This window comes from Enhydra lutris, unplaced genomic scaffold (genome assembly GCF_002288905.1).
Source record: "Enhydra lutris kenyoni isolate GAN:26980312 unplaced genomic scaffold, ASM228890v2 scaffoldscaffold24, whole genome shotgun sequence".
Taxonomy (NCBI): domain Eukaryota; kingdom Metazoa; phylum Chordata; class Mammalia; order Carnivora; family Mustelidae; genus Enhydra; species Enhydra lutris.
The window spans coordinates 29,539,503-29,609,029 of NW_019154108.1; the positions used below are offsets into that span (position 1 = coordinate 29,539,503).

At 54.1% G+C, this 69,527-nt stretch overlaps 2 protein-coding genes across 2 annotated transcripts; one reads left to right on the plus strand and one right to left on the minus strand.

Annotated features, from left to right (window-relative positions):
* The first annotated feature begins 1,819 nt into the window (after positions 1-1,819).
* LOC111150920 (transmembrane protein 63A) lies at positions 1,820-24,575 on the plus strand. Its single transcript, XM_022508609.1, is given in 25 exon segments — positions 1,820-2,041; positions 2,130-2,212; positions 3,781-3,993; positions 5,610-5,689; positions 6,773-6,839; positions 7,717-7,754; positions 9,715-9,857; positions 10,903-10,954; positions 11,166-11,274; positions 12,355-12,425; positions 14,252-14,332; positions 14,531-14,654; positions 14,744-14,877; positions 15,989-16,126; positions 17,221-17,374; positions 19,282-19,388; positions 19,515-19,601; positions 20,026-20,088; positions 20,495-20,657; positions 20,999-21,104; positions 21,537-21,704; positions 22,323-22,438; positions 22,742-22,804; positions 23,494-23,600; positions 23,602-24,575. Coding segments are annotated over 24 exon segments (2,481 nt in total). The 5' UTR covers positions 1,820-2,041; positions 2,130-2,164; the 3' UTR covers positions 23,651-24,575.
* A 28-nt stretch (positions 24,576-24,603) lies between these two features.
* LOC111150921 (epoxide hydrolase 1) lies at positions 24,604-52,274 on the minus strand. The gene is made up of 9 exons (XM_022508610.1): positions 52,233-52,274; positions 39,310-39,497; positions 36,826-37,006; positions 29,790-30,017; positions 29,124-29,253; positions 28,472-28,677; positions 27,681-27,789; positions 25,292-25,417; positions 24,604-24,963 (listed from the first exon to the last, which is right to left on the minus strand). The coding sequence occupies exons 2-9, from the start codon at positions 39,490-39,492 to the stop codon at positions 24,762-24,764; spliced, it is 1,365 nt and encodes a 454-aa protein (XP_022364318.1). The 5' UTR covers positions 39,493-39,497; positions 52,233-52,274; the 3' UTR covers positions 24,604-24,761.
* Between the last annotated feature and the right edge of the window lie 17,253 nt (positions 52,275-69,527).

The window sequence follows — 69,527 nt, forward strand, 5'->3', positions numbered from 1 at the left end:
CAGCCCTGTAAGAGGAACAACATCATTGCCCCCATTTTATGGAGAAGGAAGTCAAGGCACTGAGCATTTAAGCCACTTGTCTAAGCAACATGGTACAGAGACCCTGTAAGTGCAGAGCTCAGGGTGCCCTTCTGGGTGCCCTGCCTCCCTGAGGCTGGCGGGCCGTGTCTAGGGAGAGAAACAGCGGTCCAGGGTCCCAGGTCCTGTCGGGTGGGGCTTTAAGACCTTTGCGTTCGCTGGGCAAGCCTCTCTGAGTCAGGTCCTGTGGCTGAAGGGCTGCAGCTGTGTGTAGACTTGCTGTCGGGAGGTTTGTGCTGATAAAAATACCCTGAATTTGAATGGGGCCTTCTCACAGGACCCGACAGGGCTCACAAACCTTCTGCCACATTTTGTTCGCTTTTCTGGAAGGAGGGTGTAGGTGGTTGGGTGTGCTGATGGTCAGGGGCCTGTCCTGGCTGCCTTGGCTGTCAACTCAGGTGGCTGGTGGGTTAGTGTTGGCAAGTTTGAGGCCGGCTGTTGGATTCAGCCCTCCCTCCCGATGGTCACGGCCAGATTCTGGGGTGCACAAGGGCCGTACTTGGAGGTGAGGGCCCGAGTCACCTGCTATTCCCCTGGCCTCTCCTACCGTCAGGTTACTAGAGAGCTCTCTGTGAGGCACAGATGAGGCATTCGCCTAAGCGGGTCTGTAAATGGGAAGACTGCCCGTGGGTCCCGTGAACACGGGGGCTACTTCCTGGTTCACCCCACCGGTCCCAGCCAGGCAGGGCTGCCCGGTGGTGCTTGTGCCCCCAGCTGTCGGGTCAGAGCTTGTCTGTTCGGGAAGATGTGGTGTTGGGGGGGGCTGGTTCTGGAGGCACCGTGTTGTTTCAGCAGAATTTGGAGGGGACGTGTGTATAGCGCAGGGACAGTTCACAACGGAGCTGAAAGATCTGAGAGGGCGGCGGGCTTCCAAAGCCCTGTCCTCACCTGGGCGCTCCCCCAAGAGGGGGCTGACCCCGCGGGGCCATAGTCTGAGGCGCCTCGAGGCTCTCTCCCAGGCTGGCAGTGTTTGCTGGCTGGCCTCACAAGCTCTTGCCCAACTTTGTAAAACCACCCCAGGGAGCCTGTTTGGCAGGAGGAAAGTGACTTAGAGGTGTGCGTAGAGCTGGAGGGGGAAGGGGAAGCACAGGAAGCTTCCTCCTGCGGGGCCTCTGCACCCAGGGACAGTGCTCTCTCTGTGAGCATTTTTTTAAAAAAGATTTTATTTATTTATTTGTCAGAGAGAAAGAGCACAAGCAGGGGAAGCAGCAGGCAGAGGAAGACGCAGGAAACTGCTCCCCGCTGAGCAGGGTGCCAGTTGCGGGGCTCGATCCCAGGACCCTGGGATCATGACCTGATCCCAAGGCAGATGGTCAACCCACTGAGCCCCCCAGATTTCCCTCTGCTGCAGTTTTCCCACATCAGCTTTCAGGCTTCCTTGTTTGTTCTTCTGTGTTCCCTCTCCTGATGCTAACCCTCAGACAGCAGCTGCCCTTGGGGGCCCGCTTAGGTCCTGGACTCAGGGGCTGACCTGGAGCCCACGGCCACCCCTGCCCTTGTAGGGGGGACACTCCCTGGTCCCTGCAGTTCCAGGAGCCGGAGAAGAGGGGAGAGGCTGCTGATGTTGGAGGAGGAGAGAGGAGCAGGCTGCCCAGAGGAGAACCCAGGACAAGTTCTGGGAGCTGGGGGAAGACCAGGCTGGGGGAGCCCCCCTGGGGGGAGAGTGAGAGGCTCCATGTGGGTGTCTGAGTTCAGAAACTCAGGGCAGGTGTGAGCACAGGGCAGTGTGCCAGGCTGGGGAAGGCCGCCCCCAGTGACTCGGGCCGCCTGTGTACCTTAGGGAAGGCTGTGAAGGCTGGCGCTCCCCGGTCCTGGGGTCAGGAAGGCCCTGCAGGAAATGAGTAGCAGGCCCGAGGCGTCCTGGGAGGCGGCTGGCGCTGCCTCTGTGTGTGCTAGAGCCGAAGCCGGAGCTGGCTCCAAGTGAGGACCTCTCAGAGGGAAGCACCCACAATCCTCCCTGCTGGTGAGTGTGGGGCAGGAGGGAGGGGCAGGCGCCGGGCCCTGCTGTCAGGTGGTGCCGCTGGGTGAACCGCAGGATCTGCCCCCCACAGGAGTCTCCTGGACTCTGTTCAGAGCCACCAACTCCATGGTTCTGGCCTCGTATCTTCCAGCCATTGCCAAATCTCTTACAGGGGTAAGAAAGTGGCTCGGCCTTCTGGGGGATCCTCCCAGGCCCTAGGACCTGCCACCCCACCCCCTTCCTGCTCTTCCTGGCGTGTGTGTGTGTGTGTGTGTGTGTGAGAGAGAGAGAGAGAGAGAGAGAGAGAGAGAGAGACTGGCCCCAGCCAGCCAGCCCCAGGGGCCAGAAGTGGCGCTCACCAGCCCACATACACCAGAGCAGCATTCCCAGGTAGTCCAAACACCTGGTTGGGTTGTCTGTATCTTTTCTTCTTGTCCCCAGGAGTTTTGTTTCCGTAACAGGTTAGAAATATCAGAGCTGGGGGCTCCTGGGTGGCTCAGTTGGTTAAGTGTCTGACTCTTGATTTTGGTTCAGGTCATGATCTCATGGTTGTGAGATTGAGCCCCATGTCGGGCTCTCTGCTCAGCATGGAGTCTGCTTGAGGGTTCTCTCTCCCTCCCTCTCCCTCTGCACCCCTCCCCCACCATGAGCTCCCTCTCTTAAAGAAAGAAAGAAAGAAAATCTTTTTTAAAAACAGAAAAAGAAATCTCAGACCTAGCAGGACCCCTTGACAAATGAGTTTCACCCGACGGGGCAGGGGGAGCTTGAGGAAGGGGTGCCGAGGATTCCTGCTGGCTTTTCGGCCGCAGACAGCATGAGAAGGGGGCCAGGACTTGGGCGCCGACTCTGGGGCCTTCGGTGTCAGTACACAAACCCTGGAGGTTTCCATTGGCTTCACGGGAGTGCCGGAAGCCTCCGAAAGGAAAGGTCAACAACTAGCCAGGAGTGATATTTGCTTTGGAAATGCTGGGCCTTCCAGTTAGACTGAGGGTACCCGGGAGTGGGGGGGAGTGAGAGGACAGGGCTGGGATTGCGCTTCAGGGGACCCTGAGGAACCCCCTCCCTCTCTCCCATCCTCCTCCATCTCTCCCTGCTCCCCCACCCTGCCTCGGCCTCCTCTGGCTGCCCCTTCTGGGCCCGTCACTGAGCTAATGTGTGTTTGTCGTCATGCCAGATGGGGGGTGCGGCATGGCAGGAAGAGGCTGGGTCTGGGGGCCGACTCTGTGCTGACTCACTCCATAGAGCCCTGAGCCTCGGTTCCAAGTGGATGGAATGGCCTGTGTCTGAGGTCCCGGCTGGACAGCCCAGGAGTAGTGGGGCCGGGGGCCCGTCTGTGGCTCCAGGGGATCCACTGTTGTTGCCTCCTTGGGTGTCCCTTCTTATTTGTTCAGTCCTGCTTTACTCCCCATCTTTATCTCCCTCCTGTCTGTCCCCTGCCTGCCCTCTCGAGCTCCCCGCAGCTCCCACAGGATGCTCTAGTTGGCGGCCCCAGTGGCCCCTGGCCTTCCCCTCCTTCCTATTCATCTGCTCCAGGAGGCTGCCAGCTGTGTCCCGGACCAGTGCTCCCTGCCCCCCCGGCCTGACACTGTCCCCACAATGGAGCTATTCTCGTGGGCTCTGCCAGGCGCACGGGGCCTGGTGTCGGCTGCTCCCCAACTCCTTGCTGCCAACCCCCACCTTGGGCTCCACCAGCGCAGGCTAGGGAGACCGCAGGGGCATCCACGCCCTGACTGTCGGCCCAGGTTTTCTCTCCAGGGAGGACAGTCGCGATGACCGGCCCCTGGTCCCTGGAGCTGTGGCAGTCCGAGGCGGTGTCCCTGCGTGGGCGGCTGGGCCTCAGGGACCAGCCCAACGACTCCTACTGCTACAACTCAGCCAAGAACAGCACCGTGCTGCAGGGAGTCACCTTTGGAGGCGTCCCCACCGTCCTGCTCATAGACGTCGTTTGCTTCCTGGTGAGATGCCCCCTCCCCCCAACCACGCTTCCCCCCCAACCCCAGTTCCCCCAGGCCTTCTGAATGGTCAGGTGAGGAGCCAGGCACACCTGAGTGTGGATGCCCGCTGTGTTGCCCTCCAGCTGTGGCTGTGACCTGCGTGTGTCCCTCTGCACAGCAGGGGTCAGGAATCTTTCCCCTGGGATTTCTGGAGAAGATCCCGCCAGGCTTTGCAGGGAAAGAGCCCATGCGGCTGTGCCCTTGATGTTGAGTTAGTGGCCCGTCACGTGGGGAGGCCCACGGGAGGAGGGTGTCCGCAGGGATGAGAGGGGAGGACAGAAGGTGTGGGTTCAAATCAGAGTAGCCGCACCTCCCGGGTTAGAAACGTCACCTCCTGTCCTCACTGGGTCCTGGGCCTTTTAAGGAAGAGGCCACCCTTACTCAGAGCTGGCTCACATAGTGACCTCTCTTTCGTGTAGACCTCCCCATTCCCAAACCAACCCCCCCAGTTTGTAGTACACGACTTTTTCTCCTTTGGCCAGGAGGCAGGCGCTGGGGTCAGGTGCACCTTCTTTGGCCTGCCCACCTCCTGATGCCTTCTTCCGACACGTGACAGAGCCCATGGGAGTAAATGGGGTGCGATGTGGGTGGGGGCAGTGGGCCAAGAAGACATGTCTGGGACGGAGGTGGCCGTGGCTGAGGGGGCCTGGCTGAGGTGGGAGTCTCTAGGCAGTGGATTTTTATCGTGGGATGTTCTGGGGTGCACCTGGGAGCCGGCGGGGCCTGGAAGACGTGGGTGCGTGGGAGATGTCCACACCCCAAGAAGGCAGGGGCAGGAGCTCACCCTGAGCAGCCTTCAAATTTACCCTAAGGCATGACTCACCTGCCTCTGGAGACGGTCGCCAACACCCCACCCACCTGGAGCTAATTCCTCAGGGAGCAAGAGCACAGCCCCCGTGGGGTTCTGGCTTTAGGGAGACAAAACCCACATTGAAAAGTTTAGCTCCGGACTGGGCAGCAGGGTTGTGTTGATGGAAATGGCTGTCTCTGCCTTCCTGAACCTGGAGGGAGGGAACCTGTGTGGGAGGAGGGAGAGACCTGCCCAGGTCTGAGGAGGTGTAGGGCAGCTAAAAGGATGAGCGATGAGATGAGCCCAGGGCCCCAGAGCAGCAGGTCCTCGGCGGGCACAGCCTGTCAGGGAGAACCACACACCAAGTGAGGGTCTGACAGCTGCTCGCTTGGCCTGGGGCTGTGCTGCACCTTGGAATCAAACATGCACATCTGTGTGAAGGGAAGGGAGACTGGTCCCCAGGACAGCTGCGGGGCCTGGGCTTGTCTTCCTGCTCAGGAGCCAAGGAAGGCCCGTCCGGGCTGGGGAAGTCGTGGCTGTTGCTGTGGCCCTGAGAGCAGGGAACGGGGCAGGTGTGTGGATGAGGGGGGCCCCAGGAGGCCCAGCGCAATGTGGATGGGCACTGGCGAAGGGGGTGCCCAGAGCATCCAACCGACCCTGGCACAGTGTGGCCTTGGGCAGCTCAACACCCTCTCTGGGCCCTCCCAGCTCTGCTGGGCTTAGGACGATGGGCTTTGCCTCTAAGACAGCTGTCTCTTTCTAACTGGAAGTTCTTTTCTCTTTCTAGTGTTTAATTTCGGTGTTTACCATCATAAGAAGGAGATTCTGGGATTATGGCCGCATTGCGCTGGTATCGGAAGTTGACAGGTAATGAGGACATGTCACCTCAAGTGTGTGTGTGTGTGTGTGTGTGTGTGTGTGTGTATCCCCGTCCGTCCGTGGGACGGGCTGGCGGCCCCTGGGGGATGCTGAGTCTAGGTGGCACTTGTTGCTAGGCCCGTGCTCCAGGAGCCGTTGGCTTCAGACTGCGGAGGAAACCCAGCTGCCTCGAATATGTAGGGCTTTTCAGGGAGAAGTTGTCTTTCTGACCTTGAGTATTTTCAAGGGTCTCTTTCTGGAAATGAGCTAGTCTGGGGCTGGGACGAGGCGAGGCAGGTTAGGGACCTGCCCTGTCCCTGTGCGGGATCAGCATGGGGGGCTGGCCCTGCTTAGCCAGGGTCTGCTGAGTCTGTAGGGGAGCAGGGCCCCCCTTGGCCTGACACCCCCCAGCCCTAGGCTCTGACGGCTCAGGACACCCAAGGGGCAATTGGACTCCAAGCCTGCACGCCAGCCTCTCCAAACTCAGCTGCTCCCGCACGGCCTGGATCCTATGTCAGATGCAGAATGGGAAGCTGTGGGGGAGATCCACGTGTGCCCGCTTCTGGCCCCCCAGCCTCCTCGGGCGCTCACCACACGACCCCTGCCGCTTTTGCTCCATGGGGCCGTGGTGTAACACGGTCTGTTATGCGGGGCAGGGGGCACAGACACCTTCCTTCCCTGTGGCCTCGGTGCTGGTGTTTGCGAGCCGGTGGTGCTGTGGATCGGACAGAATATGGCATTTGTTCTGAGTTCTATTTAACACCTGGGGAAACGGATCGCGGACGTCCATGCTCCAGGGCCCTTTATGTGGACGAGTGGCAGCGCTGGGGCCCCAGGACATGGGGTACGGGGGTGTTCTGCTGATGCCTAAGCCCTGGGCCCTCGTCCCCTGTGAGGTGGAGTGTCACGGCTCTTACGCGCAGGTGTGGGCCTCGCCCTGTCTGCACATCCCTCGGGCCGTGTCACAGCTTGACCCAGCTCTGCGGCAGGCTAGAAGCTTTGGCCGGAGCTCTAAGGGGCGGTAGCGTGCTGGCCGCGGAGTGTAGACCTGGGGAAAGAATTTTCTGTCGTTCTTCCCTTTTGTGTTTCTAGTGAGTCCAGATTCCAGAGATTATCTTCATCTTCCTCTTTTGGGCAACAAGATTTTGAAAGCGAGCTGGTTGGTATTGAAGGGACTGGTGTGGCCATGTCAGGGGCAGGGGCAGGGGAGGGCCGCCATGGGTCTGTTCAGCAGCTGACTCGGGACCCTGCGTCCTGAGTGGCCGGTGCTGGTGACAGCTCTTCCCTACACCGACCAAGCCACCCAGATTGGCATGTGCGCAGGGAGGATGCAGCTGGGGGGAGCATGGGATGGGATCAACTCTCAGGCAGAGGGCTCCCCGCATCCCCTGTGATCCCAGCACTCGTCTCTGTGGTCACACTCAGGGACAGGTGTGACAATTTGTTGAGGGCTTGCTGCTGGTTTGAGCCATCTCTGGGCAGGGACCATGCCCTATCCAGCCCTGTTGCCTGAAGGGATGGTGACCAAACCTGTGTGTCTCCCAGCCAGGGGACAGCCCAGCTTTAGGGGGGATTATCTGTAAGAGATGCGATGGACAGTAAAACCTACAGACCCTCTCTTCCCTCCATAATCCCACTGGAGGGGGGGACCGTTCCATCCACGAGGCTCGTTTCCCTGCATCCATCCCGAGTCTCAGCCTGTCATTCCAGACAACCAAACAGAGGCCTGCGGAAGCTTCTCTGCAGCTGTCCTGAGCTCCTGTCAGCTCTTTCAAGTTTAGCATTTGTCCCTAGAGTCTGTATGATTCTGCCAATTGTCAAAGCTTGAGAGGTTTTTACAAGTGTTCCAGGCTTGTGGTGGGAGCATGGAGACCCTGTCACTCTGGGGACACGTGGTAGCTTGCTGAATTGGGAACAAAAGCATTGCTTTCACGCCAGGGGAGGTTAGGGGGTTGTTTAATGTCACAGACAATGATCACATCTGCCTCCTAAAGACACAGATGTTCATGGCTGACCCCTGTTCTCTGCATTTCCAGGGATGCTGCCCCTGGCTGACCGCCATCTTCCGCCTGCAGTGAGTACAGCGCGGTGGCTGGCATGTGTGTCGGGGTGTGTGTGTGGGGGTGTCTGGCTGGCTGTCTTTCTTGGGTGGGTTTTTGCGTGTTTGACCCATGAGGAGGAAAGGCCAAAATGGCCCGACCCTGAGATGGGGTCTCTTCGCTGCTTCTCAGCTCAGGTCCAAAGTAGGATGTGGGGGCTGAGAATTGGGGGTCCCGGACGATCCCTGCACAAGCTTACAAAAGCTGATTTTTTGGGCTCTAGGTGGGAGTGATGCCTCCTTAGTATCTAACATGGACACGCCTGGCCAAAGGCTCTACCTAGCAGGCTTCTGTGTCTAATTCGGTGCAAAGAGGAGAAATAATGATGCTTTAGTACATTTACCTCGTTGGGTTAAAAGTTGCCTTGTTTTTAAGATGTGGGGGCTGCGGGGAAAAATCCTATCTAGCTAGTGTCTGCTGTGATCACAGGGAGCATCCTTCCAGGGCACCCAGATATGGGAAGGACCTCTCAGAACTGATGATACGTGGCAGTTATGGGGTGCTGGGGACATTCCTCTCTCTGGGACTCAGTTTCCCTGACTATAGGAGGGGGCCCAGGATGACATGGTGGGAGAGGGGCATCTGCCAATTCCACACTTCTCTGCCACTGCAGAATCGTGTCACTAGGAGACATTTCTCCTGACACTGTAAGTCACACGTACTCCGTGCAAAAAGTCTACCACATAAGGAAAAGAATCAGTGAGAACAAATTTGAGGTTGCCTAGAACCCTCCATGCCCTGCCCACCCCCTCCAGATGCCCAGGGTGTGGTCTTTGGTTGGCTGCTCTCTGGCCATGCCCCCGCTCCTGGGCTGGGGACACCCCCCCCCCCCAACCACCACCCAGAGGAGCAGCAGAGGACACTGACTCATCATTTCCATGGTAACCCACAACAGCAGTGGGCAGATCGGCTCTGAGGCTGGATTCTCTCCCTATGCCCCGTTTTTCTGGTTCCATGTCCCCTCCAGCCTCCCACCCCACCCTGTGCAGGGACACACATTTCTCATGGAGGGCTGTCACGGGGATCGCCGTGTATCCTGCTTTGTCACTGTGACACTGGGTCAGACGTGTTTCTCATGTCCACTCCCCGGAGTTTTCTCCTGTTCCTGTCTCAGAAAGGACAACACTTTGACGTTTTTGAGGCTACAACTAAATTCTAACAGCTGCTCACGGCCAACATTACAACGGACATTCAAGGAGGTCCCTCAGATTGCTTAAAGTTGCCTCTCCTAGCGAGAAGTCAGAGGCACGTCCCCAGAAACACCGTGGATGAGCGTCGCTCATTCATTGTTCTGAGTCTTCATCACTACCCTTCCCACCTTCTTTCTGGAGTCTGGCTCCCCAGGGCACCTCCCTGCCAGGAGAGTGGGAAAGAGGGAAATCCCCCTTCTGCCTCCTGGCACGGAGGTCTGGCTGTCAGCCTCTGGAATTTTCCAGGTTCCCAAGCCAGCCGGAGCTTCCAGATATGGCACCCAGGAAAGGGTGGAGCCCCTGTGAAGCCCCGGCAGGACGCAGGGAGGAGGAGGGGTGGCAGAGGACCTGAGAGCCCTAGAATGCTTCCAGGACCGGCTCCCCCCTGCCTCACAGCTGACCCGAGGGAGCCCTGGGAAAGAGGAGAGCCCCAGCAGCCCCGTTGTCAGTGGCTTTGCTTATTCATAGCAGCGGGGCGGGGGTGGGGTGGGGTGGGGACTGAGTTTCCACACCTCACTGGTGCACAGATGGCTCCCAGGTGTGCTGCTGTGGGGACAGGCTCCGGAGGTCCCCATACAAGCTGTGTGACCGGGGACGCCGGCTGCGCCTCCGTGTCCTCATAGGTAGAACACCAGGTTGGGATGGGAACCCACCTCCCGGGCTGGTGCTGAGAATCCGGTGAGGTCAGCTGTGGCTGGGCCTGTCACTGCCATTCACGGAGATTCCATGTGCGTGTCTTGGCCAGCGATGACCAGATCCTGGAATGGTGTGGGGAGGACGCCATCCACTACCTGTCCTTCCAGAGACACATCATCTTCCTGCTGGTGGTGGTCAGCTGCTTGTCCCTGTGCGTCATCCTGCCTGTCAACCTCTCGGGCGACTTGCTGGGTAATGACACCTCATCCTGTGCTACCTGGGCCGGGGCAGAGCCACAGGTGTCCCTGTGATAGGGCAGAACCCCGGGACTCCGGCTCGCATTCAGACGTGAGGAGTCCTCGTGGCGACTCCCGGAACCCTCCCCTGTGCCCCAAGGTCTGGAGAAGAACCCGCCCCTCCCCCCAGCCAATAGCTGTGCCCCCTCCCCCCATGTCAATTTCTGATTCTGTCCCAGTTCAAGGACTAAAACCCCAAGATTTGTCAAATGGAGCTTTTGGAGCTCTCCTGCCCCCACGCAATCCAGAGGCCGTAATTAGCGGATCTGGAAGATGTTGGTGATGCTCAAAGTCAAAATCGGAGTGTGGAACAATGTTTCCCAGCAACTGCAGGAAGCCAGCTTCCAAAATGCCATCATGAATCCACTTTTTTCCTTTTCCTTTTTAAAGATTTTTTAAAGTGATCTCTCTACCCACCCTGGGGCTCCAACTCATGACCGCAAGATCAAGAGTTGCATGCTTTGCCGACAGAGCTGGCCAGGTGCCCCAAGAATGCACTTCTTTTGCCCAGTGATTCCCAGCTTGGTGTTGGGCCCAGCTTAGGGTGATTTTAAATTTTCTTTTTTCTTTTTAAGATTTTATTTATTTGACAGACACAGACACAGTGAGAGAGGGAACACAAGCAGAGGGAGCGGGAGAGGGAGAAGCAGATTCTGCACTGAGCAGGGAGCCTGATGCGGGGCTCAAACCCAGCACCCTGGGATCAGGACCTGAGCCAAAGGCAGACGCTTAACGACTGAGCAACCCAGGCGTCCCTGATTTTAAATTTTCAAAGAGTGTCACAGGAATCTCTGAGCAAGAGGAATTCCAACGTCAACTTTCCCACGGGGCGGGTTGGGAAGAAGCTGTCGGTTCAGCAGAGGCCTTGGTTGGTGGGGCTTTGGAAAGACTGGACAGACGGTCAAGGTCCTCTGACGGGCCCGAGGCCACACACCAAGGTGACCGGGCCCCATTCCCCTCCCCCAGCCTGATCCTGGGACTAAGCTCTTCCTTTTCTGCAGACAAAGACCCTTACAGTTTTGGGAGGACGACGATAGCAAACCTGCAGACCGAGTGAGTATGGGGTGGGGGCTGATGGGGGTGCAGGGGCACCCACCAAGGGGAAGTCAGGCTCTGGGGCCCGGGCTCGGCCAGAGAGTCCTCAGCCAGCAGGCAGATGTGCGAGAGCCCCTCCGCGGCAGGGGCGTGTGGCCCGGTGCTTGCACCTGCACCCCGGCTCGGGAGCCAGCCCTCACAGCAGGTGCTGCTCCCCCCCGACCCCCAGCAATGACCTTCTGTGGCTGCACACCGTCTTCGCTATCCTCTACCTCATCCTCACCGTGGGCTTCATGCGGCACCACACCCAGTCCATCTGGTACAAGGAAGAGAGCCTGGTGAGTGCGGCTGGGGGCGCAGAGGGAGTTGGAGCCCTTTGGTGCCCCTGGCGATGCCCCTGGCGTATGGCCCCGTGAGCAGTGAGCTTAAATCGAGGGTCTCTGCAGAACATGATTGGCATGTCAGCACGCAAAAATGCCTTTTGCTTTTTAATTTTATTTTTTTTAAAGATTTTATTTATTTATTTGACAGAGAGATCACAAGTAGGCAGAGAGGCAGGCAGAGTGGGGGGGAAGCAGGCTCCCTGCCAAGCAGACAGCCCGACGCGGGGCTTGATCCTAGGACCCTGAGATCATGACCTGAGCCAAAGGCAGAGGCTTAATCCACTGAGCCACCCAGGTGCCTCTGCCTTTTGCTTTTTTAAAAAGAATTCTGATTATTTTAACTTATTTTATCTTATTTTTTAAAAGGTTTCATTTATTTATTTACTTGAGACAGAGAGAGAGATAGCAAGTGAGGGAACAGAAGCATGGGGGAGTGGGAGAGGGAGAAGCAGACTATGTCCACGGAGCAGGGAGCCTGACGTGGGACTCGATCCCAGGACCTTGAGATCATGACCTGAGCTGAAGGCAGATGGTCAATGACAGAGGTGCCCCCAAATTCTGATTATTTTAGAACACAGATTTTTTCTCCTCCGTTTTGCCAACTAAGCCCTTAAATTTGTGGGGTTCAGGCTTGTGGTTGCTGATTTTCAGCACCTTCATGGAAGGTCGGACTGCGAACAGCCCTCACTCTTTGTCAGCCACAGCTAGATGGGGACATAGGAATGCCTGTGAGTTGGTTCCAGGCCTGGGTTCTCCTCTTATCTGCTGTATGACCACATTTGAGTCACTCACCCTCTCTGGGTTCCTTCTCCCGGTCTTGTCACGCAAGGGAGGCTCGCAGGACTCCTGTGGCAGGGCACTCTTGGTGCAGTCTGCAAGACGATTCCATGGGAATGACAGCTGTCAGGCCTTGGCCAGGTGGCAGGAGGGCACCCAAGCCTCCCGAGCTCCCACTGTGTTCTTTGGGGAGTCTGGAACAGGGCTGCAGATGGGCTTGCCCCTCTGACTTCTCTCCCTGGGGCGTTTTTCCGGCAGGTGAGGCGGACCCTGTTCATCACCGGCCTCCCGAGAGACACCAAGAAGGAGACCGTGGAGAACCACTTCCGGTAAGCAGGGCTGCAGTGGGACAAGTGCCTTAGGGGAACACTCCATGTCCTGTCTGGGGACCGGGAGACCTTGAGCAGGGCCTGGCCCTGCCACACAGGCATCGCATGGCTGCTGGTGGCTTGCAAGGGTTCCAGCTGGGTTGGCCTGTCCTCTGCCCGCCACCATGGCCGCCCCAGGTGACCATAGTAGCTTGAGGGGAGGCCAAGGTGTAGGGGCAAATAAGCAGCTGGAGAGCACCAGGAAGATGACCTCCCCTGGGCACCTGGGCATCAGCTGTACGGAGTCTGACGCCCGAGACAGAGCTTGTCTCCAAAGGGGAGGGCCTGGGGCTGGCTCTTCCATGCACAGGCGTCTGGGCAGGGGACACGTGTGTCTGGGGCCCTGTCCTCACAGAGTTCACCAGTCAGTGAGTCCAAGCTCTCTCTGGCAGGACCTCCATCTCCTCAGCACCCGCTGAGCACCTGCCCCAGGGCTCTTGCAGGTGGTGGGGTGAGGAGGAAGTGTGCGCAGGGTCTGCAGTGAAGCAGCAGGATTGGGGGGGGCACAGAGCAGGTGCAGAGGCCCCTGGACCCCCTGGGCTGCAGGTGAGGGAGCCGGGCTTCAGTCTGTCCTCACTCCCACCAGCTCAGTGGTCAGTAATCTGTAGAGCGGGCTGGGGCAGAGGACCGTGTAGCTTGGCACCATTTGTGAAGAACTACATAGAGGTGTAAAACGAGTGTTTACAATTTATTGACTAACCTCTTCAGCAGCTCCAAGTGTTTTAGAAGGACCCTTTTATGTAAATACCGTACTGGCGTCCTTTTCCTCTGTTCCTTGAAACAGCTCCTGAGGGGCCCTGCTGGGCAGCATGGAAAGCAATTGTGTCATTTGTTGTACAACCTTAGCCAAGAAAAGCCCCTCCTACCGCGCAGACCCAGGGTCGGAGCTCTCCCAGTTGAGGCGGCTCTTCTGGTGCATGAGGCCGCAGCAACGCCTGGGGCCCGACCTGGCATCTGCCTGTGGCTGGGGTGCTCACACTGGGGTTCTCTTCCCTGGTGCTCTTCCCGGGACCTGGGCTTGTCCTGCTGTTCAAATCAATGACTGACATGTGGTGGGCTTTGTCTCTCACAAAGATGTACCCAGAAGTGTGCCTGGCGTATGGTGGGGGTGGATCGTGTGTGTCGGGGGAGGGAAGGTCACGCGGTACTGCAGGGCTGCCCAGAGGCAGGTCGCAGTTCCCAACAGCCACTAGCTGTGTGGCCTGGCGCACAAGTCCTATAACCTGTCCAATGCAATTTTCCTCTTCTGGAAAACGGGGATGAAACCTCCCAGGTTACGATGAGGATTGAATCAGCCCCTGCCAGTCCCTGGTCAATGGCAAGGACAAGCACAGCCTGTGTATAAGTAGACACAATCTTCCTAGGATGGTTAACAAGGGTGCAAACATTTTCTGGGCTGAGGGTCCTTTGCCTTCATTAAACCTGAAAGGTCTGTGACCTTCAAAAGGGTCACAGACTGGATAGAACTTCAGGGGTCCAAGGTCGACGTGATCTAGAGCCAGCGATAAATGTCTTCCCTTGGGTGGGTGGAGAACATCAGCTGTGGTGTCCAGCCTTGGCCACAAGCACCCGCTGACGTAAAGCCATGAGGGTCTAAACCTGTCACTTGCAGTGACTTTCATACTCTTAGAAAAGGCCTCTTTGTATTAAATTTCAAAATTTCCCCCATTGATAAAAGACAAAGAGAAAAGAGGTCTCTGTTGGCACAAAAATAAAAGCCGTGGAGATTTGGGGGGTCCCCCTCCCTGGGGGGTCCTCTTATCCAACAGGCATCTTTCTGGGCACAGGGACGCGTATCCCACATGTGAGGTGTTGGACGTCCAGCTGTGCTACAACGTGGCCAGACTGCTGTCCCTGTGCAGAGAGAGGTAAGGCGGGGCTGGCCTGGGGTCCCCCTCCCCTGCCGAGACCGCGCCCTCCTTCCTGCTGGCCCTGGGGAAGGCAGGAGGGCGGCTCTGTCCCTCTCTTGATCGGGTCTGGTGGCGGCTGGGTCTGGTGTGGCGGCTGGTGTCCGAGGCTGACGTTCCCTCACTGCCCCCCCCCGCCCCGCCCCACGCCTCCGGCAGGAAGAAGACAGAGAAGAGCCTGAACTATTACACGAGCCTACGGGCAAAGACAGGCCAGTGGACCCTGATCAACCCCAGGCTCTGTGGCCAGTTCTGCTGCTGCGAAGTGCCCGGCTGTGAGTGGGTGAGGGCCCGGCCCCTGCAGGAGTGCACTGTGTGGTCCCCAACCCCCATGCTGGCTGCCTGGTCACCAGGGGGTGTGTCCGCCGACAGGAGGATGCCATCGCTTACTACACGCGTCTGAAGGACAGACTGACCGAGAGGATCATGGAGGAGGAGCGCCGGGTCCAGGAGAGGCCATTGGGGATGGCGTTCGTCACCTTCCAGGAGAAGTCCATGGCCACCTAGTGAGTGGGACCCTTCCCCAGCCAGGTCTGGTCCCCCTGCAGGTGACTCGCTGTCCCTGTTGGATGCAGGTGGTCCTGCGGAACCCATCCCTTGGATTTGCTAGTGGCATTTCCATCTCTTTCCCCGGGTGTGGCTGGGGACGTTGCACACCCCCGGTCATCCCAGCCCATGTGTGTGTGATGGCTGGGCAGCGGTGACTCTTCTGAGCCCCTCTCGGCTTGACGCAGACTTACCTTCCTGCTGGGCTCTCACCAGCTGCCCCAGGGATCCTGTTGCCTCTGTCCAGTGTTCTGTCCGGCAGAACAGATGCTGCCCTCCTTCAGATGTCTACTCTGGACCACAGATCTTCTTCTGTGCCCAGGATGCCCATCCCTGTACAAATGCACCCCCCCCGGCACTCTGGGACTCCCTGTTGCTGAGCTGAGGCCTGGGGAGGGTTGCAGTTTGTAGGCTGGCATGGGGTGCTCGCTCCCAGAGCAGTCCCGTGCCTGGGGTCGGGAGAGCGCTGGTGACAGCAGGTGGCCACACAGATGCCCCTTCCCCTGTCTTCTCTGTGGGCAGCATGGACCCAGGAACGGACCCTGCCTCAAGGCTAGAGCCAGGAGGGGACCCGTGGAAAGAGGGTGTTCTGAGGCAAGAGTGGGGGGCACGGAGATGGCAAGGGGTGAGGTGGCTGTCCTGGGGAGGGTGTCAGAGCAGGAAGGAGTGGGGGGAGGGCTGGTGAGACCCTGGTCTGGCCGTAGGATGTGCCCACAGTGAGCCAGTGTGCAGGGTGGGCACAGGGGGTGGCCCGGGGAAGAGCCGCGGATCGAGGCCGTGCAACAGTGTGGGAGGCAGTCAGCTGGAGGTGGCACACAGCTGGGTGGTGGAGCCTCAGTTTCTCTATCCATGAAGCAGAAGTCCTCCCTGGCTAACCCAGTTGTTCTGGGGATTAGAATCCTCCCCAGAGTGTGCTAGGCATGGCTTTTCTTAGCATCACCTGTAATAAACTAATAAAGCCAAGGTCCCTTGCCCCGGGGGCCCCCGCTCTCACTGGGTCCCATCTGCCATGTGTGTACGTGGTCCCCAGGCGTCCAGACAGACCCTGGCCACTTCTGCTTTCCCTGGCAGCATCCTGAAGGACTTTAATGCCTGTAAGTGTCAGAACCTGCGGTGCAAAGGGGAGCCCCAGCCGTCCTCCTGCAGCGGGGAGCTCCACACCTCCAAATGGACAGTGGCTTTTGCCACTTACCCCGAGGACATCTGCTGGTGAGCCCCTGGGGCAAGGCAGATGCCTGCTGGGGCTGCTGGGTCACTGGGAAGCCCGGGCGGGAGCTGGCGGTCAGGGAGGCCAGCATGTAGCCCCCGCTCCACTCTGGACCAGGGCTGGGCGGGGGTGTGTGTGCGGCAGGTTGGGGGAGGGCTTGTCCACGCCCTAGACTTCACTCCCATGAATCCAAACTATCCAAAATAGTATCATTTCTACACATGATCAGTTACTTTTCAGTTGAGATGTTTCTCTTTTTCATACTTAGTATCTCTGAAATGCAAGTATGTTACTTGGTTGGGACTGGGCCCTGCAAGACTCAGCAGCAGGGCTGGCTTCCGGCTCTTGTCCCCCGTGCCCCATCCACTGCCCTGGTCCCGTGCAAGCTTCGGTCAGGTGACAGCCATCTGGCCTGAGGGACATGCGGGGGAGCTGAGCTGTGTCCACGAGGCCATCAGTGAGCTTGCAGCATGATGCAGGGGTGAGGACAGCCCCAGGAGAGGCCCAGCACAGTTGGCCTCAGTACTGCCTCCCCCTGCCGAGATCAACGTTTAGGTGCTCGTCCCCACCGGCCTCCGACAGTTCTGCTCCTTGCATCACAGGGCTTACCAACCTTAGGGATGGTTTGTCTGTTCGTGGCGGGGTGGAGCCCAGGCCCTGCTGTCCCCTGCCTCCCCCTCCCTGCACCCAGCCCCGGCCCCACTGGGGAGGATGTGTAACTAGTCACCAGGGCTGCAGACATGGCTGGGCAGTCCTAGGCCGGAGCCTCGTTTTTCTGCCTGGGTGCTCACGGGACCTCTTTGGTGGGTTCTGGCCCTGACGCTGTGGCTGGGGAGCCATGCTCGCCATGCATAACCTGCTTTCCCTCTGAGCTCAGAGGGACCCCAGATCTGACATGGCTGAAGGTGAGGATCTGTACAGAGTGCTTGCCTGTACCCCTGAGGTCGAAACAAGCCCCCCGCCGGAGTCCTCTGCCCGGTGTCTTGCGGTGTCTAAATTTGACCCACTGACCCACCTACTCCGGGGCCGCTGCTGGCATGGCAGGCAGCCAGAGCCCAGGAGATAAGCCTCCGGGGCCTGTGTCCTCCCCCTGCAGGAAGAACCTGTCCATCCAGGGCTTCCGCTGGTGGTTCCAGTGGCTGGGTATCAACTTCACGCTCTTCGTGGGACTGTTTTTTCTGACCACGCCCTCCATCATCCTGTCCACCATAGACAAGTTCAATGTCACCAAACCCATCCACGAGCTGAACGTGAGTGACTGTGCTGCAAGGCCTCTGCTGCGGGGAGGGTGGCGAGAAGGCATGGTGGGCGGATCAGGAGCCAAGGGATGGCACTGAGCTGGGAGCAGTGGTTCCGAGTAGGGGTGAGGCCAGCGGTGCAGGTGCATAGCGGACACTCCTGCCAGGGCTTCTGCCAGGCTGTCCTCATCCCCGCATCATGCTCCAGGTTCGCCGATGGCCCCGTGTACACAACTCCGCTCCCCCACGTGTCCCCCAGGCCAGACCGGTGGCTGACTCCTGTGTGGAAGGGTGCTGGGGGGACAGGTAGAAAGGAGTGACAAATGCTTCACGCATTGGGATGGCAATTGTCCCTGTCATGTTCTGGCATCTAATAATCTTGTTACAAAACCATTGAGCCTAGATAGGAAACTGATGAAGTTTTAAAATCTTAGATAAATCCAGAATAGCCAGACACTCCCTAAATGGTCATCTGCTTAAAAAGGCATTGGTTTCCCATAATTAGCTCTGCTGGACCCTAAGTCATTTTTCTTTTTTCCAATTCCTCTTGGCGTTCTGTGAGTCATGCTCTGGGAAAGCACATGGGGCTGGTCCTTGCTGTGCTGTCACTGGCTGGTGAATTCTGAACCTTGGATTTTCATCCAACAGCTGAAGTGAGAGCACCTGCCTCAGCACCCTCTCGGGCTGCGGGGCTGGACCCACCCCAAGCTAATGTGTACTTGGAGCTCTCCTACCTGACATGGTATGAGAATAAAGAAATACACAATGAACACTAAGCAGTTTTGCTTAGAATTAAAGCTGGTAAATGTTCATACCTTTGCCGATCTTGGGACGTGTGACCAAGGCCTGTTCTTTGGAGGTGGACCGGTGGAGCGGAGCCCCGTTTTCTGTTCTCCATAAACCAGTTTGGGTTTCTTATAGTAAAACAGGGATCTATAGACACTGGCCACCATTCTGAGGACAGATCCCTCCCAGATCTCCAGTCCATGGCTGTTCTGTAGTTAATTTAGTCTTGTCTATTTCAGTAACATTTTTTAAAAAATATTTTATTTATTTATTTGACAGACAGAGATCACAAGTAGGCAGAGAGGCAGGCAGAGAGAGAGGAAGGGAAGCAGGTTCCCCATTGAGCAGGGAGCCCAATGCAGAGCTCAATCCTAGGACCCTGAGATCATGACCTCAGCCGAAGGCAGAGGCTTAACCCACTGAGCCACCCAGGCACCCCATCAGTAACATTTTTAAAGAGATTTACTTATTTATTTATTTATTTGAGAGAGAGAGAAAGAGAGAGAGAGGAGGTGGGGGAGGGGCAGAGGGGAGAGAGAATCCCAAGCAGACCCCGCTGAGTGCGGAGTTTGACTCAGGGCTCGATCCCATGACCCAGAGGTGAAACCTGAGGTGAACCAGAGGTTGGAATCTCAAGCGACTGTAACACCCAGGTGCCCCTCATTCAGTAGTATTTTCTAGAAATTGGCCTTTATCGAGTTTCTGAAGTATGCCACTTGGTTTTCACCAGATTTTCTATGGTTATGCTCATTTTATCAGGGAAAGTGGTGAGTCTATGAGCCCATGTGATGATAATCGTGGGTGCTGTGGGCTCACACGGGATGGGGCCCCCACTGGGCAGGCGGGAGCTGAGTGGGTGGCTGCCCCAGGGCGCCCGGCTTCGGTGTGCCCACTTCCCTTGGCAGTCACTGCTGGTTGTGTATCGGGGGGCCCCGAGGTGATGGGGGCTGCCTGTTAAGTTCCTTGCTTCGCTTCGAAGAGCTTTACTCCCGTCTAGGCCGGTTATGGCCTCTTCGGCCAACGTCATGGGACACACACCCTGTCCCAGGCCCGGTGTTGGCTCCGGGGGATGTCACCATGTCACGGTGCCCATGGCCCCTCCACCTGTCTCCTCCGTGGCCCTTGTTTTCCAGGACCCCATCATTAGCCAGTTCTTCCCGACCCTTCTGCTCTGGTCCTTCTCGGCCCTGCTCCCCACCGTCGTGTACTACTCCACGCTGCTGGAGTCTCACTGGACCAAGTGAGTGAGCACCGCGAGTGCCCAGCCCCCACCCCCAGGGCAGGGCTCCCCCCCCCGCCCAGCAGGGGCCTTCAGGCACCTGGAGCAACTGGGGGGCTGGGAGGACCCACCTACGGCTTCCTGCAGGTCTGGAGAGAACCGGATCATGATGTCAAAAGTCTACATATTTTTGATCTTCATGGTGCTGATCCTGCCTTCCCTGGGCCTCACCAGGTACCCCCTGCCGCCACCTCTCAGAGTTCACGTTGGTTGGTCCCCTCGGCCAGTCCCCAGTAGAGGGGAGATGGTCTGAGGGTGGGGCGCGCACATCCCTGACAACATCCACGCCCGTCCCGCCCACTCGGGGTGCTGTGGGGCTCACAGATTCTTCTGGAGATGAGGTCTCTTCCTTAAATGAAGCTTGAGAGCAAAACGGAGCTCGGACCTTCCCCGTAGGGAACGGAGAATCTGTTTTAAGGGAAGGAGTTGCTGGGAGAGCGGCCTGATCGGTTACCCTGCAGTTAAGTGGCATCATAGGGAAGGAACGTGGACCTGGAGGTCCTGCCTGATGCTTTGAGCAGAAAAATGTGAAAACGCCTGGTGAGCGCAGTGAGTGCTGGACAGAAATTCTCATGGCACTTGTTTTTTTTCCCCCCAGTCTGGACTTTTTCTTCCGGTGGCTCTTTGACAAAACTTCCTCAGAAGGCTACATCAGGCTGGAGTAGGTTTCGGCCACGCCGCATTTGGGAGCCACCGTCCCTGGGACACATCCCCCGGGGGCTCGGCTGGGGCGGTGGGGGGGTGGGGGTGGTCCAGAGCACACTCTGGGACAGTCCTCTCCTCCAGCGGCCTCAGGGCCTGGCACCTCCCCAGCACCCCTCCTAGCCCGGGCAGAGCCTTCGGTGGGCACCGGGGGGAGGGGATCCACTCTGTGCCAACTGTGCCTAAATGTGGGTCATCTCTGAGGGCGGAACTCCATTAGTGGCCATCTTGTTCGTTCTTTGAGACTTATTCCTGAGAATGGAGCCACTTGGGGAGGGAGGAATAATGAGCCCTGGAGGCTCCTTCCGCGGTGGGAGAGAGGCTCCCGGCCTCGGCTCACCCCCCACCCACTGGCGGCCCTGCAGGTGCGTCTTCCTGCCTGACCAGGGTGCCTTCTTTGTGAACTACGTCATCGCCTCGGCCTTCATTGGCAACGGGATGGAGCTGCTCCGGCTGCCAGGCCTGGTGCTCTACACCTTCCGCATGTTCATGGCCAAGACCGCAGCTGACCGCAGGAATGTCCAGCAGGTACGGGGGCGCGGTGGGTGGGGCCTGGATGTAGACCGTCCCCAGGACCCCAGCCTCCGGGCCATGCTGTGTGGCTCCATGGGGGGCCTGACCCTGAAGCCTGCGGGTTGGGGGTCACTGTCTCTCTGTCCTGAGCACCCCTGATCAGAATGAGAGACACACAAAAGGCCCGCGAATCCTCGTGGCCCTGGGTGGCCTGGGTGGGAGCCCAGTGAGGCTGGGGTTTTGTGGAGGCAGAAGGGACCCCAAGAGGTGGGAATAGCTGTGCGCCTCCTGCTTCGGAAGTTGTCCCCGCTCTGTCCCCCGGCAGCCCGGACTGAGCTCCTCGCCCCTCCACCCAGACCCAGGCCTTCCAGTACGAGTTTGGCGCCATGTACGCGTGGGTGCTGTGTGTCTTCACGGTCATCATGGCCTACAGCATCACCTGCCCCATCATCGCACCCTTCGGTGAGTGGCTGGGGGTGGGGTGCTGGGTCACCCTCCGTCAGAACGGCTCTGCAGCGGACCGCCTGCACTCAGCCAGGCCCGCACCGCTGCATGCCACCGGGATCTCGCTGCCACGTGCCACATGGGCTGCGAGGCAGGTGTGGTTTCTGTCCCCCTTTCACTGATGAAACCCAGTGATGAAGTGGGACAGAGTGAGGAGCAGACCTGGATTTGGACTGGGGACCGTTTGACCTTGGAGACCAAGGTCTTGCCACTAAAGTAAACATCAGGTTCCTAGGTTTCGGCACCAAAATATATATATATTTATACATTAGACATAATACTTGGGTTCCAAATGGGCAGGCTGCGGAGCCAGTCCCGGGAAGCAGGAGGTGGTGGGCCGTGGCTGGGGTGGCCCAGCTGGGTCTGCTGCTCACAGCCCCACCTCCGCAGGCCTCATCTACATCCTGCTCAAGCACATGGTGGACCGGCACAACCTCTACTTTGCCTATCTCCCGGCCAAGCTAGAGAAGAGGATCCACCTGGCAGCTGTGAACCAGGCTCTGGCTGCGCCCATCCTGTGCCTCTTCTGGCTCTGTTTCTTCTCCTTCCTGCGCCTGGGTGAGGGGCCCTTCTGACCAGGGCGGGCTGCGGGGGCAGGGGAGGGGGGCTCACGGTGCTGCGTGCACACCGGCTGGTCAGATTCCTCACTGGGGTGCCCTATCGGAACATGGGTCCCGGGCAAGGGCTGGTGGGGGCAGCAGGGCCAGAGCTGGCTGGAGCCCGGGGGACCCCGGGGACCCCAAGTCAGTGGAGAAACCTTACAGAGAAGGTCTGAACCAGAGAGGGCAAGCCGGTGCAGGCTGCTGTTTGGGGCGCGGGTGGGCCCAGGTCATCAGCACAGTGCAGAAGTGGGGGCCCATGGGAGGAGAAGTGGACACTCTCAGCCGATGAAAAAGGCAGAAGGATTGTGACCGAGCCCTGATCGGGTGAGGGGGCCTCCATCCCACCTAGCCCAGGGCATGGAGCTGCCAGGGAGCCGGCCCAGCAAGGAAGCCAGGCTTGGGGTCCCAGCTCCTGAAATCTGACCAGGGATGAAGCCAGCCATTCAGCGGGTCCCCCTCCGGCTGCTCCTGGCTAGATGACACCCTCCTGGCCTCGGGAGAGTTCCCACGTGGTTGCTGCACCAGCTGCGGCCCCTCTCCCCCCGCAGCATGGCTGGTGTCCCTTTGTCCCCAGGTCTGAGGGCCCCCCTCACCCTGTTTACACTCCTGGTCGTGCTGCTCACCGTCTTGGCCTGTGTGGCCTACACCTGCTTTGGATGTTTCAAGCACCTCAGCCCTCTGAACTACAGGGTAAGGGGTTCCACGGGGACGAGGGTGGGGAGGTGGTGGGGGCGGTCCCCACCCTGTCACAGCCCAGCCTGTCGGCAGTCTTGTCCATGTTGTTTATCCATGGGGAAGGCACGGGTGGGTGTGATGTGTGGCTTCCCTCCCCTCCCCCCAACCCCGGCGCGGCCCGCTCCCCCCACCTGCAGCGGGGAGCTTGGTGCCCGCTAGTACTGTCATCCCAGGTGGTAACGGTCGGTTTGTTCCGAGGCTGCTGGTTCAGGGAGATGGGCTTTGTTGATCACGGTGAGTTTTTGCTGTCATCTGCAGACGGAGGACTCGGGCAGTGACAGAGGAAGTGAGGCAGATGCCCCCAGGCCAGCAGCCTTCACGGTAAGTTCTCCTTCTTCCCCAGCCACCAGCCTGGGGGGCTCCCTGGGGCAGGGCCGGGGGGGGGGGGGCACAAAAGTGCCTCGATCACGTGGCAGCCACGGTTCCAGAAGGAATCCCTAGTCCCATGGGATGCTTCACGAGCACTGGTAAAGCCACATTCCAGAAGTGATCACTGATACCCGTGAAGCCACATTGGCCAAGATGCCGCCCCACCCCCTGGTTCCGGTTTCAGGCCCTGGTTCCTTCTCTGCAGGTTTCATGCCCCCTGCGCTCAGGCCTCTCCCAGGGCAGTGTGGTAGGGGCCTGTGGCTGCGGAAGTGTGCAGGAAACGGGGTGGCCCCAGTGCCTGCCGTGGGAGGGCCCCAGGGTCCCTGCCAGAGACCCAGGATAGAGCAGCCTTCTCTCCTGCCCCTGCCTTCCCTGGGCCAGGTGCTCCTGTGGCTGTGTGTCTGTCCTCAGACCAGCCCCAGTGGAGAGAGAGTTCTCAGAAAGATGCATTCCCGGAGGTCACCTGCCCCTGCAGACAGGGGAGGAGGCAGAACAGGTGGAGGGCCTGAGTCCCCTTCTTCACTGGGCTCTGGGGCCTCGCAGCAGGAAGCAGGGGAGGAGCGGGTTTGGAGTCTCATGCCCGGCTCCCCCTGCACCCCCTGCTCCAAGCACTCAGTCCCTCCTCCCCCGTTTGCTGGCAGCCCTACGTGCCCCGGATTCTGAGCGGCCTGTCCTCAGAGAGAACAGCCCTGTCCCCGCAGCAGCAGCAGACCTATGGCGCCATCCACAGCATCAGCGAGACTGTCCCAGGGCCCCGGGGACAGTGACAGCAGCATACCTACCTACCAAGAGGCCTGAGGGCTGCTGGGCCAGGCTCGGAGCCAGGAGAGGAGACCCAGGCAGGAAGGTGGCTTGACTCAGGCCCCAGCCAAGCCCAGGATGACTTCCCACCGGCTTTAAGCACAGCTGCTTTTAAGCGATGGAACCAGAAAGTGTTCTTGCCCTTGGCCGAGGGGGCAGGCTGGGACTGCCATTGGGTGGTGAGCGCTGGCCTTTCTGGCCACGGCAAAGGGGATGGGAGCTGAGCAGCTCAGAGCCCGGCTCACTTCCAGGTCCCCCTCCTGCACAAATGTCCAGCTCTGTAGCTGGGATGCCGTCCCTGGGGATTTTGGGCAGAATCCCGTATTGGAATTGTGCACCCACAGCCCCATTGCTGTGATGGAATCTGGTACGAGGGAGGACACGCGACTTGCCCAGCCCCAGAAGACCCCTCAACTAGCCAATAACCAAAAAGCCTGCAGCGGATCCCAGCTGGAGAGGGGTTCCAGACGATGGCTGGTGTCCAGCCCTCCCCCTCTGATCTGGGAGCTGCTGTGGGAACAGGCAGGCAGTGGGCCAGGCCGGGTTGGGTGGGCTGCAACCCTGGCTGGAAGGACAGGTGGCCCCTTCCTTTTTCTCCCTGTGGGGATGGGGACTGGCAGCCTCCCACTGCCTCCAGGGGGTGCCAGAGGCACAGGGACCAGGTGGGGGGTGGCCCAGGCCCCCTGCCACACCCCCACCCCGCCACAGCAGCCCCATGCTCTGGGCAGCCAGGGACATGAGGAGGGGGTGGAGCATCGCGGTGCCCCCCCCACCCCGGGCCTGTTCCGCCCTTCCCAGTGGGACCCCCCCCCCAACCCAGACCCAACCTGCCAGATGTACTGGGACGGCTCCCCATTTGGGACGGGTGTGCCCATGTCACCTGCTTCCAGCCATTCTTAGGAATAGAATCATTTATCATCACTGACATGCGTGTGGGAGCACTGGAGGGGGGCAGTGAGCAGGGGGCCAGCAGGGGTGGGGGACAGGTATGGGGCATACATCATTGCAAAGAGAAGAGGGGGGTCTCCCTGCTCCTTGGGAGGGCCCTGGGGCAGGGAGGACAGCTGTCGGCCGGGGAGCCTGCGGGCGACAGCCAGCCCCACGGGCATCAGCGCTGCTCCAGCAGCCCCACGAATTTGCAGATGTCCCGGGCCAGCAGCTCTGGCTCCTCAAAGGCGGCAAAGTGGCCCCCGCGGGCCATGTAGGAATAGGAGACGAGTTTCGGATACTTGAACTTCACCCACTTTTCCGGCACATGCATTAACTCACAAGGGAAGGCAGCAAAGCCTGTGGGCACGTGGACCTTGATCCTAGAAGGACAGAGATCTCACTGAGAGGCAAGGTGGCATCCTGGTCCCCTTCTGTCCCCTGCAGCAAGGACTGGGGACGGGGGAGTGGGGGTCTGTTTGCCCACCCACAGGGAGCCGGAAAGGACAGACCCAGGGTTCTAAACACTCTCTTCAATTCCAGCCCACTGGAGCCTCCTTCTGCGGAAGGGCCAGCTGCGCTGCAAAGTCTGGCCATCAAAGACCCTCCCTGGGGGTCAAGCCTCTCAGGGGGTGGAGAGCCGGTGGTCTGACTGCTCCCGCCTCTGGAGGCCCATCAGCAGGCACCTGCTGCGGGATCGGCCACACTCACCGGTTGTGCTTGTTGGCCATGAAGCCCTGGCCCAGGTTCTCCTTATAGAAGCGCTGGGAGGAGGCGATGGTGCCCGTTGTCCAGTAGAGCATGACATTGGTCAGCAGGTCATCCAGGGAGAACTTCCTGCAGAAGCAGCCCCGGGAGGCCCCTCAGAGCCTGGCACGGCCTTTAGGCTGTGAGCCCTGGGGACCCCCACCCAGGGTCCTGCCTCCTGCTCAGACGCCCCAGGCAGGTGCATATTATCCCTGAAGCCAGGCAGGCTTGGACCTGCCCGCCCAGCATGGGAACCCACCCAGGCTGTGGGGCTCCACGCGTGCAGAGGAAAGAGCCATCTGGTTCTTACTGTGGGGGCACGTGGAAACCTGAAACCCCACATGCCACCCGGGCTCTGTCCTGCTCTTGCTGGGTCCCCTCATGCTACCCTGTGTCCAAAGACCCCAGGAGCCCTCCATGGCCTCCCCTGTCCAGGTGCTGGTGCCCACCACCTCTGCCCCCGAATGCCCTCCCCCTACTCATCTTCTGCCCCCTCAGCCTCCAGCCTTCCCTCCCAGAAGAGCCCCCCAATGTGCCCAGATCCACTAGCTTCACACCTTGCCCCCCCTGCTATGATACCCCTTCAATGCCATCAGCCCCGTGCCTTCTGGCACCCAGACCCACCTGATGGTCCACAAACCCCAGGGGACACCAGCTCTGTGGAGCAGCTCCCCTCATGCCTTCCCTGCTCGATTCCAGATCTGGGGGCTTTGGAGAGCTCCGCCTCCCATGCTCATCCCTTCACTGGCCTCCTCCAGGGCCACTCTGCCTCCCCTGCCCACAGTCTGGCGTCCATACCACCCAGGCCTGCCTTCCTGTCTCCCCTCTGCCCCCCTCTCTGCATCCCTGCAACTGTCAACCCACACTTGCCAACCCCTGTCCAGGTAGGGGCTTCCCACCAGATTCTGTCCCCCCCCGCCAGGGTGTTGCTTGCCCAGCCTGCTCATTCCCCCCGGAGCACAGAGAAAATAATTTCCTCCCCTGGACCCCTCCTTGGGGCTCCGGATCACCCATCTCAGTCCCTAACCAATCAGGCACCTCCCACTCAGCAAGTCCACACCGGAAGCAGCCCGCATCTCTGCCGAGCCCCTGGTGGACACACACGCTCACAGATGCAAGTGCTCCCACACACGCACGCTCACGTGTGTCTGTATCCAAATCCACGTGCACACTTCCACCATCCAAATGGGCACAGACACTCCAAGGCTCCCCTCCTCATTCCCTAGTTCCTGCTTGATGAAGGGCGTCCCTGCAGCCTGGTGGGGAGCTAGAAACTGCTCCTTCTGCTGCTGCCTCCCTCCACTCCCACTGAGCCCTGGCTGTCCCTGCTCCCCCTGACCCCCCACTGAGCCCTGGCTGTCCTGCCATTCCTTGCCAAGGACATGCTGGTAGAACCCCTGCGCCGTCATGCCCTGCCCAGCGTGGGGCAGGGAATGGATCCCACCATGAGGGCTCATGCTTGGGCTCATGCTTGGGCTCATGGTGTGGCCCCTGCATACCTGCCCCTATCCTTGGCAAAGTCAGTCTTTCCAAGAGCACCTCGCGTTTCTATCCCTCCCACCTTAGCTTCTGCTCTTCTCTCTGCCTCAACTCTCCTCCATCCTTTTCACCAGCAAACTCCCACTCACCCTTCAAGGTCCCAATCAAATAGATTCTCCCAGTCATTTCCCCTCCCTGCCCCAGAGATGGAGCAGATCCTCCTTTCTCTGGACTCGCACAGCCAGGGCTCATTCGTCCAGTGCGTGTTTGTCGAGCTCAAGCTTCCTTCTAGGTGCTGGGGCTAGAGCACTGCCTAGACACGGCTCCCTGTCCCAGGTGGGAGCCAGCCCCAGCTCACCCTACTCCCACCCCAGCACTGTGTCTGGTGCTCTGTGTGCCCCCACAGCAATGAAGAGAGAGATGGGTGCTGGAGAAGCTGAGTCAGGGCTGACCTTGATGGAGCCCGAGTCAGGCCAGAGGCCTGGAAGTCACGTACTCCTAGGCTCCCTGCAGCTGTCTCCAGGCCTGGCTTCCCCAGGGCACACGGTCAGGTGGCGACGCTGGGCTCTCGTGGGCTCTGGAGGGAGGGGATCCCTGGCTGCTCACACCTCTTGGCAATAAAGGGGGCTTGCTGCCCTCTGGACCCACTGATCCCAGGAGGGGACTGTTTAGCAAATGGACCACAGACATTCTCCAGCCCTGTATCCCATTCCTGACCGCTCTACTATGAGGCTTGGAGAGAGTCGCTAGGCCTCTCTGTGCCTCTGCTCGCTCATCCAGAGGAACTGGGGCCGTATTCACCAGGGCGAGGGTCCGGGGGGTACCCAGCCATAGGTAGGACATGCTGGCTGGCGGCTAGACAGCAGGGTCTCACCTCTCCAGGCCTCCATCCTCCAGGTCTCGAAACTCCGGGTTGGTCCAAGTAGAAAACTTCTCCAGGATATAGGCAGCAAGGCCCACGGGGGAGTCGTTCAGAGCGCAGCCTGGGATGGGGAGAAGCAAGGGAGGGACTGACTCGGGCCTGGGACCAGCTAGCGGTCAGGGCCCTGTGTTGGGGCACAGCGCTGCCCTTGCTCCTGGGGCACTCATGCACCCCCCATCTACTCAACCCTCGGCCTTGGAACGCTCATCTGAGAAAAAGGGGTAATGCTGTCCCCACTGCTCCTGGGTCTCTCCATGGCACGGGCAGCTTCCCATGTTTGGGGAGACCCAGATAGGGTTTTGGGGTGCCTGGCTGGCTTGGTCCGAAGAGCATGCAACTCTTGATCTGAGGGTTGTTTCAGCCCCACGATGAGTACAGAGATGACTTAAATAAAAAAAAAAACTAAAAAAAAAAAAAAAGTGGGGTTTTTTAGTTTATATGCTCTGATTCTTAAAAAGTAAGAAAGCCTCAAAGTCCAAATTAGGGGAACAGTTCCCAATGCATCCTGACCCCCTCCAACCCCCAGAGTCCTGGGGCCGCCAGGACTTAGCCTCAGGGTGCAGGGCTCAGGGGTCCAGACCCCGGGGCCCACCGAGTCCGCTCCAGCAGGTGTCTGCCTCGCCTGACCTCTGCCCAGCCCTGCGGCCCCAGAACGAGCTCGGGTCCCTCCCGGGAGGATTCTGCGCATCCCCAGCAGCGTCACGGGGTTGGGTGAGGCCCCCTGGCCGGAAGCACGCACGCACCCACAGTGTCGGGCTTGGTACACTGGATATGCATGTAACCACTCTCCCTCAGCAAGCTGTAGAAAACCTTCTCCCTGAAGGGGAACAGCAGCTCCATATCCCTCTGTGTGTAGCCGAAAAGCCGCGGGAAGCGCCGTCCCAGAAGAAGGGTCAGGATGCCAGGATTCACAATGAAAGCCATGTTCAAGTGCAGGCCTTCCACGTGGCTGAGGGCAGAGAGAGGGTCTGGGTGAGGCTGGCGCAGGGCTGGGGGAGAGGAGATGAGCCCTCTGGCTGCGGTGCCGGCCCTCTTGGAACCTGCCCCTCTGGGGCGGCCCCATGATGGGGAGGAAAAGACAGAGTTTCTAGAACGTTCTGGTCTCCTCCAGGGCTTGGTCCTCCAGAAAGGTCCACTGCCTGACTTTCTCCTCCTCTACCTGCCCCCTCTGCCGGGGCACCTGGCCCAGAGTCCCCAACCCCCGTGACTCCCAGGACAGAATCCACATCAAGGTGCCCCAGGCCCAGCAGGGTGACGGGGGGCCCTCACTCCCCTCTCCCAGGCCCACAGACACCATGCCTGGGTGAGCCCCGGCGAGCACGCACCAAGGCTCAGAAGGTGTGCCCAGGTGGACCCCTGCCCGGATGGTAACCTCCCCATGACAGGGATCCTCACCTGGGCACCATCTGGGCCATGTTGGTGCAGATCAGGGCCCCCCAGTCCCCGCCCTGAATGTAGAATTCCCGGAAGCCCAGCCGCAGCATCAGCTTGTAAAAGATCCTGGCCGTGGCCACAGAGTTCAAGCCTGGTTTGGAGGGGAGAGAACAGAGTCACGGAGGGGTCACTCCCTGGGCTCCCAGGAAATTCCTCATCCCCCCCACAACCCTTGCCGCAGGCTGGGGTAACAGCAGCTCACAGAAGGGGAGAAAGAGTACTGGGGCCCCATGGCAGCCTGGCTACTGGTGTGTGCCCGGCCTCTGGTGGGAGAGAGGGCCAGTGAATGGACGGCCACACAGCAAGGTGCGGTGGGCTCAGGCTGGCACCGCGAGGTTCTGGGGGCCTGTGCTCTGCGAGGGCTGGTCTGGAACAGCAAGAAGCACAAAGGTGGCCCTGAACCGGTGCGGGGAGCCCCTGAGAGCACAGGAGTGCAGGCCCTGAGGCCAGTGCTGGCCCCTGAGGACAGGCTGCTCTGCCCATCCCCCACCCCCCACCCCCAGGAGAGTCCGAGAAAGGAGTGCTAGCCATCTGGGCCCTACCCCCAGGCTCCAAAGGGAGCTGTCCCTGCTGGCTCCCTGCCTGTGGGAAGACTTGACCCTCAGAGGCCCCAGTAGCACTCCGTACCCTTTTTGGAGGATGCCTCCGAGAAGCCGTAGCCAGGAATGGAAGGGCAGATGACTTCAAACACATGCTCCTCGCTCAGGCCGTGGCTCCTGGGGTCAGTCAGGAGCGGGATGATCTTATAAAACTCGTAGAAGGAGCCGGGCCAGCCGTGCACCATCAGCAAGGGCTTTGGGGTGCAGCCAGACGGCGGCTGGGGGGGCTTCACGTGGATGAAGTGGATGTCCAGCCCTGGGGGACAGAGCACAGTCAGCCCACGGGGATGGGGGAGGCTGCAGCCATGGCCCCCCATTTGCACGCTGTACCCCCCTTCCCTGAGCTCGGGCAGCGCCCCACGGTACTGAGCACAGCGGCCACCCACGCTGGCTGCGTGTCTACTGGGTGCTCCAGCCACAGGGGCGCCTGCAAGGTACAGACTAGGACCATGGCCCTTACACATGGGAGCATGAGCCCTGCCTGGGGCTGGCCGGCCGTGCACTTGCCAAGGCTGCCTAATATTGTGAAGACTCGGGGAGGGGCACCTGGCGGCTCAGTTGGTAGAGCAGATGCCTCTCCTGATCTTAGGGTTGTAAGTTCGAGCCCCGTGTTGGGTGTGAAGGTCACTTAAATAGAAAACCTTGGGGAAAAAAAAAAAAAAGATTGAGGGGCACCTGGGTGGCTCCATCGTTAAGCGTCTGTCTTCAGCTCAGGTCATGATCTCAGGGTCCTGGGATCAAGGTCCTGGGATCCTTGCTCTGCGGGGAGCCTGCTTCTCCCTCTGCCTGCCTCTCCCCCTGCTTGTGCTCTCTCTCTCTCTCTCTCTCTCTCTCTCTCTCTGTTCCTCTGACAAATAAATAAAATCTTAAAAAGAGATTGGGAGAAAAAAACCCTGTCTATCCAGCACTAGAGGCTGAAAGAGATTACAGGTTTACACTGGATTATGATACATTTGTTTAAGATGACAGTATAAATACGTTTTTATTTAACATGTAAAACAGCTCACTGCCAATTGGTAAAAGCGAATCACCAAGTCAAACATCTCATTTTTGTAAGCTGTCGTGTGTGTGGTATATGAACTCACATGTATATACATTTTAAAGTCTGGAAGGACAGACTACAAACACCTAAAAAGTAGTTTCCTCTGAGCAATGGAGAGCTCAGAGCGAGCACAAGAGGGGGGTGGTAGGGGCAGAGAGAGAACCAGACTCCTCACTGAGCAGGGAACCCGACGGGGGGCTCAATCCCAGGACCCCGAGATCATGACCTGAGCCGAAGGCAGCGACTGACCCACCCAGGTGCCCCCAATTATTTTCATTTTTTGTGTTTTCTGAACTTCCTAATACTTCTAAAAGGGATATAAATTCAGAGCATAGCTTCTTTCAAGTGGAGACTTTTTTTTAAGGTTGAGTGGCGTGCTGAGCATTAGGAACACATCCAGGCCAAGGGTGTGTGAATCCAGTCCCTCCCCGGAGTCCCTCTGAGGGCGGTCCCTTCCCAGGCAAGTGACCCGGAGAGTGCCTGGGCATTAAAGGCAAACACAGCCTGCGCTGCTGTCCCCTGTGGGGCCCCGCACCATGACCAGCTCTCCACGACCAGCTCTCGTTCTGGGCCACTGCTAATTCATTACATAAACAATACATGTTTACTGTAAGAAATGGAAAATTCATATAAATCAAAAGGGGGAAAATCACACATAATACCACTAACTGAAGAGAACATTATGTTGTCTTTCCAAATTTCTAAAAGTAAATTTGTTATTTTGGAACAGTTTTTTTTTTAAGGGTGGGGCTCAAACTCATGACCCCAAGGTCAAGATTAGCATGTTCGGGCTGCCTGGGTGGCTCAGTCGGTTAAGCGTCTGACTCTTGATTTCAGCTCAGGTCTTGATCTCAGGATGGAGCCTACTTAAAAAAAAAAAAAAAGGAAGTCTCAGGCTCCACGGAGACAGCCAGGCACCCTTATGGAACAATTTCACATTTATAGAAAAACAGTGAGGCCGTACAGGAAGTTCCCACGAACCCACACCCAATTTCCTGGTCATTGACAGCTTACGTTAGCCTGGTACATTTGTTACAAGGAACGAACCAGTACTAATACGTTCGTAACTCCATTAAAATCCATCATTTATTCAGATTTCCTTAGTTTTAGAAACATTTTTATTTTTAAAATTTTCTGGCAGGAAGAACATTTAATCCCTCCTCACAAATTGGTTCGCATGCCATCCAGCACCGCCAACTGCGAGCACGATGCATGATGCGCCCGTGGGTGTCTAGAACTTACTCTGGCATAACTGAGACTCTATGCCCATTACCAAGCGTCTCCCCACCTCCCCGCCTCCCGGCCCCCCCATCCTCTTCTCTGCCTCTAGGAGCGTCACAGTTGGGGATTCCCCCCATCCGTGGGATCGTGCAGTATGTGTCCTCACAGGACTGAATTATATCACTCAACAGAATGTCCATGAGGTCCACGCATGTGGTCATCTAGGGCAGGGCTTCCTTCTTTTCTAAAGGCTGAATAACGTTGGTGTCCACAGACAATGGACTATGGCTCCGATGTCCTGAGTTTTTACCTAACGTCCTTTTCCTGTTCCAGGATCCCATCCAGGACCCCACGTTATGGTCCATTGTCATGTCTCCTTAGACTCTCTGGACTGTAGCAGTTCAGACTTTTTTTTTCAAGATTTATTTATCTGAGAGAGACAGAGAGCCATGAGCAAGCAGAGGGAGGGGCTGAGGGAGAGAGAATCCCCAGTGGGCTCCCGGCTGAGCGTGGAGCCTGACGTGGGGCTTGATCTCACGACCCCGAGAAATCACGACCTGAACGGAAACCAAGAGTCGGACGCTCAACAGAGAGTACCACCCAGGCGGCCCCAGCTCAGACTTTTTAAAGAAATACAGATCATAACTTTCTTTGAGCAAAACCAGAACCCTACCTACACTCTACTTCCGAGCCTTTTTGTCTGTGTTCCTCCAGGCTGCCCGCTCTAGCGTTCATTCTGGAAGGTAACCGTTCCTCCTCCGGAACATACTGCACCATGTGAGAGGATGTCTAACTCGTCTGCATGCACAGCTGGGCGGCCCCACGCATACACACGTGTGCTGGTGTGCACGGGTGGTCCTGGAGGTGTGCACATGAGCACGTGTGTGAGGGAAGCGGAAGCTGTCCGGGGCGGGAACCGGGGAGGGAGAAGGGGCGAGACCGAGGCTGCCTATTCACTGTGTCCTTGTATACTGTTCGAATTTTAAATATTTGAATTTTAGGGGTGCCTAGGTGGCTCAGTCATTAGGCATCTGCCTTTGGCTTAGTTCATGATCCTGGGGTCCTGGGGTCGGGCCCCATGTTGGGCTCCCTGCTTGGTGGGAGGCCTGCTTCTCCCTCTCCCTCTCCCCCTGCTTGTGTTCCCTCTCTTGCTGTGTCTCCCTCTGTCAAATAATAAATAAAATTTTTAAAAATAAATAAATAAATATAAACACACACACACACACACACACATATATATATACATACATTTGAATTTTAAAAATGAAGAAAAATGTTCAAAACCCATACTTCCTAATTTGTCCTACAGGGGGCTTTCCTTGGCGGAGGAAGCAAGCCCCCTGCCCCCCAGGTTTCCTTGCTTGTCTGTGGTGCTAAGGGGTGCCCAGGCCCCGGATGTGGGCTCCTGCTGGGTGGTGAAGGGGACATGAGTGGACGGGGTCAGGGACCAGGGCCCGAGCCGGGACAGGGGCTGGAAATGAAGGGTAAAGTGCCGAGCTAGTTGGGGCCCTGAACCTCGGCCTCCCAGTGACTCACCAATGCTGTCCTCTGGGGGGCGGGGGCGGGGACAGTCTGGGCTGCCCTGAGCCCTCTGGAGGCCCCACCTGCTCACCCCCAGACTCTGAGGCTAGAGACTAATTTCCGGAGGGAGACTCAGGCCTCCTCATAGGACAGGGAAGCAAATGCAGAGTCTGGAACACAGGTTAGGGGCAGAGAAGACCCCAGAGAGGGGTAAGCTTGCGGGATGAATGAGGATGGCAGCAGACCGAGGGAGGAGGGAGGAGGGAGACTTTCTTGGACCACACAGGCTGGGGACCCAGGGAAAGAGAAGCACGAAGGCTCACTGGGCCGGGGTCAGGCTGCCAGCCAGGAGAAGTGGCTGACCCACACATGGGTTCAGTCACAGTGGGCTGCGGTCCAGGATGACTCGATGCCCGAAGTTAGCCCCTGTGGAGCTTGCACTGCTCTGTGCCATGATGTCTGGGGGGTAAGACTTTCTCAAGCCTGCAGCTGCCAGGAAGGGAACAGCCCTTTAGTGCCACTCGCCTCTGCGTTTTTGAACATGCTGTTCCCTCCTCCTGGACCACCTTCCCCACATAAGTGGCAAATTCCTATTCATCCTTTCAGTCTCAGCTTACATGCCACCACCTCCTCCGGGAAGCCTTCTGTCACACTTCCAGGCGGTATGTTGGGCTCACGAAGCTCCCAGAGCCTCCTCCCTCACAGAAACCCTCACCCTGTGCTGGAATCGTAGGCTTCACCCCTGAGTGAAGGCAGGGAGCCTGTTCCCTGGCCGTGGGGCCTCAGGCCCAGCAGAATGCCTGGGTCCAGGAGATGCCTGCCTGTCAGCACCGGCTAGAGGACTGGGGAAGAGCTGGGGCTGCACAGTGATCCCAGTCACCGTGAGGAAGCCAGGCCATCTGGCAGTAGTGGTGTGAAAGGCAACCATTGGAAATCACATACAAGGACCTGTATGTACTTCAGCATGGAGGAAATGGCTTAGGTCCTCTTGTGAGACCTGTGATGAAGACATCAGTGTCCCCTAAGGGGCACAGCAACAACCAATTTATATTTAAAATTAGTCCTCACCTTATTCAAGTTACAAAATAAAGTTACAAGACCTAGCTCTCTATTAAGCCTTTGAGTTCAACTCACAAATATTATTTTCTCCATACTGTTGAAATTTTATTATTTTTAAACATCTTATTCTTAAGTCATCCTACACTCAGTGTGGGTCTCAAACCCACAACCCCAGGATCAAGAGTCACATACTTCACCGACCAAGCCAGCCAGGGGCCCCAACATTTCTGTTTGATTCTAAATCTTTCTGGGGTTAAGATATGCTTTTCCAACAGACAAACAGACCAGTGGAACAGAACTGAGAGCCTGGAAATAAACCCAGGGATGTACAGTCAACTAGTCTTTGACAAGGATGCTGAATGGGAGAGAAGATGGTCTCTTGATCAGTGGTGCCGGAATAACTGGATATTCACATGGAAACAATGGAGCTGGACCCCTATCTCACACCACTCACAAAAATTAACCCGACATGGATCAAAGACTTAAATGTAAGACCTGAAACCACGGAATTCCTGGAAGGAAACACAGACACAAAGCTCCCCCGACATGGGTCCTGGTGATGGTTTCTCAGATGTGATACCTAAAGTTCAAGCAACTGAAGCAAAAAATAACATGTGGGACAACATCAAGCTCAAAAGCTTCTGCAGAGCAAAAAAAAAACCATCCACAGAGTGAAGAGACAACCCGTGGAATGGGACAAAATAACTGCAAACCATGTGTTTGATAACGGGTTAATCTCCAAAATACAGAGAGAACTCATACGGCTCAGTAGCAGAAAAACCACCCAATTAAACCATGGGCAAAGGACCTGAATAGATGCTTCTCCAAGAAGACACCCAGACGGCCAACAGACACATGAGAAGATGCTCAGGGAAATGCCAATCAAAACCACAACGAGATGTTACCTCCCACCCGTCAGAATGGCCACGATCAAAAGACACAGATGAGAGATACCCAGTGTTGGCGAGGATGCAGAGGAAAAGGAACCCTCGTGCTCTGCTGCTGGGATTGTAAATGGGTGCAGCCATTTACAGCATGGACGGTCCTCAAAAAATGAAACACAATGACCATATGGTCCAGCAATCCCGTTCTGGGGAAAATTACAATATTAATTCAAAGAGATATCCACTCCCCAAGTTCACTGCAGCATTATTTACAGTAGCCAAGACATGTCTACGGATGGAGGGATGGATAGAGACATCGTGGTGCATGTGTGCACAATGGAATATTATTCAGCCATGAAAACCGAGGAAACCCTACCACTCGTGACAACATGATGCGTTCATCTCACTAAGTGAGATAAGCCAGATGGAGAAAGGCAAACACTGCAGGATCTCACTGATACGTGGGATCTCAAACAAAACAACAAACAAACTCAGGAAAAGAGATCAGACATGTGGTTATGGGGGAGTGAGAGAGCTGGACGAGGGGGGTCAGAGGGTTCAAACCCCACATGTAAGGGAAGGAAGCACCGGAGGGTGTCTCGTAGCAGACCCTGCTGTTGGAGGGACGGTAAAATCCTGAGTTCTCGCCACATGGAGACAAGGGCTTTCTGTCTTTGTGTCGTATCTGTAGGAGCAACTGGATGTTAGCAGAGCCTCCTGTGCTGATCACTTCACAGCAGACATCCGCCAAACCATCACACTGCACGCCTCAACCTCGCACCGTGATGGGTCTCAACGATTTCTCCATCAAAGTGGGGAAAAACCTTTCCCACTGAGGCAACAGTTCCCTCAGCTCAAGTGATCTTGAGGTGACCTTGGCAAGACTATCTGAGAGGCGCCTTCCCTCTAGGAGAAGCTGTGGGACAACCTGCCATCCAGGGGGGACTCGAGGTGGAGGGCTGGAGACAGAAAGGGCAATCTTCCACAGGACCTCGCCTGATGGGCCGAGCACTCTGAGCGGACACAGTAGCCCACACTCTGAGGCCTCAAGAGGGGCTGAGCTGCCCGTGGCTATGGCAGGCCCAGGCCTCCGCTCCCTCTTCTCCACAGCTGTTCCATCAGATTCTGTGTTACTTTGGCTTTGAAATGATTTATGTGTTTTCCGGTCTTGCTCGAATGCCCACTAGATTGGTGGGGATTTGGCATCTTTGTGCCCAGCAGAAAGGTGACCCTACAAATCCACTGAAGGACCGGTATTTGGGTTCTAAGTGGGGTCCACGGACGAAGGCCGCTCCCACGACAGACTGCCCTCCCCAGTGGCTGGCGTGCAAACGTACCTTCAATCCTAGTCTTGAAGTGGGGGTACCTGTTGAGAATCTCCACCTGCTTCCTCCAGTCAAAGTCATTCCGCCAGTAGGAAAGGACTTTCCTCAGGTACGTGGAGTTGAAGCCAAAATGGAAATGCGCGTCCTCCAAAGGTGGGGTCAAACGGACCCTGTCAATCCTCCGGTGTAAGTCCTGGAGCAAAACACAGGAGCCGGGGAGAGATAGGGGTCGGGGGCAGAACACAAAGCAGGTTTGTTTCCGGAAGACAGAGTGCAGCCATGAGGCAGAGTGAGCGGTCGAGGCAAAGCTGCTTCCCATCCCACTGGAGGACAGGAGTCACCGGTCTATAGATGTGCGTCCCGGCCAGTCAGGTTGACCCCAGGAGAAATCTCCTTGTTTCCCACAACAGTGGCTGTTCCCAAAGCCTATGTTGTTCACTTGTTAAACAATTAATTTATTAGGGAGAGAAAGAGAGAGAGAGAGCGCCTGAGTTGATAAGGGGGAGAGGGGCAGAGGGAGAAAGAAACTCGACTCCCCACTGAGCGCGGAGCTGGGCGCAGGGCTTGATCCCAGGACCCCCAGATCATGACTCGAGCTGAAACCAAGAGTCGGCCACTGAGCCGACTGAGCCCCCCAGACGCTCCTATGTTCTTCACCTTTGACTTCAGTATTTTTTTTTTTTTTTTTTTACTTCACTCTTCCCTATTTTTAACCATACAAACGATACGCATCTTTCATTTATCTAGGCTTACGCAGGGACCAGCAAACCTTTTTTGGTCAGAGGCCAGCCAGTAACTATTTTAGGCTTTTGAAGCTGCCCCTGGTCCACTCTGTCCTTGCAGCATGGAAGTGGCCAAGCCACAGGCAAGTCGCGGACGAGCGGACTCGGCCGTGTTTCGGTAAAACTTTATTTACAGACATGGAATCCCTCGTGCCATGTGATTTCCACATGTCTTGAGACAGTGTTCTTTTCTGGATGGTTTTCAGCCATATGGAGACACATAAAAGCGATCCGGATCAGCAGGCGGCAGGACAGAGTTGTCCCACGGCTGTGGTCTGCAGACTCGGAGACTCAGCACTGGGAAATGCTGTAACTCCGCTGGGATCAAGACACAGACCAGGAAGCCTGCTGGGCGAGCATCGGACTAGAACGTCGTCCGCCTCGGCTCAGGGGGCCTCCCAACCGTTACCTTCTCGGTCAGTGTCCCGAGCTCTCCAGCACCCAGGTTTCAGATGTCTTAGCTCTGGGTCTGAGAACCCACGAGAGAAGTGGCCCTCGGGGCCCTGCTTCTGTCCTGAACAGCAAGGCATTGGTGGTCCCCCCCAAGGAGCCTCAGCCTGCTTTCGCTTGGGTGTAGCCCAGTTTCTGCTTTTCACCGAAATCTTACTTTTTATTGGCACTTCGTACGGCATGTATCCTTAGTAAACCCTCAGTTCCTTTTCCTCTGTGCCCACTTCTTCTCTAGATTATGGGACTGGGAGTGAATGGCGGGCAGGACTTCTCCCTTCTCGGGAAGCCCAGCACCATACCTGCATACAGCAGGTGCTCCAATATGCACAGAATGAAAGCAAGAATGGGCAGGGCCTTGGGGCGCCTGGGTGGCTCAGTGGGTTGAAGCCTCTGCCTTCGGCTCGGGTCATGATCCCAGAGTCCTGGGATCGAGCCCCGTGTCGGGCTCTCTGCTCAGCGGGGAGCCTGCTTCCCCCTCTCTCTCTGCCTGCTTCTCTGCCTACTTGTGACCTCTGTCAAATAAATAAATAAAATCTTAAAAAAAAAAAAAAAAGAATGGGCAGGGCCTCCCTGGGTCCCACTCACCCTCCTGGGCCAGCAGCCCACCCCACCCGGCACCCCAGACTCCAGCGTGTGGGGGAGGGGCACACGCTCCGGGGTTGGACGGACCGGAGCCCAAATCCTGCTTATTATCTTGGTCACCTGGAGCCCATTGCTTTGTCTGAGCTCCAATTCCTGCGTCCGTAGAGGGGATGACAGTCTTCAGCCTACAGGGTCACTGCGGGGACCGCACAGGACCATGAGCCCCCGCCCCCCAGCAGGCGCATAACGGAGGCTGACCCTGACAGCATCTGACGTCACCGCAGCCTTGCTTCTTCTCACTCAGGATCTCTGCCTGAGCCCCGGTTAGAACCTGCTGGCCTTCTCCTGCCAGCTCACTCCCAAGGCTTCCCTGGATGCAAAGGAGGAGGACACAGCGGCTTTCCGTTTCCTTGGATGCACGTGCCCGGGACAGCTGGCACCACTCCCTCACCTGGGCATGGCTGGAACTTGGGCAGGGGATGGAGGTCCTGCCCGAGGAGGAAGGAGTAGAGGGGACGGGTGGGCAGAGGGGGCAGGCTGGACATGTCTCTCTGGGCACCTGCCCAGTGGGAGGAGAGTGGAGGGAAACCTGCTCTCTGGCCCGTCCCAGCCTCGGGGGAGCCCCAGCAGGGGCCTCCCTGTCCTCCCCCCTGCTCAGCCCCACCTGCAGAAGCTACCTTACCTGGATCTCCTCCTCGGAGGTCTCTACCTTGAAAGGGCGGATGCTGCCATCCTCCGCGGCTTCGGGCCTTGCCCCGGGCCCCCACCACCCATCTTCAAGAGGCAATGTTTCCTCCTTGTCCCGGGAGACAAACCAGTAGATGACAAAGCCCAGCACGGAGGTGAGGAGAATCTCCAGCCACATGATTCCTGCAAAAGCGAGGAGTGTCCGTCAGCCGCTGAGACCCCCGGCCACGCCTCGACCCCCTGCTGGAGACCCCAAATCCCCACCTGGTCTCCCACTGCACCCTAGACATCAGGTACTTTTTTTTAAGGTAAGCACCACACCCAGCACGCAGCTCAGTGTGGGGCTCGAACTCACGACCCTGAGCTCAAGCTCTAAGCTGAGATCGAGTCAGACCCGCACCGATGCCCCAGACCTCATGCACTTCTGACCTAAAAAAAAGAATATAGGGGCGCCTGGGTGTCTCAGTGGGTTAAGCCGCTGCCTTCGGCTCAGGTCATGATCCCAGGTCCTGGGTTCAAGCCCCACATCGGGCTTTCTGCTCAGCAGGGAGCCTGCTTCCTCCTCTCTCTCTGCCTGCCTCTCTGACTGCTTGTGATTTCTCTCTGTCAAATAAATAAAATCTTTAAAAAAAAAAAAAAGAATATAAGCACAGGGAAGTACTGAACACCAAGAAAGAAAAGACAAGCCTCATCTGTAAGCTCATCTACTGAGCTATGAAATTCATTCTTTGAATCGGAAAAATGTGGATGCAGGGCGGCTTCTCCGCAGCCCCCAGGTATGGGGGCTGCCCTCCGTGGCCTCATGGTTCTCTGGTTCTCCAATGGGCCTTTGGCTCTGGAAGCTTCTCTCCACCCTCGTGAGTGCCCCCCCACCCCCGCCGCCCCATGCAGTGCTGGGCTCCGGAGGCTCCACCCCTTACTGTCTCCAGTCCCCATGGGTGCAGGGACCAGCACGGAGGCTTGGTGAGATGGGGTGTTATGAGGCCATACATCCCAGCTGTAATTTTAAAACCTCTTTAGAAGATAGGATTCATGGAGTGCCTGGGTGGCTCAGTGGGTTAAGCCTCTGCCTTCTCATGATCTCAGGGTCCTGGGATCAAGCACCGCACTGGGCTCTCTGCTCAGCAGGGAGCCTGCTTCCCGCCCCCATCCCCCTGGCCTGCCTCTCTGCCTACTTGTGATCACTGTCGGTCAAATAAATAAATAAATAAATAAATAAAAAAGAAGATAGGATTCACAAGCTGTACAATTTCCCTGTCTCAAGTATAGGATCTGGTGATTTCTAGTTTGCCAGAGCCCCAATTTTAGAGCATTTCCATCAGCCCTAGGCAACCACAATTCCGCTTTCTGTCTCTATAGACCTGCCTATTCCTAGGACAACCTGAGAAGCTGTCCGAGTCCTCTTTGCCGAAGGACCTGCTGGGGCCAGGCCGAGGCCCTGGGGTTGGCTCCCACCACCCCTGAACTGGGCCACCGGGGGCTGGTCCTTGAAATCCTGGTCCGCAGGCATCCAGAAATCGCTTAGCCTTCCTGCCCTTCCCTCAGCACTGCAGAGATCAAATGCCCTTCACTGTCCCCATCCTACTGACGCAGGGGACAGGTGTGTGTCCCTCCCTGCCCCCCAACTCCGGCCGATGCCTTCTCGCTGCTGGGGGCTCATGGTCTGGGCAGGTGACAGGCAGTGTTGGGGAGGGCTTCCTCGGGGGGAGTGACTCCATATCATTCAGCTCACCTAATTATCGTAATAGTCCCATCTTGCAGTTGAGGAAATGAAGGCTGAGCAGTGTGTCTAAGCCCCAAGAGCCCGTAAACGGGGGAGGCAGGTTCCCAAGCTGCACGGACATGCACCCCAGACCACCTCTACTCCCTGTGCTTGGTTACTCAGGGAAGATCTCTCTGCACGATGGAACTGTGGGCCTCTAGAAGGCAGGGAAGATGTCCTTTTCGGCCCTAAATCCTCTCTATTCCCCTCTAAGGTGGCAGAAGGCCGTGGACGGCACCATCCCAACTGTAAGGGATAAACCAGAATCTTGCAGGAGAATTGCCTACAGTCTCTCTGAAAAAGGGGCAGAATCTACTAGAACTGGACCTTGACAAAGTCTGTGACTCAGCAAATCACCCCTAGGTACAGACCCAACCTAAACACAGCCCAGCCCGGGGAAGAGATGTGGAGAGCAAGGGCTCAGGCAGGTGCACAACACAACTCGGGGTGTGCTGGGTCACTGCTGCAGGGACACTCTGTTAGGAGCCCGGTGCGGCCATGGTCATGGCCCCCAAGCCTGCAGGCTGCCCCTCGAGTGTGGGAACCCACCCGGGCTCTGACTCTACTCAGCAAGACCTGCTGATTTGGAAGTCACAGGTGGCCTGGTTCCTGGAAGTGGGAGTGTGTTGGGGAGGTGACACATCATCTCCCAGGCCCACCACACTCCAAGTAACACACAACGCCCTTGTGGGTCTGGGAAGACCCGGTCTGGCCTTCCCAGAGAACCCCATTCCATGGGATTCCCCCCACAAAAGAGAAACTGGGACTACCTTGACTTAAGAACTTGAACATCTCGGGGTTTACAAAAAGGGAGCTTCTCCTGTTTCTGGTAGCTGAAATCCCAAGCTACCAAAGCACTCTGAGCATCTGTGGCCTTGTAACCTGGGGGAAACCACGCCTGGCTCAAAGCAGGTCTCTGGCCCCGTGCGTTCCTTCCCCTGAATCCCTTCCTACTGGGTGCAATCTTCAGGCTGGCAGAGCCCCCGGGAGATTCCCGCACACCAGAGCCATGCACGGGAAACTGCCGTCTGGGAGTGTCCGCTCCCCAAGGACGTGGCTTGGGAGGATGGAGGCAGCACGAGGGGGACCTCTGGCTGTCTGCATCCTGCAACCCCTGTCCAGGGGCAGGCGCCCATCTTTGTTTCCATCTGTCCTGAGAGGCTGCAATTCTCACCCTCAGGGACAGATCTCTGTCTCTTTGGCTGTCACGTCCTCAGGGAGAGCTCTTGCATGGGATCCGCTCCTGCCAGTGGAGAAAACACTCTGCCTCGTTCAAAACACCAGCCTTCAGGAGCCACCGTGAAGACGTCACAAGTCTCAGGTTCTAGGAGCGTGGCAGCTTCGTGGGGCGGGCTCCTGATGCCCGAGCCTGGGAGGCACACTCTGAAAGCTCCAGATCCGTATTCAACCTGATTCCATCACTTCGTGTTGTTTGGTTATAATGCATTTTCCCAGAACCCAGACCTGATGCTCTGCTGGGAGAGGTCGGGGGGTCAGAGGGGAGGAAGTCTTTCCCAGTGGAAACATTTTTTCCTCAGAGTCAGAGTACCCTTCCTAAAACAGTAATTAGCTTGCCTCATAAGGAAAATGTAGTTTTTCTTGTAAACCAGCCTGATTTCTTTCTTTTTTAGCACAGTAACTGGAGGACAGTGGTCATGTGAGATTGTGCTCAAAGGGACCTTGACGACTCGGGTAAGAAACAAGATCATATGGAGTTTAATTCCCCAAATTCTTCTCTGAGGTCAAGCTCTGGACACATACTTATGCAACTTGGGGAAAAAAAATCAATCATCAGGGTGCCTGGGTAGCTACGTGGGTTGAGTGTCTGCCTTTAGCTCAGGTCTTGATCCCAGAGTTCTGGGATTGAGTCCTGCGTCAGGCTCCCTCTGCCCCACTTGTGCTCTCTCTCTCTGCCTCACTCTCAAATAAATAAATAAATAAAATCTTAAAAAAATAAATCGGGGTCAGTTTGCAATGAAGAAGCTAATTGGGCAATACGATAACCTTAGGACTGCATGTAAAGTACTTGAAAGGGACAAGGAAAGCCCATGGGGCTGTGAACTCGTTTTCTCCTGCCTTCCTGGGTCTGACTTACAAAGCCAACTCTTAGATACACGAGGTCAAATAAAGGAGGCGCTTCCGTCTCCCACACGCATGGGTGAAACAGACATCCTTCTAAGAATTGAACTGAAGTCATCTTTCTGTTATGCTTGGGGCAGAAACCCAAGTTTTAAAAACAGACGATTCGTTTAAGGACTGAGACTAAAAACTCTTTTCTTATAACTTGAATTTGGTCTGTAATGGACCAGGAAGTCATTCATTCTTTTAAAGTAAATAAGGGATTTGGATTGGTGCCTTGGAAAAGTCTTCTTGGACCAGAGATGAGCTCAGCAGACACCATGGGTGTGCGTGTGGCTGGGAGTTTTGAAGGCTACCCGGGAGTTCACGAGACACAAAGTAGTAAAGTGCACGTGTGGGCGAGGAACGCCGAGATCTACCCCTGTGCCCACCGTAGGCACTGACAGTTGCAAGCTCCGGGGTGCAGTCTTTTCATTTCCGTCTGTTCCAGCTGTCCCGACCTAGCCTCCTGGAAACTGCTGCTTCTTCATGACGATGCCATGAGTATTAACGCAGAAGTCAGGATTGCCGTTCAGATGCCCCTTCTGGAAATCCTAAGCCAGGGCTTGGGAGCAAGGTGAGGAAATGTGCCTGGGGAGGTGGGCGCATTGTGGCTGCGGGAGAAAAAGGCGGCCTGGCTGGGTTACTGAAACCTTGGTGCCCTGCCCCCGCTGCCTGGAGGGAGTTGGGCACTCAGCAAATGTGCCCCCTTCTCCTGCTTCCTTCCTCACTTGGAATTTTGCTTCTCATTGGCAAAGCCCAGCTGAACACTGCATTTCCTGGCCCTCTCTGCAGCTCAGTCTGATGGAGCAATGAGGTGCTGACAAAGAGCCGTAAGTGTGTTTGGGGAAGAGCCATCTGTGGCCTGGATAGTACTTGGTATAAATTAGGAAAAGACACCTGTCCTTTAAAACAAGATAAGAAAATTAACCTAGTGTATTGTTTGGTCCTAAGACGCCTCATTGTCATCTCCCAGAAAGCACTTGTAAATACATATGCAAATCCACGCTGCGGACGATGTGTATGGCATCCTCTCGGGTTGCACAGTGTGCCACCTGAGCAAGGGTGGATGGGTCCTACACGGGTGTGGCAGACTGTGTAAAGAACGCTGCCTCGGCTGGGAAGTGTGCACCCATTGCCCTTCCCCTTCCTCCTTCATGCTTCCAGGGATACAGATGTGACGCTTGGACTCTGGTAGCCATTTTAGGTCGTGAGGTCATCTTGAGGAGAGAGGTCAGCTCTAGGACGATGATGGCGATGATGGGTTCCCGCTGACTGCAGCACTAGCAGCCCAGTCCTGGATGACTTATTCCAAACTTCCTTCATGTGACAGGGAAACAAACTTCTACATTGTTTGAGCCACTATCCTTTTGAGCGTTGTATTATAGAAAGCCTAACATCATCCTCACTAATTGCGAAAGTCAGGGAGAAAACAAAATATATCCAATCCCCCTGCCCCTGTGGACACATTCTCAACAACAAATGCTCAGTCTTTGAAAGGTTCAACACTGCATTCGTGTTCCATGGCTGAGACGTATCTGATGAATAAACATCGTCCTGGAAACAATATGAATGTCCATTGGCTGGGGACGGAAGTAAGCTGTCATGGACTCATCAAATGAATTTAGGGACGGCTGCCCCAAATGTGCCCCTTTGGCATGGTGATGAGTTTAAATAAAAGTCACTTAGGAAGCAGCCGGTGTGAGGACCCTCAGATCCTCCTGTTTGCCCCTGAAAGCAGGAAACAAACCTCCCAAATGAAAAATACCCTTCCTGTGTTAAGAAGTAAAAGACACCCTTGTCCCGGAGATAGGGACCTGAGAGTCGAGAAAGCGGTACACACAAGTTAATCTACTCGCCGTGTCTAAATTCTGATTAGAATTCCCCACAGATTAAGGCTCGCAAACACCTGTTTTCTATATCCTGTTAATTCGTCACGCGTTGATTGTCTCTTTGTCTCGAAAGTATAAAAACTGTCTACCTTGGTCATTTCTTCGGGCCCCAATTTCTCTAGGACCTCCAAGCACAGGTCATAAAACTTTGAGGTTTTTCTTCTGGTTAATCTGTCTCGTGTGAATTGAATTCTTGGTCTAGCTGAAGACCCTGAGGGTAGATGAAGAACTTTTTCTTCCTTACACTGCACAGAAGGTCAATTATCTGTGGCTCCAGAAAGATCTCCCTGATGAACAGTTAAGTGAGAGCAGGAGGGCGTGGCCAACAGTGCCACCCACATGGACCAAAGGACGCAATGCCCTATGGACAGTCTGGGACTTCACCCGGATGCTGGCAACAGTGACCGCCCCAAAGAGGGAACGATCTTTTTTATTCTTTTCAAAGATTTTATTTATTTATTTATTTGAGAGAGGGGGGCATGCAAGCAGGGGGAGGAGCAGAGGGAGAGAGGGAATCTCCAGAAGGCTCTACGCTGAGCACGGAGCCCAGTGCGGGGCTCGATCTCATGACCCTGAGATCAGAAGTTGAGTCAGATGCTCAACCAATTCAGCCATTATGCGCCCCATGAGGAAAAGTCTTGTGCTCAATAAGCTTTTGTACTTTGAAAAAAAATCACCTTTACCAAATGCATGTACTATCCTCTCAAAAACAACATAATCGTACATTTTTTAAACCACGAAAACCCGTAAGGGGGCAACAGTCCTCCCTGTGACTCAGCGTCAACGGTGAGTCAGATGCCCCCTCCGGGCCAGAGGCACTCAGAACCTAGTCACGCAGCTATGGCGGGGATCCCGTTCGGTGACTTCCTGGGGGCTGAGACCCCATTGGGATAAAGGACAATCTGGAAGCCCAGGGGCCTCTGCAGGCCACAGGCCTGGTGGAAATGTGACACATATGGGTTAACAAGGCTGGCCAGGCTGCCGGGGGTCCTGTGCCCAAACGGGGCCTTCCCTTCCAGGCACCGGGCTTCTGCTGCCTCCTGCATGGGCGACAGACACGTATGTGGTTCTAACCTAGATCCCAGCACCCATCTGCCAATGTAGTGGCTCCCAAATATCTTGGACCCTTTGCAGAGGCATCTGCAACAGCACAGTGATCTCATCCCCCTATGCCTCTGTCTCCTTCTGGGGCTCCTACTCACTGTGGCGGGCACTAGGCACCTTCTGCATGCCACCCCCAAGGCCCATGCCATGACCTTGAACTCCCTCCGGCATTCCACCCACATGGATGAAACCTGTTGGCAGGTTCTAGCAGCTCCATCTCCAAGATGGTCTAGAAGCCACCTCTGCCACTATCTCCCCTGGACCAAAGTGAAGCCTCGGTCCAGTCCCCTCCCACATTGTCTGCAGCCAGAAGGACCTTCTGTAAATCCAAACCTGCTCATGTCCCTTCCCTTGTTACAACCCTCAAATAGCTTCCCGCTGCTCTTGGAACAGAGGGACACCGGCTCAGCCTTCAAGACCCCTGTGGTCAGAGCGGCACACCTCTCCCTTCCTTGCCCTCTCTGGGCCCAACCCCCACCTCGGACCCAGGGCATCCCAGGCTCTCTTTGAGAACAGAGGCCAAGGGGGTCCAGCTCTGCCTCCCTGGGAGGGCTCCGCCCTCTGCCCCATGGCGCTGAGGGTTTCCTGACTGTGACTCACACTCACATGAGAGGTAGAACCTCAGCTCCTTCTGGGGGAAGTCATCTCGACAGAAAACTCTGGGGCAGAGGCTGTGAGGGGGGACACGGTGGCACCACAGGCTGCTGTGACGCCAGGCCAGACAGAAAGGTGGGGCTCGGGGTTCTGTGCCCTCCCCCAGGCCCGGGCCCCTTGCCCCCACACCCCCAAGTCTCACCACTCCTCTCTGGAGGAACGCAGAAGGCACATCCCTGTGGAACGGAAAAACAGATGGCTTCCTTCCCATCCCAGGGCTGGCCGTGAAGAATGGGAATGTTCCTGCCACCAATGCATTGCTCACAGCCACTGCCCCAGCAAAGGGGCTTCCCGAAATTCCCAGAAAGTCCCAGGCCCTGCTCACTGGGGCTGAGATCACCCTGGGGGGTGGATGGCCAGGGACGGAGCAGGAAAGCCTCGCGGGGAAGACACCCTGACCAGCCACACAGCCTCTGCCCCCACAGACATTTCTCCCCAGACCCCAGCGGCCAGCAGGGCCTCAGGATGGGTGAGGCCCGGGACAGCTGCAGAGCAACACGCCCTGCACCCCTACCCCAGAGCCAGGCCTTGTTTACCGCCCAGAAGGCCTGGAGCAAAGCCTGGGAGAGCAGCCTGGAACCAGCACCCAGGGGAAAAGAAAACATCGTTTACAGGCAAAAACAAAGCAGAATGCAAGGGCAGTAAAAACAGCACCGGGGCGGGGTGCAGGCTTCGTGGGGGAAGCCCTGCTCTGGGCCTGCGTGGGGCACATCGCCACCGGACACCGAGTGTGTCCCCCACCCCCAAAATGACTCTCTGTTCATGCCTCTGTGTAGACAGACAGAACACGACTCAGTTCCTGTTGCCGCTGATGGCATGCTCTTGGCCCCGGGAGCCTGCAGGCCGGTGGTCAGGCGCTGGCTGCCGGCCTCCAGTCCTGGCCCTGCCGCCCACCAGCCACGCGACTTCAGGCCAGTGACCCCAGCTCTCCAGGCCTCACTGAACTGGGGGTTTCAAAGAGTCACTTCAGGTAAAGGGGCGATGCACCCACCCAGGGATTTGCTTTGGATCTTAAGTCCCCAGAACACGACAGGTCAAGGAGAGGGACCCCAACCCATGTCCTTATCCAGCACTTTTCCTGAGGAAGTGCTACCCCGACCAAGATGGGGAGCTGAGGAGTGGACGTCAGAGGAGGGAAGGCAGAACGCGTGGGGCACCCAGGCCCCACCGCAGTGGGAGAAGGGAGGACCCCTGGCAGGGCTGGCTGACCCCCAGCACCTCTGGAGGGGGCCCAGGGACCTGCAGACCTGGCTGCTGAGCTAAGGGCTCCCCACAGACCCGTCGACACAGGCCTGAAGGTGGGTAGTGCGGCGGGGTGGGGGGGGCGGGCATGCTGGGATCAGTGTGTTGGTGGCCGGTGTCACCCGGGGCCGCACTCCACTCCTGGCTGCCCTAGGACACCAGGCCAGTTTTCCACCGGTCTTACGTTACAAGAGAAATGCCCTGAGGAGAGCACAGTTCGCTGCCTCTGAGGAAGAAGCAATTTACCTGGTGTGGGATTTCAACACTTGGCATCTCTACCTGAGTAGAGAAGAGCCCCATTCCGGAGGATAAAGGAGTGGGCCATGCACGCTGAAATGCTGTCAGTCACGTACCTGATCTCCTTCCCCTCTGTCCCCGGGTCAGCCAGCCCTCAACAATGTGCTCCCTGGTCTGGAAGCTTCCTCAATGGTATGTAAGCTGATAGCACTGTTGGCTGGGCCTTGCTGAGTAACCTAAGCTGCTTTCTCCTCTGGAACGTGGTGAAAGGCCCCGTGCTTCATGGAGGGGGCCCCTAAGGACGAGAGTCAGGGTGTCCAGGAATGTTTTGGGCTGTTGGTATCTTGGTGGGGATCAGTTTGCTAGTGGCAATGTCTGGGTAGCCGAAAGGAATAAAAAGTTGCAAAAGGCTAAAAATACTTCTGGAGTTCAGTGGAAGGTCCTGGTGGACAAAGCAGCCTCTGAGGGAGGGAGGAAGGTGTGGACCCGGGTGAGGACATGGCCACCTCCCCCCGCCCCCGGGGTGGGGGAGGTGGACCTGCCCATTCCTGCCGCCTCAAAGTGACCACATGGTCCAGCAAGCAGGTCCTGCCACAGGCAAACAAAAAACCCGGGAAAGCAGAAAAGTACATCCACTTTCCCTGGAGACTTGGAAAGCGAGTTGGACTCCCTGCACACATCACTGTGTGGACCCACCAAGAAGACATCTGAAATCAGTGTATCAATCTTCTCTAAAGGTAAAGGCGGCAAAAACTCCTGTTCTCGATCCAGGGACCTTCCGTTCCTCCCACGGTTGCCCTTTGTGAGTCAGCCATAGAATCTTCTGGAATGACTCAGAGCACCTCAGAGAGGGAGGGGTTGCAGCACTAGGACAGCACAGCCCCACGCTGGACACAGACAGTGGGGTATCCACACCAGGTGTGTGAGCCGGGCTGGGGAAGGCCTCAGCTGGGCTTCCGAGGGTGAGGAAGGGTGCACCATGACCTCCCTCAGGAGAGCAAACACACCTTGAGGGAAGTGAAACCCCAGTGTGAACTCGGTTCGCACCGAGTGCGTTTGGTCATGTAACCAAAGATGGGACTGCACGTTCCCTCCCTGGTGAGAGGGAGGATTTCCTGCAGCACATGCCGCCCTTCTCCTCAGGGAAGGCAGGTGGCTGGATCCCCTCTTGGGGAACTGCTGCACCCCCAACCCTCTCCACACAGCACCCTGGGGCCCCTGCTCCAGCCCAGGAAAACTCACAGGTGGGTGGGTGGTGACTCCGGGGGGCCAGCTGGGCTGGGCAGGGACACTTCTTCAATCCGAGCCCCTGCCCTCTGTCTGAGGGTTTGCCCACAGCCTGAGGCCGCAGCTGTCACTTCGCTTGTGGCTGCCCCTGTGGACCTGGCACAGGGTGCCCCCAGGCCTCATCAAAACTGACTGCTCGCCACAGACACGTTTTTCCCCCGAAGGTCCGTATGGACTTCTTACCCGCACAGTCGTCACACACTCGCGCTCCAGGGGCCCTCACATTGAACACCCTAACCCCTCCATTTTATGGGTGAGGTCCAGGGCAGGGACATCCCAATGGCACAGCTAGGACACGCGTCCCCTCTTCTTTCAGTGCCAATTCTCCTTCCGCACTACCGTGTTCCGTCAGAGGAAGGAATCACCGACGATGGGGTTGAGGGCCTTCCGGAGGTAGGTTTTGGGCATGAGCTCCCAGGGGCCCTGTGAACCCCCCGCCGCCTGCTCTCCCTGTGTGCCCTCCAGCCCTGAGTGTGGGTCCTTGGCGCCAGTCCCTCAACAGCGGCCCCCAGCTCCCACTGAGCCCCCCTTATTCTGTGCGCCTATCTGTGCTCCGCAGCTCTGCGCATCTGCACTCAGGAACAGAGTCTGGGCAACCCGTGTGTCCTTGGGTCTGGGCCTGGGCCAGGAGGCTGAAGGGAAGAGTCAGGGTGCATGGGCGGGGGGCGGGGCAGTTAGTAAGCCTGGGGCCTGTCGGACTCTTCCGTCCATGGCTGGGGCTCCTTGTGAGCTCCTGTGGGAGCATAGGACAGGTCCCTCTCCCCAAACGCATTTGGCCACTTTGACCAGACACCCCACTCCTATAGGTGGGTACCAGCTAGAGTGTCCTAGGCCCACGGGTGCACATGGGTTGGAGCAGAAGGCACTGAGGTTCACTTTGGTTGTCCTGCTGAGCAGTTACTATCTGTGTGTCTGTGAAGGTCTTTCCTTTCCTGGAACTGGGAGGGGGGCAGAGAAGGGAGCACATGGCAGAAAGTTCCGGAGTCCTCTTGCTCTCAAGCTGGGCCAGTACAGTTTACACAAGAGGTCACTCACACCAAAGGCCCTGGTGGCAGCCAGCCCCACACTCAGAAAACACAGATAAGAGTTCATCTGTGCCAGGAGCACTCCTGCCCCAGGGCCTTTGCTCTTCCCTCAACCTGGTGCACAGTCACCCCCGATGGCAATCTGCCACTCCTACCTCCTCATCGTTATTCAGATGTCACTTCTCAACCCAGGCTTCTCTTTCACCTGACACTCCTTCCCTCTTCAGGTTTTCCCCATCTTTGAAGGTACCTTATATTTTACGAGTTTATTTCATGGCCCACCTCTCCCTCCATAAAACTGCTGGCCTCCTAAGGGCATGATCCAGGAGGAGCCCCCTGCCCTGGACAGAGGGTGGTCCCTAAGCACCGCCCACACTTCCCAGGGAAACAACCCAGTCCTCACAGTCATCCTAGGTGTGGAAATTTGGGGGGGGGCAGACTATTGCTGAACAACCCCAGAACTTTTTGCTAAGTCAGACCCAGTGGGGCTAGGCCCTGAAGGGAGCCACCACCCAGGAGAGGACAATGTTACTTTCCGGAGCTGGGAGCTCCCTTGGGAATGTTTACTGTCCACGCTGCTGCACTCCGGGGAGGCCACGTCCTCAGGCCTTTCCCCCAAGAGCTCATCCATCCAAGCAAAGGCGCTGGGTGGGAGGCAGAGATGTCCAATGCACAGGCCTCCCTTCTCCCCACCTACCCGGGGTGCAGGATGCAGAGTCCTCACAGAGCTGCCAGGGCCGGGACAGGGGTGTCTGGCCAGGCAGGCGGGAGGGCAAAACCATGCTCTGCGGAGACCAAGGCTTATACCGTGGGAGGCGGGAGGGCAAGTGGGCCATGCAGCTTTAGAGAAAGAAGTCAAACAGCCCAGCGGGATTGCTGGAGCTCTGACTCCAAGCCCAGGTCTCCCCCTAGCTAGGCGGCGGGTAGGGCGGAGAGAGAGGGGCGGGAGAGGAAAACCGGGAGGCAGAAAAGCACGCTTCAACTGCGAGATTTGGAACAGGTTTTAGGACTCCGGCGACAAACAAGAGCGTTTCACTGGGGGCGCGACGCACCCTGGAAGCAATACAGTCGGGGATTAACAGGCTTGGGGACCCCCGCCGCCCACCTCCCCGCCCCCGTGCGCCCGCCGGAGCTCGCTCGCAGGGCCTGCCCGGGCCTCCTCCCCGAGCCGCACGCACCTGCAGCCCCAGGTTGGGGGAGGCCGAAGGGGGCGAGGCGTGGGCGCTCCAAGCCCTCGGTCCTCGTGCAGCTGCGGGCCCCTGAGAGGTGAGCGAGTCTCCTGCTTGCAAGTCCCACTGCCGCCCGCGCCCGCAGCCGTGCCCCTACACTCGCCCCCTTCACCCTTCGCGCCCCACCCTCGCCCCCCAGCCGGCGCCCTCGCACCCCCTCGAGCCGCACAGCTGCCCCGCCTCGCCCCACCCCCACAACCGGGCCCCTACACTTTCCTGGTGTCAGCCCCCTGCAACAGCGCCCCGCACATCCTCCCCTCCTCCGCCCCCCGTAGCCGCGCCCCCAACCCGCGCCCTCGCAACCCCCGCACGCACCCACAGCTGCTAACTCGCGCGACCCCCCGCCCGTACCCCCCGCACCCCCTTACGGTCGTCGCCTCCCAGGCCCCCAGGATCCCGCGGCGGCGGCGGCGGCGGCGGCTGCGCGCACTCCCTCAGACCCCCCGCTCTGCAGGCTCCGGAGGCCCCGCGCTGACCCCGCCCAGACTCTGCCCCCAAGGGGCGGTCCCGGGTCGGGCCCAGGGCCTGCCGAGGACCCGTTCAGCCCCGCCCCTGTTCCGGGAGCTGCCCAGGCAGGTCCAGTCACCCGCCCCGGGCTGCGCCCCTGCTGGGGAAGAGGGCGCCTCCAAGTGCAGACTCGCAGCCGAGGCGTTGAGGGACTTGGAGAAGTTCGGGGCAGCCCCTGGGTCGGCTGACTTCGGGGGCAGAGGCGTCCTTCCCGTTTCCTCGCTGCGGCCTCTCACTGCCGCTGCCCCTCGCATACATGGAGGGCCAGGAGCGCGGCGCAACTTTAGAACAAATTCAGTCGTCCGGATGGAGGCAGGAGCCGCTCTGAGGTCTTCCCAGCGACGACAGGAGTCTGCGGTGCCGACCCGAAGGGGGGTGGTGGGCTACCTGACTCGTCCCACGGGCGCTGATCGCAGACCTCCGCCCGTGAACCGCCCTGCTTCCCTCCTCGCGACCCCGCAGCGCCTCGCCTCTGCGCCCAGGAGGTGGCTGTCGCCACGCCCGGCACCCTCGGGCCTCAGACGGCAGAGGGCCTGTCGCGGGGGGGCGGGGGGGAGAGGGCGGGATGCTGGGACCGGCCCCTCACCCTGGCCCCGGGACTCTGCCTTTCGAGGAGAGGGGCTGTTTCTGGCCGGCGGACGCACGATTCATCTTAGCCTCCGGGCCTTTGCTTGTGCCGCAGCCCTGGACAGGATTCCTTCCTGAATGCGACGTGCAGTGCCCCTGAGCCTTCATTCGACACCCTCCTGCAAAAGGCCTCCATCACCCTGCGGTCCTGGGCATCTCCATACTCGTTCAAAATTTGCCCTCTGTTGCATCCTCCCCTCCCCCATCCTTCCTCCAATCTATCAAGCAGAACCTATGGCCATTTCACCAAGGGACTCGATTTTGCTGTTATTCTTAAAACGGCAGTGATGATGAAAACACCTGGTGGTGACAGCACCGCCACAACCCTGTGACTGTGCTGAAAACTACTGATTTGAACACTTTAAGAGGGTGGATTGTGTAACATGTGAATTATATTTCAGCAAAACGGGTATTTTTGTATAAAATAACATTAGCGACATGGTAACCTCAGGGCTCACTCCTGTATGCTAACATTCTCCTCCTTGGGTACATCACCCATCCAGCATTAGGATATGCAATCTAAGTGCAAGATATTTCAAAGTGCAATCTGCATACAGGCGGTCTGTAAATAAATAAGCCCGATTCCGAGCCAGCAGGACAAAGTTCAACAGTCACATTTCCACTGCTTTCTGTCAAAAGCCACCCAAAGTTTTATGAAGCAAAAGAGTGGATATAATGCGACCTCTAGAATACATTGTATATTTTTAAAAACCAGAACAAAGGCTGTTGCTCTGGATAAGCTTCTGGAGAGTTTCCAGGGATGTCAGGAAGGATGAAAAATAACTTGGGGGAGGGACGATTTTAAATAAAAATTGTAGATCAGTTCCTGATTCACCATCAAGGAAACAAGATTCTTTATGTCAAAAATGCACTCATGAGGAAACATCCAATACCAAATAAAGTGACATTCTAGAAACTAATGGCCTGTATCTCCAAAAATGTCAGTGTCCAAACAACAAAGTGTCAGTGTCACGAAACACAAAACAAGACTGAGAAACGGTTCCTCACTGAAGGAGGCAGCGAATCATGAAAACCCACTGTAATCTGTACTGGGCCCTGGGCTGGGAACAGTTCTAGAAAGGACTTATTGGGGACATCTGAGGAAGGTCTATAGATAACACAACAGATTATAAACGTTAAATAGCTTGATTTTGAGAACTGAATTTCTCCTGAGTCAGTATTTGTGATCTTAGAAAAATATACAGTGAAGTATTTAAGGAATAATAGAACACCAGATCTGAAATGGTTCTATCTATCTGTCTGTGGAGGGAGAATCATAAGGGAAATGTTGCAAAATAGTAACAGCTTTATACTATTCTTGCAACTTTACTGGAAGCTTGGAATCATTTTGAAATAAAAAGCTTAAAACTTGTGGATTAGGGAGGGGCACCTGGGTTAAGCAACCGACTCTTGGTTTCCACTCAGGTCGTGATCTCAGGGCTGTGAGATCAAGACTCTCTGTGTCAGACTCCACGCTCAGCACAGAGTCTGCTTAGGACCCTCTCTCCCTCTGCCCCTCCCCACCCTGCAGTAAAACAAACAAACAAATCTTTTTAAAAAACTGTGGCTCAAACATATGCATTGATCTCAGTTCCTGAAAACAACATGAACATAACTACAGAGGGATTTTAAAAAAAAAAGCTATATATTCCATAGGGACAAAGTGAATGAGAGAAAAGCTAAGAGCAGAGGAGAGATGTCAAATTTCCGTAAGGTGGAAAGTAGGGTGATTGATTAAGCAACTAAAGCCAAAAACCTTTCTACAACCAGAACTACAGCCCTGGCCGAACAGGACCTGCAACTCACTTTTGTAAATCAAGTTTTACTGAATGAGGTTGTACTTGTTTGCATATTGTCTATGGCTACAAGAGCAGAGATGAGCAGTTACCCATAAAGCCTAAAATATTTATGATTTGGCCCTTTCCAGGAAAAGTTTGCCAACACCCACCTTACAGCTCGGCAAAGTCTTAGGAGCTAAAGGCATCAGGAGCCTTTGAAGGCAGGGTTGTGGGTGGGTGTGGGGACACCCTGAGTGTCCCTGCAGGGCAAGAATGCAAGGCAAAGACTTACCCGCCGGGGGCACTATTGCTTTAGGAGGAGAGTTTCAGTTTTGTAAGGTGAAAGGCATTCTGCAGATGGATAGCGGTGATGGTTGTCCAACAACAGGAATCAACCGAATATCACTTAAATGTACACTTAAAAATGGTCAGGGGCGCCTAGGTGACTCACTCAGTTAGGCGACTGACTCTTGGTTTCAGCTCGGGTCGTGATCTCGGGGTGGTGCGATCGAGCCCCATACGGGGTTCTGCTCTCAGAGGGGGATCTGCTTGAGATTCTCTCTCTCCTGCTGCCCTTCCCCTGTGCACTCTTGCTCACTTGCGCTCTCTCGAAAATAAATAAATAAATCTTTAAAATGGCTTAGATGGCAAATTTTATGTCATATGTGTTTTATTGTGATAAAAAAAAATGGGGGGGGAACCCTAGAAGGATTAAAGTCTGTACAAGAAATTATATCCCCTGTCCCTGGTTCCTACTCCAAGCCCTCTGATCTGCCTAACTCGGCAGGGTAGGGGTTTATTTTCTGAAACTGAACAGAGAGACTTCCCACTCAGAGGCACTCGCTTAAATAGAATCGAGTGGAAGTGTTCGCGCTGAACTATGAGTCCCTTCTCAGCCCCTTCCTGCTGTGGGTTCACAGATCACCGCCTCCGGGTAATAACCCCCAGGCAGGAAATGGAGGATCCCTGTCTGGAATAAGTGAGCGGTTCGCTCCCCATCTGAGTGCCCGCCACTGAGGCCAGTCTGTGGTTCTCTCCCGGAGCTGCCAACTGGATTTCAGTGTCAGCTGTCTCAGTCCTAAATATTAAAAGATCAGACACTTCGGGAACGTCTCTGACATGAAAGGCAAAGTACAGAAAGTGCTCGCTGGCAACAGAAGAAACTAATATCTACAGAGATAAGAAATGAATTGTATTTATGAAGCAGGAACAGGAGGCAATAGACAAAAGAAGCATTCCTACAGTTAGAAAACACTGTCGGAAATAAAATTTTTCATGGAAAAGTCAGAGCACAGAGTTGAGGGATTCTCCCAGAAAAACAGAACACAAATCAGAAGATCAATCTGGGAAGTCACCAGATTAATATGAGTTCTGCAGAGGAGAAAAAAAACCAGGGTGCCTGGGTGGCTCAGTCGTTAAGTGTCTGTCTTCGGCTCAGGTCATGATTTCAGGGTTCTGGGAGCTCAGGCTCTGCGGGGAGTCTGCTTCTCCCTCTCCTTCTGCCCCTCCACCATCATCCCTCTGCTCGGGCTAGCTCTCTCGCTTGCTCTCTCTCTCTCAAATAAATAAAATCTTAATAAGAGAGAGAGAGAGAAGAATATAGAGAGAAGGAAGTAACTACAGAAATAACCCAAGAATATTTCCCAAACCGAAGGACAGGAGTCTCCAGATTGAAAAGACACAATAAAAAGCCAGAACCACACCAGGGCAAGTCACCATGAACTTTCAGAATATTAAAGAAAAGATAAGCTCCTAGAAACTCCTAGAGAGAAAAACTAAAATGTAAAGAGGTCAACACAAACACACAAACAGTAGTCGTCTTCTTTTTTTTTTTTTTAATATTTTATTTATTTGACAGAAAGACAGTGAGAGAGGGAATACAAACAGGGGGAGTAGGAGAGGGAGAAGCAGGCTTCCCTCGGAGCAGGGAACCCGACGCTGGGCTTGAACCCAGGACCCTGGTATCATGACCCAAGCTGAAGGCAGATGCCCAATGCCTGAGCCACCCAGGTGCCCCAAACAGCAATATTCTTAATAGTAACACTGATGCCCTAAGACAGTGATGCAAGGCCTTCAAAAGTTGGAGGGAAATGATCTACAACAGAGAATTCCAGAATGAACTATGAGGGCAAATGGGAGACATGTTGACACATGCAAGGGCTAAAAAACCATTTTTACTTCTCACGTACCCTTTCTTGAGATGCAACTAGCGGATGTGCTCCAGCAAAACAAGGGCGAAAATTACGAAAGGAGAACACATGGTCCCTGGGAGCAGGGGATCTGATAGAAAGGAGGAGCTGCTGGTCCTGATGACAAGTGTGTAGCAGGCTACACAAGGTGCTGGGAGGCAGGTCTCCAGGGAAAAGATGGAATTAACCCATTAACTGATAGAATTAAACTTTTGGAAAATAATATGAATAGACACTTGTTAGATCTGAGGGCATATTTGGGAAAAAACTAAAGAAAGGACCATGGAAAAATAAGCAAAGTGGGAAAAATCGAGTAATTACAAGAAAACCAGAAAGTCGTTCAGGAAAGAGAAAGTAATCACGGTGCACGGCTTGGCTCTGCAGTGAGCAGTATTCATGCAACCATGATTGTGTGAATTACTGATTTAACAAAAAGCTTCTGTTGCTAGATTGGGAGGATGCAGTGGGAACAGTCAAGGTGTATAGACTTTATCTACTATAAAATCAATAGACAATGTCTCAAATTGACAAACCTGGAAATACACATTGTAAGTATATGTAATTTCAAAATACAGAAGTAAATGCTAAAAGCCTTGGAAGGTAGAATAAGAAAAATGAATGATGGGGGCCTGTTCTATTTTATCCCAAGCCCTGATTATCTTATTAAAAAACAAAACAAAACATGTGCAGGGATAAAAATAAAAATTAGCTTGGGGATACCCGGGGGGCTCAGTCTGTTAAGCGTCTGCCTTTGGCTCGGGTCATGGTCCTGGGGTCCTGGGATCGAGCCCTGCTTTGGGTTCCCCACTCTCATGCTCTCTCTGGGTATCCCTCTCTCTCTCAAATAAATAAATACTTAAAATCTTTAAAAAGAAAGAAAGAAAAATAAAAATTAACTTAAAAATACTGTTTTCGGAGGTTGGACCGTCCAGATTCATTGCTTTTTCCTGAAGATTCTAAAGCATGTCTGGTGCTCTCGCCAATTCCAGGCTTGGATCACTTCCCACAAACTGCTGTTCCTCTCCTCACGCGAGCTTTTCCTTGGCTCTCATTCACCACGGGGCTCCTGACCCGCCCAGTCTGCTATCCGGACACTCCCCATACTTACCAATAAATTCCTTTACCAGGCACTAATTGAAAGCTTCCTGATGGCATCAGATCCTGCCTGCATTCTCAAAGGGCATAACGCCCACTACACATCACTGCAAGATGGACAGATTACAAACCCACTGGGACATTAAGACGTGAGGGCGGGGATGCCAAATGGGTATTTTACAAAACGTTCCTGAGAGAAAGACTTTTGTAAGAATATTAATTATATAGAATAGTTTCTTCTCTGCGTCGTCTCACCATTTTTATAGTCAAGAATCTTTACCAGTCATCTGTCAGCATCTGTTGTTACCAACAAACCGACCAATAAATAAAATCCAAACAGAATCCCCAGTTTCTAATAACTTGCCCATGCACAATACACAAGACAATTTGTAAAGGTATCTGCTGGGGATATCAGGAATGACAAAATAATATGTAATATATCCTATGTACTGAGTTACTACTAATAGAAAGTAATCTTAGATTGTCTATAGATTTCACACTTATAAAGAATGCAAAGAGGAGAGATGCAACTTGTTGGACTTTAAAGCATTTTCCCCACATCCACAGAAAGGAGGAAGGATAGAGGATTACTCACCAATCCTCAAAGTTCTTCTAGACGATTTCACACTGACTCTCCAGACCACTTTCTCCCAGGTGTCCCGGGTTCTCTGACTGTACCCTGTTCTCAGGACTTCAAGAGCAAGGATCAGCGATATAATCGTGTGAAGATCAGAGGTCAACAGAAGTGAAGCTCCCGAGTACACGGACTTCCAAGTCAGGAAAGGCTCTCTTGGGCCCTCTAGGGGTCTGCAATGGACACGGCATCTTTTCACTGCCTTGACTGAAAATAATTTTGTTCCCATTCTGAACAGATTGGAGGCAAGGGGGGGGGGCTCTTATTTAAACCTCTCGTTTCAATCTGTTATTTGAAGCATCAGCTGAGTCTGTGAGGTGTTGAAGACAACAGCAATTTCAGTCCTTGTCCCCAATCCACCCCCAGCCCCCATTCTCCTGAAAGAGTAAAAACCAGGTTTAACCCTTCTAGTGGATTCTTCCTGTATTTGTATATTTACATTTGCTTTCCCACTCACATCTCAGGCACCATAGATTGAAGACATCTAAAGATATGGAGATTAGCTCTGTCTTCAACTGATATCACTCCCTGGACTCCCATCCTCCCCAAAGTCTGCCAAATAATTTTAGTGGTATCATTATTCACTGTTTTCATAGTTCTGAAGGCAATTCAGCACTGATCTTTAGAACTATGATTAATTTTCTTTTCTTGTTTAACATGTTTCCCCTTAACATTAATACTTTTTGAAATTTGTGTAATTTCCTGTGGATCAGCCCCTACTTCAACACTAACCCCTCAATAGTAAATTCATTCAGGCTGGATTTCCTTCTATTTCATTTTTTTTAATTGACTCGGGAGACTGCTGATCTGCCTCATCTGGTCTGGTTGCTCCCCTGCCTGGAGCACCACTGCGGCAGGGCTGCCCTTCACCCCCACCCTGGGGATCTTTTCGGTGTCTCCCGTTAGGTGTCTGCTTCCTGTATGCCCCCTTCTCCCTCTTCCGTGGTTCACTCCCTTAAGGTTTTATTTTATTTTTTATTTTTTTAATTTTTTAAAAGATTTTATTTATTTGACAGAGATCACAAGTAGGCAGAGAGGCAGGCAGAGAGAGAGAGGAGGAAGCAGGCTCCCTGCCGAGCAGAGAGCCCGATGCAGGACTCGATCCCAGGATCTTGAGATCATGACCTGAGCCGAAGGCAGAGGCTTAACCCACTGAGCCACCCAGGAGCCCCATCCTTTAAGGTTTTAGAGGAGCACATCCCTGATTGCTTCTTGTAAAGTCTTGAGACATCGGGTAGATTACTGTTCTCAGGGATTCCTGCCCTTTGCTTGGTGACCTCTAGTGCTTCCCTGCAGATGAATATAATCCTCAGGTCACTGACGCGAGGCTTGGACATGGCACCAGCTCTGATCAACAGAATAGGACATGACATCTGAGCAGAGGCTTCGAGAGCTGTTGTGAGATTCTGCTCTTTCCTCCTAGATCCTGGAATCGAGACATTGATTGTGAGTAGGAGCAGAACTGTGGAGCCACAGCTCCCTCTAATTTGAGCAAAAAATTAAACTTTTTTCGAGGTACTGAGATTGGGGGGTTTACTTCAGGAAACATAATCTAAGTGTGTCTGGAAAACATGTTTATTTGATGCTTCCCGTTACCTAATGCAACATTTCAGAATGGAAAGAATTTTCTTTCAGAAGTGTGATGGCCTTGTTCTGTGACCTCCTGGTTTCTAGGACTGCCGCTGACATAGTCCAAAGCCATTCATCATCGTCTGTTTTTTTTTTTTAAGTTTATTTACTTAAGTAATCTCAGGTCCCCAAGAGCAAGAGTCGCACACTCTTCCAAATGAGCCAGCCAGGTGCCCCAAGTCCAAAGCCATTCTAATGCCAGAGCCTTTTTAAAAACGTCTTTCTCCCTCAGGAAGCTTCTAGGATCTTTTCTTTATCCACACAGCTCTGAAATTCCAACATCACTGGTTTTCATATTTGGTTGACTTTTATGCTCTGTCCAAGGCACCAGGGGGGCCCTTCCAGTCTGGAAACTCGTGTCCTTTAATTCCGCAAATATTTCTTAGGTCATCTTAGTGATGATTTCCTCCACTTCATTTTCCTTTTCTTGGGAATTCCTGTTATCCAAATCTTGAGCTGCTTTTCTTATCCTTTCTCTCTCTCTCTTTTTTTTTTTCCCCTTCTCGGCTTCAATTTCTGAGCTATTTCTGTATTTTTTTCTCTTCACATTTCTGTGTTTTCATTCCAGTGATCATGTTCTTCATTTCCAAGAGCTGTTTGTTGTTGCTGCTCGAATCAAGGGTCCCCTGAAAGCAGAGTGTAAGACAAGGGTTTGCATGTAAGGGGCTTATTTGGGACGTGACCCCAGGGACAGGAGTAAGGGTGAGGAGGTGAAAATGTAAGAGAGGAAAAGATGATATGAGGAGGTGTTTTCTTTTCTTTTGGGGGGGGTGCAGAGGGAGAGGGAAAGAGAGAATCTCAAAAAGACTCCCCTGCCAAATGCCCAGTCTGATGTGGGATTTAATCCCACCACTCTGAGATCACACCCTAAACTGGAATCAATAGTCAGATGCTTAACTGATTGAGCCTCCACCAGGTGCCCCATGAGGATGTGTTTTCAACTTGGCTACTGCTCTGGGTGTCTTGGCCACTGCTCTGGGCGGCCAGTGCTTGCTCCTCTGGAACCTGCTGAGGAGGTTCCGAGTCTCAGAGCTCTCCACCCAGGGGATGAAAAGTGGGAGGAACAGCTCCCATCCCTCACTGGCCCAGGGTGACCTCACAGGCTTCGGCTCCCCTGTTCTTGTGAGTTGTATGTGCATGGATGTCAAGAAGAGTGGTCAGACCTGATCCGTAAAGGAGTGGAGGAGGACAGTGAGTGGCGACCATCCAAGGCTGTAATGCGCGTCTGACGAAAGCTTATCTGTAGCAGGCTGAGCAATGGCTCCCCTGATGCCCTAATCCCCGGAGTCTGTGAATTTGCTGCCTTATGTGGAAAAGCGACTTTGCAGATAAGACTGACATGGAGACACAATCCTGGACTAGATGCGTTGGCATTAAACATAGTCACAAGATCTTTACGAGAGGGAGGCAAGGAGGTCAGAGGAGGCAGAGGTGATGGGACAGAAAGAGGGTGGGAAGATGATGTGATGTGGAGACATGAGCCAGGGAAGGAGGACAGCCCCCTGGGGGGCCGGCAAAGGCAAAGAAACAGACGCTCCCCTAGATGCTCCCGCAGGAGCAAACCCTACTGTCACCTTCACCCCAGCTCTTGAAGACCCGCTCCGGACCCGTGATCCTGTAGGAGAATACATTTGCGTTGTTTCAAGCCACCGAACTTGTGGTAATTTGAGATGGCAGCCGCAGGAAAGGAACCAGATCTCCCACACACCAAGGCTTGGCGAAAATAGTTGCAACACACACAACAAAGGATATTCTGGCCCCACAAAGCACCCCTATTTTTTTTTTTTTAATGAACACACAGAGATGACTGTGCCAGGCACTGGTCTAACGCGCTTTCCAAATACTCAATCTCTGTACAACCCCATGAGGTAAATACTACTTTTATTGCCAATTACAGCTGAGGAAATTGAGGCACTCTGGTTAAATACCTTGTCCATGGTCCCAAGAACCCTTACAGAAATGACAACTCAACAGGAAAATGAGCAAAATCAGAATTCACACAACACACGTGTGAAGGTGTAAACTCCAGTGCTCCAGAAAGCACACCAAGTGGGAATAAGAAGAGTGAAGACGAATGGCAGGAACCGGGAGAAGGGAGGGGGACGGAAGGAAGGTGGCTGGGAAGAGCCTCGGACACTCCCTGCGGCGCTGGGATGGTGGCGGGAGCAGCCCAGGAAGAGCGGGCAGCAAATCACTCAGCTCTGGCAGCTGGAGGCTTGCATCGAACTGCGGTGCGCTCCTGTTCGTTTTTAAGATTTTTACTTTGAGAGAGAGCAGGAGCATGCGAGGAGGAGGGGGAGGAACAGGAGAGGGACAAGCAAGCTCTGTGCTGAGCGTGGAGACTGCTGCGGGGCTCTATCTCAGGACCTTAACCCTAACCAAGTCGGGTGCTTAACCAACTGTGCCACCCAGGTGCCCCCCCCTCCTTTTTTTCCCAAAACACCTTATTGGGGGTATGATTGGCATACAATAAGCTGCAAATAGTTAGAACATACAATTTCCTGTTTTGAGGTATGTGAACGCTTGTGGAACCGTCACCATGATGGAGTTTGTGAATATATCCGCAGCCCGCAAAGTTTGCTCATGTGTCACTGCAATCCCTTCTGTTCCCTGGCCCCTTGTCCCCAAGGAAAGCACTCCTCTGCCTGTACTCTAGGTTATTTTGCAGTTTTTGCGGCTAGAAGTTCACCTACATTAAATCATTCAGGATGTTCTTATAGACCCGGTTCCTTTAACTCAGGGTTATTTCGAGATTCATCGATGTTGTCGTGTGTGTTGGTAATTATTCCTCCTTTTCATCATTGAGTGGTATTGCTATGTATGGATATACCACAGTTTGTTTACCCAAAACTTGACTTGTTGGTGGACTTTTTGGTTGTTCCCAGTTTGGGGCTATAAACGAATAAAGCCAGGATTAACATTCATGTACAAGTTGGGGCACCTGGTTGGCTCATTCAGTAGAATGTGGGACTCTTGATCTCGGGGTTGTGAGTTCAAGCCCCAGGTTGGGTGTACAGATTACTTAAAAACATTTATTTATTTATTTGTTTGTTTATTTATTTATTTATTTGCTATTTGAGAGAGACAGTGCATGCAAGAGAGCACAAGCAGGAGGGAGAAGCAGACTCCCCACGGAGCAGGGAGCCCGATGCAGGGCTCAATCTCAGGATCCTGGGATCATGATCTGAGCAGATGTTTAACCCACTGAGCCACCCAGGTGCCCTAAAAATAGTATCTTTTTTTTTTTTTTTAAAGATTTATTTATTTGTCAGAGAGAGAGAGAGAGAGACAGCACAAGTAGGCAGAGTGGCAGGCAGAGGCAGAGAAAGAAGCAGGCTCCCTGCTCTGTGGGGCTCCATCCCAGGATCCTGGGATCATGACCTGAGCTGAAGGCAGTTGCTTAACTGACTGAGCCACCCAGGAGTCCCTAAAAATAGTATCTTAAAAAAAAAAAAAAAGTACAACTAAAAAAAAAAAATTCATGTACAAGTCTTTGTGTGGATGGTAGATCCATGTATAATTTTTAAGGAAACTGCCTGCTTTCCAAATGGTCATACCAGTTTGCGTTTCTACCAGCAGTGTATGAGATTTCTGGTTGCTCCAAGTCCCTATCAGCTCTTGGTACAGTCAAGCTTTTAAATTTTAGCCACTCTAATAGTTGCGTAGTGGTATCTCATGATTTTAAATTGCATCTCCTAACAACTAATACTTACTGTTCAACATCTTTTCATGGGTTTATTGGCCACATGTACATCCTCAGTCAAGGGTCTTTTGTGTACTTTTTGGGGGGAGGTTTGAGTTTTGAGAGTCCTTTATATGAGAGTTTATACATATGTGTGTGTGTGTGTATATATATGTATATACATACATACACACACACATATATATATACATATACACACACACACACACATATGCTTTACAAATACTTTCTTTTGATATGTGGCTTGTCATTGCCTTAGTGTCTCTGGAAGAACAGAAGATTTTAATTTTGAAGCCCAATTTTTTTTTTAATACATTGCATACAGATTAAGAAATATTTGCCTAACCGAGGTCACAAAGATTCCCTCCTTTTCTCTTCTATAAATTTTGTGGTTTAGGGAAGAGTGGGTGGCTTAGTCGGTTAAGCATCCAACTCTTGATTTTGCCTTGGGTCATGATCTCGGGGGTCCCGATTGAGCCCCGCATTGGTCTCTGTGCTTAGCAAGGAGTCTGCTTGGATTCTCTCTCTCCTTCTCCCTTTGCTCTTCCACTTCAGAATAAATAATCTTTTAAAAAAAGTTTTGTGGTTTTATATTTAGATCCATAGTTCATCTTTTAAGTTAATATCTGCATATGGTGCAAGGTAGAGGTAATGTTTGAATTTTTTAAACATAGGAATATTGAATCCCAGCACCATTTGTTAAACAGACTGTCTTTTCTCCATGACTTGCTTTTAGATCTTTGTAAATTAAGTTATCCATATATGTGTGGGTCTGTTTCTGGACTGTATTCTGTTCCACTGATCTCGTTTATGCTGGTGCATTTATGCTGGTGCGGTTTATGCTGGTAGCTTTGCAAGACATGAAAAAAGGCAGTTACAGCTCCACGCTTTGGCACACCTTTGGCAAAGATGTTTTAGCTATTCTCACCTGCTCTTTTGCTTTCCCATGTGAATTTCAGAATCAGAATACCAATTTTTACAAAAAAGCCTGCTGGGATTTTAACTGCGGAATACATTGAACCTATACTTCAATTCGGGGGAAAATGACATTTTAATATACTGATTCTTCTGACCTGTGAATAAAATAGATCACTCACTTAAGTCTTCGTAATTTCTCTCAGCAATGTTCTGTAGCTTTCAGTACATATCTTTTGATATTAAAAATGTATTTTCAGTTTAATTTCCATGTTTCTTCCAAGTATATAGGAATATATCTGTATATATATGTACATACATATACACATATATAGGAATATATATATGTATATATATATATACATATATACATATATATATATAGGAATATAAAGTTGTATATATAATAGAAATATATTAATCTTGTAACCTGCAATCTTATTAGTTTCAGCAGCTTTTTTTGGTAGATTCCGTAAGATTCTCTATGTAGGCAATCAAGTTGTCTACAGATAGTTACTTCTTCCTCTTCAATTTGGATGCCTTTTATTTCTTTTTCTTGCCTTACTGCACTGGTTTGTCTTCTGTATGACATCAGTGAATGTTCTACTGCTGAGATTTATTGTAAAGAAGTTTTTGGTTTTTGTTCCAGGAAACCAAGGTTCCTAGGAATTAACCTCTAACTCTTTGCAGTCTTCTGAGTGACAGAAGTACCTTTGTTATTCACAGTGGGTCCCTGGGACCATCTCTGAGTTTATGCTAATGAAGTAACTCAGGAAGGAGGCTAGCCATGCCAGAAAGACCAACTGTGTAATTAGAGGATTAGGGCTCTAGGGAGGGTGGTTAACCCATCCTCTGGGAAGGGTAAGGGTGGCTGGAGATCAAGCTCTAGTGCATGGCCAGTGATTCAATCATTCTTACATCACAGAACATAATGGACAGCCAAAGCTTGCGTTTGTAATCATTCATGAACACACTAGGAGAGTAATAAGCCCTGAGGACATAGAAGGTTTACATTTTATATCTTTCCAGACCTTATCCTGTATTTCTTCATTTGATCAATCCTGATTTATATCTTTTATAATAAACTGTTAAGTAAAGGGCATATAGTTGGTTCTAGTGTTTTGTTTTTTGATTTTTGAAAATTTCTGTGTGCTTAGACTATTGGCACTTAATATAAGTATTGATATGTTTGCCTTTAGGTCTACCATTTTATTGTTTTGTGTTTGTTTCCTGTTTTGTTGTTATTCCTGATAACCTTTTCTTGCCTTTCTTGGGGTCATTTTTTTTTTCTTCAGTATTTCATTTATCTATCTACTAAAAGAACTACTTGCAGTTCTTTTAGTGGTTGCTTGAGAGATGAGAATACACATATGTAGTTTTTCAGTCTACTTAGAATCAAGATTTCACCACTTTGAGTGGACTGTAGAAACTTTACTATCATACAGTTCCACAATCCCCCTTTGTTACTGATGTCTTATGTATTCCATCAGTGAAAACACCATCGGTGTCTTATTTTACTTCTATCATCAAATGTATTTTAAGAACTCAAGAGAACGGTTTAATTTTTTTAACCCAGATCATGACTATTCCTGTTGCTCTTCCTTCTTTCCTGAATGTTTCCGTTTTTATTATGGCATCATCTCCTTTTGGTCTGAGGAACTCCCTTTAGTGATTTGTTTTAGACCAGGTCTGCTGGGAATGAATTCTTTTTCTTCATCTAAGAGTGACTTTCCAGTCACTTCCTGAAGGATATTTTCACTGGATATAGAATTCTGGGTTGTCAGTTCTTTCCTTTTAGCCTTTTCGAAATGTTGTGCTCCTTCCTTCTGGCCTCCATTTCTGATGAGAGATCAGTCATCTAAATCATTATTTCCCATAGATAATGCATTGCTTTTCCACTGGCTGCTTTAAAGAGTATTGTCCAGTTTTCATTACGACTCTGTTGGGTGTGGGTATCTTGTGAGTTTCCTGAATCCAAAGGTTTAAGTTTTTCACCAAACTGGGTAGATTCTAGCCAGTATTTCCTCAAATATTTTTTTCCAGCATTATGCTTTCTCCTCTCCTCCAGGGATTCAGATGGCACAAATGTTAGACCTTTTATTATTGTCCTGCAGATCTCTGAAGTTCTGCTCATGGTTTTGTCATTTCCCAACCTTTTTCTCTGGTCAGATTAAATTCTCTTGGTTTATCTTCAAGTTCATGGTTTCCTCCATTATGCTACGCTATTCAGGGAGTTTTTAATTTTGGTTACTGTGTATTTCAGTTCTAAAATTTCCATTTTGTTCTTTTTATATATATCTTCTATTTCCTTGCAGAGGTTCTTTTTCATCCCATTGGCTACAAGAGAGTTCTTGATTATTTGCTGGAGCACTTTTATAATAGTTGCTTTAACGTCTTTGTCAGGTAATTCCAACATGTGATATCTGTGTCTTTTTCTAGGAATTGAGGTTTTCCCCATTTCCTGGTGTGCCAGGTAATTCTGCATTGTATCCTTGACATTTCAAACACTGTCATTAAACTCTAACTCTTGTTCAAACCCAACAGAAAATACTGAGTTTTTGTTTCAGCAGGCAGTCAACCTGGCTAGGTCGTAGGCAAAAGTTTATTATTTTTTAAAAATTCTGGCAAAATGGACATAACACATTATGAGTTCCAGGTGTGTAAGATCAGGCAAGAGTTTTTTGTGTGTGGTTTTTTTTTTAAAAGATTTTATTTATTTATTTGACAGAGATCCCAAGTAGGCAGAGAGGCAGGCAGAGAGAGAGAGGGAGAAGCAGATCCCCTGCTGAGCAGAGAACCCAATGTGGGGCTTGATCCCAGCGCCCTGGGATCATGACCTGAGCCGAAGGCAGAGGCTTTAACCCACTAAGCCACCCAGGCGTCCCAAGGCAAGGGTTTTGAAAGCTAAACTGACACTGGACTCACAGCCTTCAGAAGACAGTTTGGGATGTCTGTTCAAAATCATTGCAGTGCTTTCTGGATCTACAGGATGTAAATGCCTCCCAGTTGCCAGGCTGGGATCTAGGTGGTGGTCTCTTCATTAGAGTCTTTGGTCTACTGAAAAGGATCAGATCCACACATACGTACAGCTTGGCAGTGGACCCAGGGGTTCATCAGCAAGTATGAGGTCCCTTTCTGAATTCCTTCCTCTCTGTGATCTCTTTGGTACTTTCCGGTTCCTTCTATTTCTAATTCTCTGGCCAGAAGACTACTTTGCCACTGTGTGTGCATCCAGGGCCAAGTGGATGGAGGGCAAAGAGAGAAATGCAATGGGGATTGTTCTACCCTCTTGGAAACAAAGCTGTACGGGAGAGGAAGGGTCCTCTCCCCACGTTTTGGCTCCCACAGGCTCCCAATGCCGATAGTGGATGCTATCACCATGATGGGACTGCTGGGGGTCAAAGTGGTGGCGTGGTAAGAGAACACAAAAGAGCAAAAAACCAAAAGATTTCTACACTTTCTTGGGTGTATTAGAAGTTCCCCTTGTACTCCTTGAGCCAGACTGAGAGGGCTTATGCCTATCTGTACCCCAATACTCACTTCCAGCTTTCCCATGTGCTGAGTTCAGGCTGTGGGATACCGGGGGGGGGGGCTGGGGGAGGGTGGACTCGTCATGGGTTCAGTGGTACTTCAAGCTCTTATCTTCTTCCCTAATCCACCTGCTGTTTCCCTCTGGAGGTCCACATACTCATAGCTGAAGCTGGTAGAAGAGCTGCGGCGGCAAGTGGCTGCTCCACCTTATCTCAAACCAGTCCAACTAGTGCTTTTAAAGTTTATTCTCTCTCCCCACCGTGGGTTGCAAACTCACGACTCTGAAATCCAAGAGCCACACATTCCTCCAACTGAGCCAGCCAAGTACCCCCCAACTAGTGCTTTTAATGTAAAAAAGAGGAATGAAATTATTTTGACTTTCTTCTCACATTACCATACATTTCAACTGCAGTAAAAGGAACATTCTCCCTGTTGTTCCAAGAGAAATAATACTGAATATGATGACAAATTACCACAAGGCCATCTTTGACGAAGATGAATAGGAGGAGTGCAACGAATATAGGGATTTGGCTTTCAGTTTTATTTTCAGTAGGCAGAAAGGATAGGACCTCTTACTGTTCTTGGGCAATTAATTTCATAGTTCCCTCATTTTGAATTTGTTTTAGAATACTTTGAAGACTTTTAGCATCATACAATTGCTAATCTTAGAGTTTCCTAAGGGTAACAGAAGGTTATCAACTTTAAAATGCTGCCAACACTGCGTCTATCAATGACTTAAAGCTGTGGCTGAGAAAGACACTTTATACACACACATGCTTTTTTTTTTTTTTTTTTTTTTGCGAGCACAAGCAACCCATGTGGGACAGGGGTACAGGGAGAGGGAGAGAATCTTAAGCATGGAGCCAAATGCAGGGCTCAATCTGACAACCGAGGTCATGACCTGAGCTGAAATCAAGAGTGGGACACTTAACCAACTGAGCCACTCACGTGCTGCGAGACCTTTTATTTTTAAGACAGAAAGGTGGCAGACTAGGTACCCCAAGAGGTAAGTAGAGAACATATGTAGCCTAAGAGCAATGTTTAATGAACTCTGC

What these genes read in the sequence shown, in the direction of transcription:
- LOC111150921 (XM_022508610.1), bottom strand. Translation starts at nt 39,492, where the DNA reads ATGTGGCTGGAGATTCTCCTCACCTCCGTGCTGGGCTTTGTCATCTAC. An exon ending in CCTCCGAGGAGGAGATCCAG is followed by an intron (nt 37,007 to 39,309) that starts GTAAGGTAGCTT and finishes GTTTTGCTCCAG; the next exon opens with GACTTACACCGGAGGATTGA. An exon ending in ATGGCCCAGATGGTGCCCAG is followed by an intron (nt 28,678 to 29,123) that starts GTGAGGATCCCT and finishes CTCTGCCCTCAG; the next exon opens with CCACGTGGAAGGCCTGCACT.